The sequence below is a fragment of the Dermacentor silvarum genome, chromosome 4 (genome assembly GCF_013339745.2).
Source record: "Dermacentor silvarum isolate Dsil-2018 chromosome 4, BIME_Dsil_1.4, whole genome shotgun sequence".
In the NCBI taxonomy this organism is placed as follows: Eukaryota; Metazoa; Arthropoda; class Arachnida; order Ixodida; family Ixodidae; genus Dermacentor; species Dermacentor silvarum.
Genome location: NC_051157.2, coordinates 5,790,145 through 5,862,026, shown reverse-complemented (window position 1 = coordinate 5,862,026; position 71,882 = coordinate 5,790,145). Strand labels below are relative to the sequence as shown.

General features: G+C 49.3%; 2 protein-coding genes and 1 pseudogene across 2 annotated transcripts; all 3 read left to right on the top strand.

Annotated features, from left to right (window-relative positions):
* Positions 1-16,596: 16,596 nt before the first annotated feature.
* Positions 16,597-16,722, top strand: LOC119451174 (U2 spliceosomal RNA; annotated as a pseudogene).
* A 17,386-nt stretch (positions 16,723-34,108) lies between these two features.
* On the top strand, positions 34,109-43,690 carry LOC125939672 (cytochrome P450 2D15-like). The gene is made up of 3 exons (XM_037711549.2): positions 34,109-34,317; positions 39,772-39,893; positions 43,176-43,690. The coding sequence occupies exons 1-3, from the start codon at positions 34,109-34,111 to the stop codon at positions 43,286-43,288; spliced, it is 444 nt and encodes a 147-aa protein (XP_037567477.2). The 3' UTR covers positions 43,289-43,690.
* LOC119448055 (cytochrome P450 2C31) lies at positions 43,326-71,498 on the top strand. The gene is made up of 6 exons (XM_049665126.1): positions 43,326-43,367; positions 44,126-44,526; positions 49,055-49,170; positions 59,734-59,992; positions 66,069-66,259; positions 70,651-71,498. Exons 1-6 carry the CDS (start codon positions 43,326-43,328, stop codon positions 70,833-70,835), a joined length of 1,194 nt encoding a protein of 397 aa, XP_049521083.1. The 3' UTR covers positions 70,836-71,498.
* The last annotated feature ends 384 nt before the right edge of the window (positions 71,499-71,882 follow it).

Sequence of the window (71,882 nt, the reverse complement as noted above, 5' to 3'; positions counted from 1 at the left end):
CTTACCTACCCCCTCTGCGAGGTAGTTCTTGGCGACTCACAATCCGCAGTTCGTAGCTACGCGCGGGGGAGCATTTCCTCTGAAGCTCTTCAGATCCTAAGGAAAGCTGGCCGACAGTACTTCGATAGCAGCACGATCATGTGGTTTCCAGCGCACGTCGCCGCTCCCACCGACGAGGGCCCCCCTAACTTGAATGAGGTGGCACAGCGCTCTGCGCCAGAACTGACCCGCCGCGCAGAGTCTGAGACACCCTCTTCGAGTTCGGACCTCCTGGTGCGAAACACGCGAGAACGCTTAGTCAGATATAACGATATCACCAAGCACTACCAGTTAGGCAGGAGGATATTGGCCTCACCTCACCCCAAACTGAAACGTCGCCAGGCAGTCGTCTGGCGACAACTGCAGACACACACCTTCCACAGTCCGGTGCGATTGCGGCACATTTTCCCCGCGCAATACCCGAGTGCTCTTTGCAAGTTATGTCAGGCAACTAGAGCGACACTCTCGCACATGTTGTGGGAGTGTCCTGTTATAGCAGCGAAAATGGCAGTAGTTCCGGAGGCTCTCGCGTCGAAGTGGGCCGCCGCTCTGCGGAGCTCCAACCTCGAGACACAAGAGTGGGCAGTCCAGGGGGCCCGGGAGACGACGAGGAGGCAATGCCTCGAAATCCCCTCATGGGAGACCTGAGCGCGGGTCGTTAAACTTCGCCGGATTTTAAGAAAGTTGTTTCCATACGAAACCTTTGCATACAATATACCGCTCGACTTGAAACTACTCCAATGATACTGTTCAGCTTAGTCCACGGTCGCGAAGCCACGACGACATTGGATTCCATGCTGCCGCACGAATTTGACGACATACCTACCGACGTTGACAAATTTACTCAGCGCACCGAAGAAGCCAGACAACTTGCCCGTGTAAGTATGTATCTGCCATCAGCAAGACCAAGATGCAAAGCGGTACGATCTTCGACACAGGTCCGTTTTCTACTCTACCGGATACAAAGTATGGGTTTGGATACCCATACGCCGTCGTGGACTTTCCGAAAAACTGCTAAGACGGTACTTGGGCCGTACAGAGTTATCCGACGCCTGAGCGACGTGACCTACGAGGTCGTTCCTGACCTCGTAGCTCCAGTCGCCACAAGCACTGACCCGAAGTGGTGCATGTGTCCGGATGAAGCCGTACCTGCCGAACTAATTTTAGTTTTATTTTTCTGTTGTTCTTTTTGTTGCTTTTGTTTTGCGTGTATTACTCTGTGCCTTTGTACACGGCCCTCACACGCTTAAGTTGCGCATCGGGACGATGCTTACCTAGGAGGGACGCAAATGCCGCGCCTGTGCTCCAATGAAGAAGAGAACAATGCGAGTACGCATGAGCGTTTTATCAAGGCGCAGGGAAGAAGAAGTCGCGGTAGTGCGCTGTATTAAAAAAGTGACTTGCTGCTGTTCTTGATCAGTACTGTTCGACCTCTGTATTTAACAGCGCAGCAGTTTAAGCCGGCCATTAGTGCGTGCGACACGGACGAAAAACCTCGCCGAGCGATGATTCACTGCGTTGCCTAGCAACACCGCCTAGCAGCGGAGCGCCACCTCCTCGCCCCGCCGTTGCTGATGATGGTTTAATGGCATCCCCTTTGAAACGGGCGGTGACAAATAGTCACCTAGCCTGCGTGATTTAGTCAGGCATACTATACATGTTCTGTATCTAGCATTTTTGTATACCTCTCATTAATATTTTTCTTTTTTTTCCAACATCTACCTTTTACTGCTACCTATGATTTTAAGAGAGCAGGTTGTATCAATCCCTTCCGTGCTTTTTTCCCGCCAATGCTCTAATCGTTTCTTGCTTATCTCTACGGCTGATTGGTTGACGTTTCCTTCCACTTTAAACCCAAGCGATTCTGAAAATTGTACATTACCTACGGTTCTCACTGGGTGAATCCCTTCGCATTCCATTAGGATGAGCTGAGTGGTCTCCGGATCTTTACTGCAGCATATATGTGTACTAGATATGTGTACTGAAGCTGGAGGGAGCTAATGGGTTGTCTATGCCTGGGGCCTTAATTGCACAGGAGGTGCTCTGATTTTCTGGGGGAGGGCTTAAGTCCCGTGTTTGTAAGGAAAGCTTCCGTGGTGTCCAGCGCTTACTGTAGGTTCTGCTCCAGAGTGCCTAGCGGGCCACTCGCGGACCAAATGTTGATGTCGTCCCTCCCTGTTCACCTACACACCAAGGACGGAGGAAACTTCCCCAGGTGTAACACAATTAAGGTCCTGGGCATAGTCATTGGGGCTTACAGCAATGACAACGCGGAGGCACTAAAACGCATCACAAAGAGCACCCTCCACTTCACCAGGGTCGTATCACGGGTCACCAGCACAAGGGGCGGACTGAAAGAGGACAACATCATGGAAGCATTTCACGCCTTATCAGCCACGTAACATACGCCGCCCCGTTCCTCAACTGGAAGAAGACGGAGCTGAACAAAATCGACACACTAATCAGAACAAGATCGAAAAAGGTGCTAAGCCTCCCTAGAAACGCTAGCACGGAATGACTCCTCCAATTGGGGCTACACAACACGGCAACCGAACTCTTTGAAGCACATGAAACGCCCAAATTAGTCGACTCTCACTCGCAAGGTCATGCATCGAGATATTACTAGAAGCAGGCATACAGCCTCTCTTCATGCCACCAGAGAAGTCGCAACTATGCGAAAATGCCAAGAGGTCAATAACCATTGATCCACTCCCAAGAAACATACACCCGACCCACAACGAAGGGATGAGAAATGCGAGAGCGAAGGCAATCCTTGACAACATCAAACGTAATGAAACGCAAGTCCTCTTCGTTGACGCGGCCCGATATTGGAATCGAGGCGCCTACGCGGTCTCTATGGTGGACGCCCATGGCTCACTCGTCAATGCAGCCATGGTAGTTACCAACTTCACTCACGAAGCAGAAGAAATGGCCATCGCTGTGGCCCATCGAAGCTGCAAAGCAGCCTCCGTCAGTTGCTCGGACTCAAGAACAGCAATTAGAACCTTCTCGGCGGCCCTAATCTCTAGGAAAGCAGCTACGGTTGTCAAAAAAATCTTCAAAAAAATGGGAGGAGGCAACCTCACGTCCCCACACATCACATGGTTCCTGGCCCACATGGGCAACATTTCGGGACCTCCTGACTGTAATCCGAACGAGTGGGCACACCAACTGGCGCGAGAACTCCCATTCCGCGTCTGCTGTCCGCCCCCTCGCTTCAAGCCAGCCTGAAGGGATCTAGACAACAAAGACCCGCTCGTATATCATACCACGAAATCACTTCAAATCATAGGTTAGCACGAAGAATTTTTCCTCCTCCTCACCAAAACCTCAAAGGCCGTCACTTACAGACAGTTTCAGACTAGGACATACATCGCACCAACAACACTAAGCAGGATCAATCCTGACCTTCCTACTGAATGCCCACACTGCGACTACGAATACAACAACTTCGAACACATGCTCTGGCTGTGCCCTGCCAACGCGGGTACGGACTTTCCTGGCCAGTCCTTCTGGGCCTCAGCGTTCAGAAGCAGAGCTCATCGCTCAGCTCAAGGCTGTCCAGGGGACCCGGGCCGTCGCTGAATGACTCTGTCTACCAGCCCCGACCTGGGTGGAGCAACGGGATTGATTGGCGGGGCCTCCGGCCCCGCTTCAATTATTTCTCCTCAGGACCTAAATAAAGTTCATACTCAATCATTCACTGCTGTCAACGCACCACCACCCGAGTAACTAAGACTTCCGATGACTGAGTTTTTAAGCGAAGCTTGTATTACTTCACAAGTGTAGGCGGTGGTGGTGTGAAGCTAAAGAAACACGGCTGCTCCCAGAGTAGAGCAGGTGCAGGGGACGCTGCTCCGGCGCCGGATCACGTGACGTGCGCGACCAATCAGGGTCGTTTGGTGCGTCGCGGTGAGGGAAAGGGAAAGAAAGGGGGTGGGCGCGCGCTCCGCCGGGCTACCCTCGCCTCAGACCAGTTTCGGCGGCCGGATCGGAAGGTCGCGCGGGGTGCGTTCCGCCGAGGAGCAGGCTGCGTTTGAGGAACGGCACCGTGGACTCGCTCGGGAAAGGCGAGTTCGACGTGCCGATTTTAGCGTGAGGGCTTCCGAAGTCCAGGCGAAACGTCAGCGAAGAGCAGCCGTCCCCGAGTTTAGGACAAACGAAGCGGAATGCCTTCGACAGCATCATCTTGCCCTCCAGGAACCCAACAACGGTGGTGCACCCCTCGTAACTACGGGAAAGTAAAAAGTCAGGTACACACACGACAAGCTTCGCTTACCCCCATTTTCTTGACAGGGGAAGGGCTGGTGATCTTTTTTTTTTCTCTGGTTTTCCACCAAGGGCGATTTGAACTTCTCACAAGAACTAACGGGGCTAACTGTACTTCTGTCTCTCTGCGTGCTGTTTGGTATTCTCTTGATTTTAAAGACTTAAGCATTTCTATGGTAACCAAACGAGAAAACTGTTCGAGAGTCCGTCCTTGCTTCGCGTGAGACGATAACTTTCAAGATAGAGCCAGCAGCAATGTTTTACCACTAAAGTTGCTCACACTTTGTTTTACATTCTTTGCAAAATTATTCCTCGGAGTATTGAGAATTACAGCCCACAAACAAATGCTATGAAATAAAACACCGGTAGCGCATGCCTTTTATGTTAAATCTTCTCAAACTAAATAATAAAAGTGCAGAACAAAAAATCGACAGTCACTTTAGTATACGCCAAAGAGGGTGAAGGCGAAAACCTGCGCGCTCAAGAGACATCCAATAAAGGACTTGATGTTCTCATTCGAATGCATTGTTCTCATTACTTCTTTTAAATTCGATTCATTTCTTGGCGAACATTTGCCACTTTGAGAGTATCTATCTATCTATCTATCTATCTATCTATCTATCTAGCCGCTTACGTCTTGGTACTGTCATGGTCGTTTCATTAACTTGGTAAGTACCACAATTAGCATACTGCTGTGGAAGGGCATACGGAAAACCACAACCACCCGCGAAGCCTTCACGCAAATAGCTACATACCCTAATAAGCAGACAGATACACAGACAGACACCGGTGCAGGCCTCGACAAACCAACAAAGAGTAAAAAGACACCACCTAAAAATGTGTCGCCCCGGAGGTCTGCCCGAGCCAGGCAGGAATGACTACCACGCACTACGCATAGCACACACAACAACAAATCTCGCTCTTTCCTCCAATCACGCAAACTCGCCGCCAAACAGACAAATTACAGATTTCACCTATAAACCTAAGCTAGCTGCTTTTTAGGTTAGCTTAGGCTAACAAAGCAGTAAATGAGTACGAACCCCACAAAGATATAGCAGAGTTTTCAAGACGCTTGCGCATCAAGGAATTCTTTTTCTATAGGCCCGACGTAGGAAAATATATTTCAGAGACCTTTGAACTTTCAGAGACACGTGAACTCCCGAAGCCGAACAGTGCCCAGACCTTGACCTATACATAAAAATAATCTCACAGGAAATTCTAGAGTCAACGCGGCATTGCCGCAAGCGCAAAATTTTGTCCCCCGCTGAGCACAAAATCCTTAAAGAACTCGTGGAAAGGAAGGATATTGTAACAAAACCAGCAGCCAAAGGCGGCAGTATCGTAATCAGGCCCTTAGAAAAGTACAAAAATGAGGCCTTCAAACAACTGAGCTGCCACGCCCATTACACAAAACTCGACTCTAACCCAACTTCGGTTTACAGCATGCAACCTTGTACAACGTACAGTAGCGCAGCTGCTGTCTGAGGAACTAATCATCCAGTCTGAATCTCGCTTCATGGTGCCCAATAACAAAAGAAGCCTGCCGCTTCTACCTTCTACCTAAAATGCATAAGGTTCCCGTAGAAGAAATATTTACAGCAGAAGTCCCAGGCATGCCTATATTGTCAAATCACAACACACCTATACCGAGTCCCTATCTAAATTCTTAAATCACCATCTGTCAAACATCCCAACCACCCTACCATCTTTTGTTCAAGATACGCACCACTTCCTTCGAATTATCGACTCGATTAATGCTAAACAAAGTCTCTCCGACCGCGCTATTCTAGTAACTTTACATGAATAGATAAATACCTTTATTGAAGACCGAGAGAGGAGAGCCGGGTATTACCCCAACCCCCCTGCGGGCCGCTCCCACGTTGGGACAGGCAGGGAGATGTTTCTGCTCTTTACACTAACGTATACCCATGAATGAAGGAATTGAAGCCGTGCCAAAGTCCCTCGCAGTCAATCCTGAAGCGCACGCTCCTGAAGTTTACCTGTCACTTCTCGAGTTGATTCTCACGCTCAAATATTTCGAATTCGATTCTATTCTATACTACAAACTTTCGGCACAAGCATGGGAACACTATTCGCTCTCACGTATGTCAACATTTTCATAGGACAGCTTGAAGCAAACCTGATAAAATCATACCCTTTAAAACCCCACACCTACCTGCGTTACAGTAAAGACATATGGGAACACGGCACGAACGCGCTAACCGACCTAATTAGCCATTTCAACCGCTTTCACCCGAGTATTAAAGGGCCCCTATATCGAAATATTGAAGGTGGTTTACCTTCGATATTTTTTGAACATTTCAAGTAAACACGCGCATCGAGTTCAGAATGCCGTCACGATCAACGATGTCAAACGCTGCCGCGCTGCGCGCCGCGGGCGCGCCACAAAATCAAAAAATTTGGTTGATCCCTCTTATATAGGAATCGGTATAGAACACGAAAGTGAAACGTGTCTTCACAGAAGTAGTGTAATGTTTATTGCACATTGATATATAATGTCTATTGGTGTTTTGTGGCTAAAGCGCCCTTAGGCGTTGATGCACCCACGCTGACGCCTGGTGGCACGTCTCCTCCATCACGACTACCAACGTCGATGACCATGAGCAACCGTCGTGCATATGGAAGCTGCACTACGCTGCACACGCTAGCACAACGCGAAAGACGAAGCACGTAACTGACACACTAATACAACGCGCAAGACAAAGCACGTAACTGAATCGTCACCGAGTCAAATCAGCGCGTACAGCGCGTCGTAATTGCAGCCTCCGCGATCAACTTCAGAAACATTTTCATAGCTAATTGCGGAGGCCACGCTCCGCTGTGCTGAGTACGGTGAACGCCACCTAGGTGGCGTTGGTAGTGCTTCTTGATGCCAGCGTCCCTTCGAATGCTGGCATCGAGGCGTCGTAGTGCTGAGACCACCGAAGCGTTCACTGTCGGTGCGCGTTAGTGTCATAATGCAGTACTTCTCTTTTCTGCTCGTAGGCGGCGGCACCGCCCCGAGCAAGAGCGCGGGTACACGGAGGAGTGTTAGATATATAAGGCGCGTCTGTGTAGCTCTCTGCAAATGCGTTTGTGGCGCAATGGGTTAAACGCTCGGCGATCTATCGTCGCGGACCGAGAGGTCGTGGGTTCGATTTCCAAATTTTGCATGTTTGTGGAACTTTTTCTTCTGGTTTCTTTCTTTGTATTATTCTATGACGTATTTCCGTGACGGAAATACGTCAGTGAAGTCTTGGTGGACCCCGGCATAAAACACTTTCGTGTTAAAACACAATGCCATGCTCCTCTCCAAGCCTGTCTGGTATCCCCAGCGGTCGTCGTGATGTCACCAGGGTGCATCTGGTGATGTCAACGGGCGCGACGCTGTCGATTGGTCGAGCAAGAACCTACGACTTCCGGTTAGTCTGCAAGCAGGTACGCGCGCTCCCTGCTCTTCCTTGTCGTGTTGCTCGCTTGTGCGCACTTGCGAATCGGTAATTACAGCCCCCGACGCAAGTGCCAAATCGCTCGCGTTCCAACACAGTCGTGCTTAGCGGTCTGATTAGCGGCGCGAACAGGGTACGACAATGTTGGCCTTTCTAGACGTGCGCGCAACACAGGGTCCATAGCGGCACGCTTCCCATGAGCACGAGCCGGCATGGCAGCAACAGAGAAGCGCTGAGTCGCGGCTGCGGAGCGGTCGCGGCTAAGGCCCGTCCACGTTACCTGCACGGTAACTCGCCGCACGCCATTTGCCATTCGCGGGGCAGCTGTTCGACGGCGGTTTCTCACGAACGGCGATATCGTCGCTAGGCCTTTTCCGGTTCACTTCAAAGCTAAAGCGGACGGCGCTTCGGAATGAATTACCGAAGCTCATAAGCCGCAAAATTTTTATATCGTTGTTGTCGCTCTTCGAAACATTTGTACACAAAGAAGAAAAATATGCTGATATTAGCGGCACCGTGCGCTGCGATGCGAGCTTAGCCGAGCCGGTCGTCTCCCGTCGGTAGCCGTGCACTGCATCTGAGCTCGACAAGTATCGGGACTCTCGTTCATGTTAAACGTTTGACAGTGGATATCGTTTTTCATAAAATGTACAATTTATGCATCGCTTTATCTAGCGGAAATTATTTTGCTTAGAACAGAAGCTGCAGCCGATGTTTTCGTGCCGGTGGCGGAGGCGCGCAGCTTCGCAGTCGTCGATTGGCCCGTCGATCGTGCTTCGGGCGGTCATAGGGGCGGTGCGCCGGCCGAACTACCGTCTACTTCGGACACCTCTCGCGCGGCAGACGGTGTACGGCACTGGGGGCCGGTTCGCCGTCGGTATATTTCCGGCTAGCGTGGACGTGCCTTAACCGGAAGTGGACAGTGCTTTGAGCAGCGCGTTGGCGATAACTTATGTCGCGTGACATTTGGAGGAGCACTCGGCGAGGAGGAGAGTAGCGAAGGAAAGAGCGAAACGAGCGAGGGCCGTGTTTTTATCATCAAACTTGTGTAACTCCGCTATTACGGTAACATTGCGAAAAATTCTCGCAGCTACGCGTTCGTTGTAGACTCGTGTACAACTACAACACCACAACTAAATTTCGACCTCTGGGTGGTTTAGGGGCCCTTTAAGTTTACTGCTCACCACCCTCCTAGTCAGAACAACTTCCTCGACACGACGGTTTACATAGAAAATGGAAAACTTAGAACAACACTTTACCGGAAATCTACGGATAGCCAGCAGTATTTAGACTGCACCAGTCATCGCCCGTGGGCCGTGACACTGCAAGCGAGGAATTTTCGTAGGACAAGCGAAACGAATAAGAATCTGTAGCGAAGACAACGATAATATCCACCACCTAAATGACCTTCAAGTAACGCTAGCGGAACGAAACCATCCACATATTCCTGTCGGCCAGGCTTATGACGTCGCTTTAAGATTAGAGAGGCAGTCGGCATTAGCTCAGAAACAACCTATGCCAGAATCTGATAGACCACCAGCCTTTATAACAAAATATTCTAATGCCCTCCCAAACATAAACCACATCCTACGAAAATACCACCCAATATTATCAAGTAACGAACGTCTGAGAAAAGCGTTCCCGGATGTACCAAGGGTTACCTATCACCGCAACAGAAACTTCAAAGGCATGCAAAAGTCAGCCAACATGTTTCGAGGAGAGCACACGTCGCCTTGAAGAAGACCAGTCCACTTGTCGAAAAGTTGGCTCCTGCCTTGTTCTCTTGAATTTCCATCTCCGGCATTCTCCGTGTTTCCCCTAAAATTGGCATAGTATGACAAGAGTGTATGAAGAACATGACACGAATCTCATGACATGCGTGTCATGTAGGGTCATGAAGCAGCCGCCTACGTCTTGGTGCTCTCATGGTGGTTTCGTTAACTTGGTATGTATTAAAAATTGGCACAGTGTGACAAGAGTGCATGACAAACATAAATGACAGGTCATGACGTATTGACAGGTAACGTATTGACATAAATGACAGGTAAATGACGTGTTGGAGCTCGCATGGTCGTTAACTTGGTAGGCTCCCCTCCCCGCATACTTCTTCGTATAACATCGATTTCCACAGGGCGTGGGATCTGCCGGCTTCTTTCCAACCAAAGGTCGCGGGGTTCGAGTGCCTTAATTCACGATATAATGATTAACTGTGCCTTAATTAACTTCACCTTAATACCAAAGTTGTTGGGTTCGACTCCCGCATAAGCTCGAGGGTCCGACTCCCACCTAAGGTCATAGGCTTAATTAACGCTATCTTGTTTAACACGGTGACGGCGGTGACCCGCGCACCATCGAAATTGTTGCGCGAGCGCTGCTTGCTTACTCATCGAAGACGACCCACACGCCATAACAGTTGCATACAGGTAAGACACGATGCCGGCTCGGTGTAGTCGTCATCGTGTACGCACTTTGTATCGTCCTATTGTGCCGTCATTGTGACTCAGTGTTCGAATCTTGTGATGTTGAAATAAACTTTTTCTAAACACACAGGCAAGAAAATCCACGCATCTCCACGAAGTGAATCATGACGAGTGGGCGAAGCACTGGGGATCGTTCTTACCGTAAATCACCCGTGACATTGCCCACTCGCGCATGTAAATGAGTGACAACGCGTGTGTACAGTATATACAATGTTTTATTTGTCATAACTCGTATGTCGTGTCAAGTTCTGGATTCCGTTTTCCCTTCATTATCACTGCTTTGCGGTCCGTGAAATGTAGAGCCAATGGTTCTTCGATCGGATCTAGCCTGAAGTTGGCAACAACAAGGTCTATGCACGTTTCCCTGGTGGTTGTTGGTTGTTTCCAGTCATACGAAATGCATCGTAGAGCGTATCGAGACGTCATATACCGCACAAGCCAGTCGCTGTCCGTGATGTCTACGTTGAAGTCTCCGACAAGTACCAACGGGTTGTTCTTGTACTTTGTTTCGTATTCGCGCATGGCCTATATCGATGTACTTTTCTACGTTGCCTCGGGAGAGATTCGGGGCCAAGTACACTGTCATGACGACGGTTCCGTCGGATAGTTTTATTGCAGCGTGTTCGTCGTTGTGAGATTGGCTCGTTATTGGTAGGACGAGATCTTACTTTTGGATCTCCAAATAACCCCCCCCCCCCCCCCCCCCCGCATCCGAATAACAACGCGGACGGAAACGGGGACACAAGACGAATTTCCGAAGCGGGGACTAGCAAAAGCCAGGGGATCGCCGCCAACAACCAGGCGACGGACGGCTGGCAGTTAGTTCTATCGCGGCGACATCGAGAGGCTGTCAAGCATAACATTAACGGAGGGCCATCAGCTGGCGGCGTGAAAGGAGACGGGCAAAACAGCGAGACGGGCATCGGTCGTGGCAACATGCGCCCGGCGAGGGGGAAGCCTCTACCACCATTACCGAAGAATGACATCAAAATAATACTGAAACCCCACAAAGGACTAATGCTCAAGGAATACCTGAAGACAGAAATATCACAAGCGATTATTCGCTCTACCGGGACGATAATCCCAGGATCAAGCGGACCAAACCAACGAAAAATTACCGGAGAGGACTTCATACTGCGAATCCGAGAAGGGACGAATATCATCATCGTCTCCACACCTTCACTGGAAGTGGCGGACGTCATTCGTCGAATCACATGCATTGAGCTGCGAGGCAAACGACACCCCTTCAACGTGTACGTAGCGGATCCAGATGAGAGCTACAAAGGGGTGCTGCACGGATTCCCAGCACATACCGAATCAGCAGATCTCCAGCAACACCTGCGAGTCAGGATCCAAGGAGTGACCATCGAAAGGGCCCGAGTGCTTGGAAGTTCAAACACCGCTGTCCTCACCTTCTCTCGGGAGGCACGCGCCCCAAATGCGTGACTCAGAAGGGTTAGTTGGTACGGATGATTCATATTTAAAACAGCGCCTAAAAAACACGGACAAGAGAGAACACAGGACGAGCGCTGTCCTGTGTTCCCCTTTCCTCCTTTTTCCCTTTCTGCCCGTTGCGAATTGTATGCGCAGGCTTCAATAAAAGTGTTGTTGGCAACAGTGCTCGTCTCTTGTCCGTGTTTTTTAGGCGCTGTTTTAAATAGGAATGACCCAAATGCGTGTACTACATGGGAGTAGAAATGCGGTGTGCGGAGTACAAGCCAACAGTCCAAATGTGCCTGGAGTGCATGCAAGAGGGACACCGCTCGGACGTGTGTCCGAACCCCAAAAACATCCCCACAATGACACGAATGTGACGTGAGGTGCGCCGTGTGCAGGGCGGCGGGGCAGGAGACCCGTCGGTGCCCGAACAAACTGATTGCCGCCAAGCGCGGGAAGACGACTCGCCAGTCTCGATCGCGGGAGCGATCTTAACAGAGGACCAAAAAGGCACCGGGGCGCTGGTTCGAGTCGACGGAGAAGGAGGACTGCTATCGACGCCGATCGAGATCCAGATCGCCACAAGGAAGCACAGCGAAGACCCCCTCGAGGGACCCCTCCAGCTCCAGGGCCTCGCAGCGGTCGAATTCGCCACTGCCTAAAAAACAGCAGGTGAGCTGTGCGAGGGTTGTTTCTCCCACTGCTCCAAAACAGAACACTGGCGAAAATGATAAACGCATTCAGAAAATAGAAAAGGAAAACGCGCGACTTAGAGAACAGCTCTTGGAAGAAGAACGCAAACGAAAATCACTAGAGAAGCAAATGTCAGAGTTAGAGGCGCGACTAAATAACAAAATACAACAGCTGGAAACGCCGCGTCAGAGTAAAGAAATAGCCGAAACTAACACGGCGACAGATATAACCTCTCACTCTGCGCCGTCTCCGACAACCTCAATCTCAAATAACGCGCAGACAACAGCAGCGCAAATCCAAACAATGATAACGGAAAAGCTAAAGATATTCATGCACGAAATGATGACGTTAGTCAATAAACAACTAATGGAATTTCAGCAGCTATGCACGAACGATATTGAAGAACATAAGGTATTGGTGGCAGAACAACTTAAGGCAGTCACGAAGGCTGTTCCGACCAAAAAACGCGCACATGCGATTGGAGCGGGTTCGGCCAAAGCTAAAATAAGCCACTGCATGACAGAATCCGATGGCTCGGACACGGAAACGTCACGGGCATAAAACAAGAGTGGGCAACATGGCTAATCGCACTAAGAAACCACAACGAATAACAAATTCAGAACAATTGGAGATTTGACAATGGAACTGCCGCTCCAGATCCAGGAAAGCGGCAGCGCTCCGACAGCTTATCAAAAACTTTGAAATCGCTCCGGGCGTGATATGTCTGCAGGAGGTCGGAGCCAAGCCGACCAAAATGCAGTGATACTACAGCCTGAGCGATCCCCAAAATTCGAAGGTCGCCACGCTGGTGAGCAAGTCTATAAACGCTCAATTATTAACACTTCTGCAAATTGAGGGAGATACTCATCCCATAGTTATCAGTGTGATGCCAAAGAAACGAAGTAAGGCACACACAATAATCACAAACTTGTACAGTCCCCCCAAAAGCGAAGGGGACGATCTACCTCAAATTCTCTCGGCAACAAAAGATTTAACGGGCACCAGGGATAAGGCGGTGATAGTGGGGGACTTTAACGCACCCATCTACTATGGGGATACGCGAAAACATCGCCCAAAGGGTTCCTACTCGAGCGTACCGCCACAGCCTTGTGCTTACGGGCAATCAATCAAATTGGCAAGCCGACGCGCACGGGTAACAGCGTCAGCAGAGACACGGCGCCCGACCGTGCATATACAATTAATGTCAGAGACGTACAACGGGTTTCCCTCGACGAAAACCTGGGAAGCGATCACGACATAATCAGAATAGCGCTCTCCACACCCAACATACTGAGAACAATAGGAACCACCAAGATAACCGACTGGCCTCGTTATAGAAAACTCCAGAGGGCACTGGAGGATTCAGATACCGCCCCGACCAACATGCGGGAATGGACTAAATTCCTTCAACAAGTGCACGGGGACACCACCAAAGCCATAGAGCGCACAGCGGAGGCACCGGTAATAGACTCGCACCTAGTCAGCTTATAAGAAGTGAGGCGGAAACTCGTTAAGAGGTGGAAAAGAAAACGCCTAAACAAACACCTAAGACAACGCATCGCTCTATTGGCAGAGCAAGTCCAAGGCCACGCCAACGAGCTAGCTAAAAACGAGTAGACAACGTTCTGCGGAAACCTATCAGGGACTCTGGGAACGACCAGTACGTGGCGAATACTCCGTAGTGGGCTAGACCCAATGAGCACACGTACTGAGAATAACAAGAAGCTCCAAATTATAGCAGACAATTTCGAGGGTACAGATCAAGAACTAGTCGATGTCCATCAGAACAAATACGTATGACCCTCACCCGCGGCGGGATCGCCCTAGACGACGAGACCATACGTGGGAGAGGCCAACCCTAAATTAGACGAAGAAATAACGTACGCGGAAGTGTACGAAAACTCGGCACCGGGCCCAGACACGATCACAAATTCAATGATTCAAAACATGGATTCGGTGGATCTAGCGAAAATAACAAAGATTTTCAATTGCGAGTACTGGGCCAAGGGAGATTTGCCCCAACAATGGAAATTGGCTAAAATAATCATGATCCCCATACCAAAAAAGAATCCCTCGATCGATACACTCCGGCCGGGATCGCTCACGTCCTGCATGCCTCGGTAAGCTCTATGATAGGCTGATCCACAGCAGACTACAGCGATACCTGGAAGAGCGGAGCTGGTTCCTAGACTCCATGATAGGATTTCGCACAGGTTTATCGTGTCAAGACGCGTTCCTCCTACTTAGGGACGAAATTCTATCCAATATGCCGTACGGTGACGAGAGACTATTCCTAGCACTAGACCTCAAAGGAGCCTTCGACAATGTCTCTCACGGCGCAATACTCGAGGAACTCGAACTCTCGGGTTGTGGTGAGCGCACCTACAATTACATAAGGACGTTTCTTTCCAAACGCGAGGCCAGCATCAGTATTGGCCAAATCACATCGCAGATATTTAAAATGCCGAGCAAAGGAACCCCTCAAGGAGCGATAATATCTCCTCTGCTCTTCAACATGGCGATTTGTCGCCTCGAGCGCGATCTCGATCGGATACCAGACCTAGGTTACACGCTTTACGCAGACGATATTGCGCTGTGGGCGAGCAGAGGTTCCCTAGGGGATAAAGAATGCACGCTCCAAACCTCTGTATTAGCAGTGGAGAAATTTTCCCGAACGAACGGGCTGAAGTGCGTGCCCGAAAAATCCAAGGTCATCCGGATACACTCGAAAGGCTACAAAACCAGAGGGTCGATTAACATTTTGGTTGAGGGCCAAATGGTCTGAGAGGTACCTATGATGCGAGTCCTGGGTTTGTGGCTTCAGGGCGACGGGAGAGCACAGATGCTCAAAACACTCAAATCGGCAACCCACAACATAGCCAAAATGATACGTCGAGTAACGCATAGAAAGGCCGGAATGAGAGAAATCGATACCGTGAAGCTCGTACAGGCCTTAGTGATTAGTCGAACCACATATGGCTTGCCCTACCAAATCCTGAACAGGGAAGAGGAAAGGCAGGCCAACACGATAATTCGAACAGCTTTCAAGGCGGCTCTGGGCCTGCCTAAATGTACCTCCACGGAGCGCATGCTAGCTTTGGGACTACACAATACTTTCGACGAACTGAGGCAGGCCACTCTGATGCGACAGAGGCGGAGCGCCTCAGGTTCACAAAAATTGGTAGGGCAATATTGGCTGGACTTAATATCCCAGCATACCCGATTTATTTCACCGAACAGGCCGTACATCTCCCTCCTTCGGTGAGATCCAAAATTACAGTAGTTCCAAATCTCAAGAACATGCACCCCGAGTACAACGAGGAAAGGCGCAAAGCACGCGCACAACTTATTCAATCGATGTACTCCAATAACGGTAGGTACAATACCTACTACACGGACGCAGCTGCGTATGCAGAGGCTACCGGGCAGCGCTACCAAAGGAGGTACACCCTGGCAGTCGTGAACGCGATCAGCCAGCAGCAAATTACCGCGTCGGCCATGGCGGGCTCCCCCACCTCGACCGAAATGTTAGCAGTGGCGATCGCACTCTCTCACGCGGAGCGTTCGGAAAGGGACTCGGTCGTGGTCACTGACTCCCGGGAAACATGTTGCATGTTTCTCAAGGGGCACGTGACTGCGGCTAGCCTCGCGATAATCCCCAAATCATTCAACCACCGCCATCGCCTACTCTGGTGCCCGGGACATACGGGGGTACAGGGGAACGAACAGGCTAACGCGTTAGCTCGAGCCTCTAGTTACTAACCGAGCTATGGCGTCCTCTTCGAACCCCAACCCCTCACACTATCCCTCACACAATCCCATCAATTTAAATGTCAAAGACATCCTTGCTCATCAGCGAGGAGTCCGCAGAAAACACCCGCCGCATCACCCACAACTTAGCGGGGAAGAGGCCGCCGATTGGCGCAAAATACAGACCGGGGTATTCCCCCATCTAAAGCTGCTAAATGACATGTATCCCACTCGCTATAGGGCCACGTGCCCTTGGTGCGGTGGCATATCTACCCTAATACATTTAACCTTGGAGTGTACTAAGCACCCTCATAGGCCAACTAATAATATCACAATGGAGCAATGGAAGGCACAGCTCGCCCGTTCCGACTTGGCAGGACAAAAGTCCTTAATTAGCCAGGTCAGGCAGGCGGCAGAGGCCAGTGGGGCCCTGGACTGAGGGGCTCGGACCACCTCTCCTTAAAATATTTTCCACTGAAATATATATATATATATATATATATATATATATATATATATTAAGTTGGCGGAGTGCATGAAGCCTGCTTCACCTCCACCGCGGGTCGGCCCGGTATTGCACTATCTCCGGGATCGGCCCACGCTAGAGCACGGGTAACGTGAACGGACGGACAAGCCTCGACCCTAAGGTGATTCGCCCCTAAAACCACCGCGAATTGCGTTCCATGTTATTTTGTGGTGCATGAGAGCATTTGTTTTGTGGTGCCAACGAGGATCGGCGGCACTACAGGGGCAGCCAAATAGAGCAATGTACCCACTACTACGCCGTTTACGTAAACTCATGTACGAACAAGCGTGCGTAGACTGGATCATTCTGAACGAAGACCGGTTCCTGCGGAAATGGTCGACAATTTAAGATTCTAAAAGCGCCGTAATGGGCGCATTACTACGCAGTTGTTACCATACTAGCACATTAATGACTAGCAGGTCAGAACACCTGCCAGATACATAGGCCACCTTAGTGTGCTCCTTTATTTTATAATGTGCCCTTTTGATTGTATGTGCCATTACCGTATAGTATTTGTCTGTTTTCTCGTACATGAACCCAAGTGCACATGTATTTTCATGAATGTCTGTTAGAAATAAACTTCTCTTTATCTGTACGATTTCGCTAATACGACGCGGTTTTCGCTCAAGGACGTTGAAGGTCGACTGAACTATGAAACATATAAGGCTTTCACCTTAATAACAGAAGATCGGCCCACGCAAGAGGCCGCGTTACTACAAGAAAGCGCACCTTCGTGCATAGCGTTCACCGCCAGCGTTTCCCGGTAAACATTACGGTTACGTAAGCTGCAGTTGCCGGGAAGCGTCAGAAGCAGTCAAGGATCTTTGAATCACGTTCCACTCTTTTCGCCAGCTGTAGAAGAAGACGCCAACGAACGCGCGAGCAGTGCCACGAGCGCGAGGGGCAGTGTAGGAACGCTCGCATCATCGGAGCCCTGCAGCTGTGGAAGAAGACGACGAATGCGCGAGCGCGTCTCTGTGACGTGTGCAATCGGGTACGTACTAGGCACTAAAGGAGCAGTCGGCAGCGCACCTGGCGCCGCCACCTGCAGTAGCCTCGTCAGTTGCGCCGCCTTCCACAGCAGCTCGCGTCACCGTAGCACTGTCGCATTTACCGTAATGGCGCCAAGACGACCGCTGAGCAGTGCTAGGATTACCAGCACCACGTCGTTACTACGAAATGCTTACGCATCATTCCGATAACTCCCTCAGGGGATTCTACGTAATATTTTTTTCCTGTAATGACTGTTAATTTTTTTTTTTTTTGGGGGGGGGGGGGAGGGGGGTGGCTTTGTCCTTCCTGAATTGAGGTTCTGCCTCAGAGACATGGAACGCAAGCGACAACGGCGGACTGCTGGCGTACCGTCAGTGACGTCGTTCGCTCCGTCGCAGCCGAACATGTGTGTAACCTCATAACTGAGAAATACTTTAATGAGCCCTCGGGATTAACCGAGTGATGAACAGCGGCGCCGCACGTTTCATCTTGGCTGGTGAGCCGTGTTCACAGAGTGGCAGGGCCGACGATTTCTTTTCTTTTCTTTCTTTCTTTTTAGTAAATAGCTTTCTGTGCCTTTTTGCCCATTTTTGTAGCTGGCGGTTGGAAGCCGTTGGCCGATGGACTTGCGATAAGGCGCCGGTGCTCTTCGATACGCACGTGGTATTGCGCATTAGCTGTCTGAAGGTTTAGATGCGGTAGTGCAGCGCTCGGCAAGGAAAGCGTTCGGTCTTTTTTTTATTATTGACAATCTTTATTGATTCGCCCGATTGCCTTCCTTCTTTCTTCGATCTTTATAATTTATTCAATGCTTGTAATGAATATACGACAACTATCATTTCTTGTTGCCGACTGGACATGGCTGGATATCTTAGGCTGTCGGCTGTAAAAGTGCGATGTCATCTAGCCCACACGACGTCCCTATACAGTCTTCGTAGCATAACGTTCGCAGGCTTTCTGCAAGGTGACAAAATCCGTTCCGAGTTCCCGAGTGCTCAACAGGTGCATGGAAATCGAGTGGGTAGTGCAGCAGGCCACGACGCAGCTGTCGTGGAGTAGACATAACTCTACATAAATGTGTCAGCGCGCTATTCTAGGCTAAGGACGCGCTACGGGACAGGGAGGGTGCAGGACGTTCCTTCCGCGCGAGGCCTTCCCTTTCTCTCGCATGAGCCATTTAGGCGACAAATGTGGGCTTTTCTTTGGTACGCGTAGAAGCCTATATTTTTCGAATATGAGTTAACGAGAATCGCAGAAGCCTCGGGGTCTCCGTGCGGGGACACTCGTCACCTTTAAAGTGCAGCGGTTACAACGCAAATGCAAAATGGTGAGTTTTTTTCTCGTCGTTTGTCACTCACCTTTCGCCGCAGCTCGTTCGAGGAAGGCAACAGTAATGCCGGTAGAGGCACCCGCAGTCCCGTACAAAACGTGAAGATTTAGTTTCTCCAGGAATAATGAAAACTACCGCACATCCCGGAGTGAGTCTTGACGCACCGCACTGTTCCCCAAAACGATCGCAGCCTTGAGATTTGTCGCTCGCAATTGTTGAAGACATCGGTCAACACTCTATCACGGGTCTCCCGAACAGTAAGGCTCCGCCTTTTGCAGCATGCGTTGGCACCGGCGCGATCCGACAGCCTCGCTCTCTTTTAAGTGCCTAATCACTTCTATGCCTAACCAATGAGGAAACCCGTCCGTCCGTCCGTTTCTCGCGTAAGACATCAAGATACCTTCGTGCTGCCTCTCGCTTGAATGCCAACTAAGTGGCGAGAACACCACGCACAGGAAGCTATCAGCACTCGGCGCGCTGCGTCCCCTTCGCATATCGGTATCAAGATAGGGCGGCCGCGCCATACGTAGCCGGAGTTGATAATGCTTCGCATCGAGAGGAGGCATCGACCTCGTCTACGTACGAGGTCTACCAAACGTGACACTGTTAAATTACGTCACGCACTACAGCCCGCATCGGCCAGTGCCAAACACCAACTAGCACAAGGCCTACGCACTCCGAACATGACCTCAGGCTACCTGGCTCGACTGCCGTAGAATCTAATGAGGATGCTCCCGCGTAAGCAACAGTGATTTTGACGTCACCGCTTTCGTCACGCCAGCCTTCGCAATGGAAATTTCGGGTCAGGTAGCATGACGTCATAGATCGGAGTGCGCTATCTATAGGTGGTGTTGCCAGTGCTCGTCTTCCACGAAGCAGCGGCATCATCCATCATATAACATGAGTGAACATTGCCACTACTCGCATCTTCTTCTTCGTCTTCTTTCTGGGGTTTTACGTGCCAAAACCAGTTCTGATTATGAGGCACGCCGTGGTGGAGGGCTCCGGATTAATTTTCACCGCCTGGGGTTCTTTAACGTGCACTACAACGCAAGCACACGGGCGTTTTTGCATTTCGCCTCCATCGAAATGCGGCCGCTGGGTCCGGGATTCGATCCAGCGACCTCATGCTCAGCAGCGCAACGCCTTAGCTGACTGAGCCACCCCGGCGGGTATTCTTCGTCGTCTCATGCTGGTGTCAGTTAACATTTCGGTGTTGCAACCGCGCCTCTCCGTTTCACGATTCTTTCGCGGTGTTTCTCGCAATTATACCAAACACAGCAGCATATACGACGACGAAACTGCAGGTGATTAGTAGCAAATGCATTCGCATCGCTTACATAACTCCCACAGGAAATTCTGCGTGTAATTGTCTTTACTATTCGTTCGGTAAAATCTTGCAGCGGCAGTTAGCAGCACAAAATCTGCAGCGAACAATCTATTGTACTTGGGAATTCTTATGGGCATTTTAAGTGTTCGCTGAGCTGGCGCTCCTCCGGATGTATGCCTACTAGAACAGACGTGCAAAAGTTACTTTGTGGACGCCAGTAAAGAGTCCATGAAGGTCGCTACACGAGGTGGGTCATATCCTAAATTGTTGTAGCGCTGTCACAGCACAGAGTGCTAGTGTATTGTCACGTGTGCCTTCTATGTCCGTCTCATTGTGCCTGCGCTACGACTAATTAGGAGCTGTAGTCGCTTCTCGCGGCGCTGAAAGTTTCACTCGCAAGAACGGGCCAAAAATCTATCGTTATTCTCAGCAAAGTAATCCATTGCTCGTTCACGTTTCACAGACGTTTAACTTCGCACACAAATTTGTCATTTACTTGTCTTTTTTTTTTCAGCCATTTCACTAAGTAATCTTAGTGGCATTTGCAGGTATGTCAGGGCTGCGTGATAAATTTTACGCCACTTGTAAAAGTAAATCATATATACGCTCTAATTTAATGCACAAGCCGTAATTAATACAAACAATTTCAGCTTCGTCTACACAGAACCCATAACGTTCCCCTTATTTTCGCCAAATAGAAACTTGGCGTAATGTAGAGAGAGATATATATAGCAAAGAGAGGAAATGCAGGAAGGTAGAGTTTGACAGTGGGAAACAGCGTAAAATTGTCATACAGCGCTTTCGAGGACTTGCTAAACGAATGTTTTGCAAAATGCGTATTTGATCTATATGCACTTAACTTCACACATAAATATGACATAGCGTTTCCCCACGTTCACTAAATTTGATATCCCTGGCCCTTGTGGTTATGACAGGGCTTAACTTTTCGGCTGCTCTTAAAGCACACTCATAACGCTCGGAGTACTTGCGTGCGTAATTTATCGCAGAGGCCACACATTTCCACTGTTCTTGCACATCGCCTACGAAGCTCTCCTCATTTCCGCCGAACCTTGTTTAGTTCACCAAGGACACCTGAGACGAAAAACATCGGGAAAATGTTGGTTCAGCAATTATTTGCAACACTTCGAATTAAGCCAGAAACGTTTCGGCACAGATTGCACTTAACGTGATTGACATTTACACAAAATATAAACCTGGTGTAACGTGGAGTTATCTCGGAACATTAAGAAGCTCAGCTGACAACGGCCGCCATGATACTTTCAACACTTGCTTACAAAATTTTTACAAAAGGTGTATTTATTACACACACATTTCACTTAGTGCACAAAGTCGCCATATCTGTCTTTCCATTTTCGCTAAATGTGATTTTCGTGACATTGTAGTTATGCAAGGCAAATGGGCTAAATTCTGCGAGCTCTATCGTAAAATACTTATAACGCTCCGGAGCGCTTGCATGCGTAAGGTATTGCAAACGCCGCAATAACCCCACTTACTTTGAAGTTTGCCTACAGTTAAAACGTTGTTTCTGGCGCATTACTTTCCCCAAAAATGAACAAGGTACCGGCTTAGTTCACTCGGGACACCGGGCGAACGCATTGGAAACACCGAAAGAACGAGGGTTCAATAATTATTTGGAACACTCAATTGAATTCTGGGGACTTACGTGCCAAAACACTGATTTGTTTATGAGGCACGACGTAGTAGGGGACTCCGGATTAATTTTGACCACCGGGGGAACCTTAATATGCAGCCAATGCACGGGTCACGCACTTGGCCCCCATCGAAACACTGCGCAGCGGCCGAGATTAGCAGCGCAGAACCACAGCCGCTAAGCCACCGCGGAATGTCGTTTATCTGTAACGCTCGTAATTAAGCTAGAGACGTTAAAACTTGGCGACACATTGTACTCCTCCCTCCCTGGCCTGAAGCTTTAACGCCAAGCATAGCCTCACTAAGTGCCAAATACGCAGCTTGTTGCGAAACTGGCAATCGACACCCTCAGCTGCCGGTCAGCCAAACATTCTCGGCTCGCCCATCATCTCCACCCCCGACGCACCGTAATAAGGGCCGCACAGCACACGTCGTAATGCCGCACGGTCGAGCTCTCTCCCTCTCGCCCTTTTTCCAACAATTCGGTCCATCACGTGCCTACATTCAGGACCACGAATTTCGGACATAGCCCCCTTCAAAACTCTGCTCAACTTCACCGCTACACGCCAGCGTAACTAAATGGCCAGCACTTTTAAAAATCATTTTTCCAAAGATCAGTCTAGTTTCAACACGTTCTTGTTAGCAGCGTCGAGGAGGTACGTTCTTCTAATACCCTACGCATATGCGAGACTTAGTCGGCACTTAGTGCTGCGTTATAAGAGTCTTTCTTTCAGGACCAAAATACTGCTATAAAGCAGCACTACGTGCTAAGTACCGTAAATGCGTATGTTATTACAAGAAAGTACTCAGTCGACGTTGCTATTTGAAACTTGTTGAAACTAGACTGACCTTTTGAAATAGTATAGGTTTTTGCAACTGCTGCCCATTGAGATACGCTGGCGTGGCCTCTGATCCTCGCGAATCTTGGTTCATTTCATCGCCGGATATTTACAACAACAAAAGAAAACTATGACCTGAGCAATGGTGTGTAAATGCTCTCGAGATCATTACTTGTGGCTCAGTTGTGTGCACGTTTCATCGCTCTGCCTCTCGCTTTGTCGTTTAGGCGGTGAACGTTGTTTCGCTGCAGCAGCTCGCTTCGCTGCGTCGCGATGGTCTCGTACTTCGTCGGCAGCGGCCTCCGGCCACGCTTTGCGGCCCGGCCTGATGACGTAGATGCGAGCGATTGAACTTCGGACGATGAAGACTCCGTAGCGCCGACAGTGGCGCCATCTAGGGAATCGGCCACCAGGCAGAGATTTAAATATTGGGTTAAGTTTAGAAACGCAAGTCTGCCCGAAGATGACAGCTGCGATTGGGGGAAGTTCCCTATAACTAGATGGCGCTGTGGAAGCTGCAACCAGGGTGGTTCAGCTAGCGTGTATTCGCCTAACACGTCTTCCTTGTGGCTCCAAACGGGCCTAATGAATTTACATATGGATCCATCTCGACAAAATATTGCAATGCCACGATTATGCATGCGCGCAATCTTATGGCGTTTAGACAAACTTAGATAAATAAAGACAGGTAAAGCATAGTAAAGCATAGTAAGCACGAATAAGTAGACAAATACACGCATGTAATCGCCAACCTTCCCATGGTCGCATAAAGATCGCCGCGCCAGAGTTGCCTCTAGTGAATTTAGTTGGAAACGCTAAGTGAGACGAACACTGCTGTGGAGCATTCGTAATACTGCTACGCATGTCGTCAACATGTCATGACAAGCGCCCATGAATGTGTCAGCTGGCTTTTATACATGCAGCCCGTACACTTGTCTCAATGCAGTGGCCGCGATGACGTTGCGCTGCCCAGCGGGGGGTGCGACTTCTGGCCGCCGAATTTTGAGGGGCGCGAAATTCTGGCACGCCGCGGGTGTGTACCACGTGCTTTTTGTGCGGTACACAAGCAAAAATTTGTCTGTAGCACAGCCGCTACGGCGTGTCTCATAACTGAGTGTGCCGTTTCGGGACGTTAAGCCTTTTTCCCATTGCGCTGTTCGTTGCAACAGAAACGGATCTAATTGTTGTTGTTTTTAACAGCTAGTAGTTCACCGCCTCCTCTTTGTTCACTGTTGTTTTAACGATACAAATTGTAAGCAGGGCCACAAGAAAATATTTCGAAAAAGTAATATTTTGTGCAGCAGCCGTTATGGGGAGAATGTCACTGTGGATGTTCTCGAAATAAGAATTGAATTATGTTCTGTCGTTTAGCCGAATACGGGCAGGAAAAAATGATGTGGACAGGGCCACAGGAAAGCGACTGTCCTGTCCATGTCGTTTCTTCCCGCCCTTATTCCGCTCAACGACATGTGAACACGATGCACCAAATGGCCCAACAGTCGACGATCCAGAAGAATTGAATTGCTCACGCTTAGACACGAGGCTACAAACGTTTCGAATATGAAAGTTTTCGTTTTCTCTTCTTTTTTACAATAAGCAGGTTTCGTTAGTTCCGCGTACCGACAAATTATGTGCCAGGGTTTGCAGGAGGAAGAAGGAGCCGTCTGACGAAGGGACAGCATTTGCTTCGAATCTTTTTAAGTGCTCCACGCCCTTGGTGCTCACGTGCAACAGAGACATACACCTCGGGCGCCTTTGGCTGTACCTTTTTTTTTTTTTTTTTTTTTGGCCTGGTTCCAAAGCCTCAAGATACCTTTCTGCCATGGTTACGAGGCAGAAGCTACAGCCTCAGGTTGGGGATTTACGCATTTCTCTGTATGCCTTGACTGCAGTGGTGTACACAGCTGCAATCTGCGTCAAAAGCCCGTTAACCATTGATGTACGTTACAATTTCCTGCTCCTAATAAGAAAATTCGGTAGCATAATTTTTCTCCTCTCTCTCCCAGCGTTGATGACGAAATGACGCAACAAAGGTGTGCGTGCTTTCCAGGGCAACCTGGATTACTGACTTTTGGAACGCGCAGCTGCAGCGACGAAGGACGCAATGTTTGGCTTCGCTTTCCTTCGTCGCTTTTAGCGCACCCCGCCAACATGTCGTGTTCTCGTTATACGCATAGGCGCCAGTGTGTGCCACGGACAGCGGCACTGCGAGTTGGCGCTGGGAGAAATTCTGGCGCTCAAAACACATGTGTTGGCTCGTATATAGGCGCGCGCCCCGGAAAATAAAAGCAGGACTCTTTAACCGTTTAACATTCGATCCCGAGCTGTGCTCGTCGTAGCAGTTTATCTAAAGCTACATAATGCTAAACCCAGATGAGCGAAGCGTTTACTGTATTGGGCGTTTTGCTAAGCGCCGTTTTATCGAGGCGGCGGCGGCGGCGGCGGCGGCGGCGGCGGCGGCGGCGGCGGCTGCGGCTGCTGCTGCTGCTGCTGCTGCTGCTGCTGCTGCTGCTGCTGCTGATGATGCTGATGATGGATGATGGTGGTGTGGTGCGGTGAGCGTGATGATGCTGCTGTGCTGATGCTGTGATGAGCTGATGGTGGTGTGGTGTGGTGGTGGTGGTGGTGGTGGTGGTGGTGGTGGTGGTGGTGGTGGTGGTGTGTGTGGTGCTGCTGCTGATGATGCTGTGGTGGTGGTGGTGGTGGTGGGGTGGTGGTGGTGGTGGTGGTGGGTGTGGGGTGATGCTGATGATGATGAGGTGGATGCTGGTGGTGGGGGTGGTGGTGGTGGTGGGGTGGTGGTGGTGGTGGTGGGGTGGTGGTGGGGTGGTGGTGGTGTGCTGCTGAGCTGATGCTGATGCTGCTGCTGCTGGTGGTGGTGGTGGTGGTGGTGGTGGTGGTGGTGGTGGTGGTGGTGGTGATGCTGATGATGTGCTGCTGCTGCTGCTGATGCTGCTGCTGCGGGTGTGGTGGTTGGTGGTGGTGGTGGTGGTGGTGTGGTGGTGTGTGCTGCTGCTGTGCTGTGCTGCTGCTGGCTGCTGCGGCTGATGATCTGGTGGTGGGTGGTGGTGGGGTGGTGGTGGTGTGTGGTGGTGGTGGTGGTGGTGGTGGTGGTGGTGGTGTGATGCGCTGCTGCTGCTGCTGCTGCTGCTGGGGTGGTGGTGTGGTGGTGGTGGTGGTGGTGTGCTGCTGCTGCTGATGATGCTGATGATGGATGCTGCTGTGCTGGTGGTGGTGGTGGTGGTGGTGGGGTGGTGGTGGTGGTGGTGGTGGTGGTGTGGTGGTGGTGGTGCTGCTGATGCTGCTGCTGCTGCTGCTGCTGTGCTGCTGTGCTGCTGCTGCTGGCTGTGGTGGTGGTGGTGGTGGTGGTGGTGGGGTGGTGGTGGTGGTGGTGGTGGTGGTGCGCTGCTGCTGCTGATGCTGCTGCTGCTGCTGCTGCTGATGGTGGTGGTGGTGGTGGTGGTGGTGGTGGTGGTGGTGGTGTGTGCTGCTGCGGCTGCTGCTGCTGCTGCTGCTGCGGGGTGGTGGTGGTGGTGGTGGGGTGGTGGGTGGTGGTGGTGGTGGTGGTGGTGGTGGTGTGGGCTGCTGCTGCTGCTTGCTGCGCTGCTGCTGCTGCTGTGCTGCTGCTGCTGCTGCTGCTGCTGATGCTGCTGCTGCTGCTTCTGCTGCTGCTGCTGCGCTGCTGCTGCTTGCTGGTGGTGGTGGTGGTGGTGGTGGTGGTGGTGGTGGTGGTGTGGTGGTGGTGGTGGTGGTGGTGGTGGTGGTGCTGCTGCTGCTGCTGCTGTGCTGCTGCTGCTGCTGCTGCTGCTGCTGCTGCTGCTGCTGGTGGTGGTGGTGGTGGTGGTTGGTGGTGGTGGTGGTGGTGGTGGTGGTGGTGGTGGTGGTGATGATGATGATGATGATGATGATGATGATGATGATGATTGGCATCCCCTTTGAAACGGGGCGGCGACAAATAATCACCTAACCTACCTGATTTATTCTGGTATACTATACATGTTCTTTATCTAGCATTTTTGTATACCTCGCATTAATCTTTTTCTTTTTTTTTCCAGATATATCTTGTACCGCTACCTATTATTTTAAGATATCAGGTCGTATCCATCTTTTCCCTGTTTTTTTTTTTTTTCACCAGTACTCTAAACGTCTCTTGCTTATCTCTACGGCTGATCTGTTGATGTTTTCTTCCACTTTAAACCCAAGCGCTTCTGGGAGTTGCACGTTACCTAAGGTTCTCGCTGGGTGGACCCCGTCGCATTCCATTAGGATGTGCTGAGTGGTCTCTGGATCTTTACTGCAGCATACACGCGCCTCATCTAGTTCCGAATATTTGCTCCGGTATATTTCGGTCCTTAGGCAACCGGCTCGAGCCTCAAATAGCAAGGCACTGCCCTTTGTGTTATGGTACAAATTTTACCTTCTAATTTCTTCTTATTCTTGGTTTATTTACAGATACTGCAATCCCCAAAGGGATTTTAGCAGGGTGGAAGTACAATATATCAGCGTACACATGCAGGCAACAAAACAAAGCAATACGGAGTACATTGCCTATACAAACAACATCAGTTTGAATAAAAGTGGCAAAAAGAAATGAACGAGGTCACATATGAGCTTGTAGCCCAATCAATAGATGTTAGCAGCAAATAAAGACAACAAAGGCTGAGTAACTTCTATATTAGTCAAATTATTCCATTCAATCACAGTCCTAGGAAAAAAGGAATATTTAAAACAATTATTTTTTTTTACGCGGAATGGTGTCACTGTTACTTGATGCCTTTGTCTTGTGGCATACCCGGAAGAAAATGTAATTATATCAGAGATGTTAATGTTGTAATGTCTTTTCACAAGCTGATATAAAAATTTTCGTCGGGAAACTCGATTGCGCTCTGTTAGTGCAGGCAAGTTGGCTTGTTTTTGGAGTTCTGTTACTGAGATACGGGAGAAATTATTGCAAATGAAGCGAACTGCCTTTCTCTCCACCCGTTCGAGCTTTTTGATGTTAGTTTGCATACACGGATCCCAGATAGGAGCTGCATAATCTAGTACTGGGTGCATAATTTTTTCATACGCTAATAAGCGACAGGGACACGTGGGCAGCTTTAATGCTCTCCTAAGAAAAAACAATTTACGATAGACATTAGTGGTTACTTTATCGATGTGCCGATTCTATTTGAGGTGGTTAGTTGTCCACAGGCCAAGGTACTTGTATTCTGTTACTTCAGATAGAAAAATATTGTTAGCCCAGTAATTGAAACTAAGCTTATTCTTTTTGTCAGTAATGCACATAAAAACAGTTTTCTCAAAGTTCACTGACATCTGCCAATCTTCATACCAGGAAACTACCTTCTGAAATGCATCATTTAGTAATACTTGATCCGAGGGGTTGTCTATTACTGAATATAAAACACAGTCGTCTCCATATAATTTGATTTTAACAGGAAGATCATTTACAAGAGCGTTTATATACAACAGGAAAAGGAGCGGCCCAAGAACCGAGCCCTATGGCACGCCAGAGGCAACGGAGAGATTATTAGAGTCGTGATTCTTAAACGTAACGAATTGTTTACGTGCATTGAGGTATTCTGAAATCCAGTTAATCAGCCTATGATTCTTAAGAATTTTGTTTAATTTATAATTTTGAAGTAGTTTATGCTGAGAGACTTTATCAAAAGCTTTGGAAAAATCCATAAACATGGCGTCTGTCTGTTTAGCGTTGTTTATATTATTTGCGAAGTCATGCACTGTTTGTACCAATTGGGTTATTGTTGAAGAGCCTTCTCGGAATCCATGCTGACGGGTTGTTAGAAAGTTATGTTTCTCAAGGAATTCCGAAATGTGTTTGTGAATGATGTGTTCCAAAAGTGTGCATGCAGTTGAAGTTAATGAAATAGGGCGGTAGTTCTGAATGTGCTGCTTATTCCCGGTTTTGTGGAGTGGCTTAACTCTGGCGGTCTTCCAGTCCCTCGGCACTTCGCCTAATTGCAAGGATTTCACAAACAAAACATGTAAATATTTGGAAACCCATACCGCATAGCGTTTAAGAAACCCATTAGGAATGTCACCTGGGCCAGAAGATTTTGTCTAGATTAAGTATCATATTAAAAATGCCCTGTTCAGTTATCTTAACATCAGGTATAGGAGGCAGGACTGCGTCGTAGTACGGTAAAATGTCATTATCTCGAGTAAAAACAGATTTAAAGTGCGCATTAAATAGGTTTGCAATTTCCTTGTTATCATGAGTCAACTTGCCATTCACGTCAAACACAGCACACTCTTCTGATTTAGGACGAATGCTCCTCCAAAATTTCTCAGGAGCCGATGCGATGTAACTTGGCAATAAGTCGCCATAATAGCACTGCCTATCGCTACTGACTTGGTCCTTAAGCTTTGAAGTTAGTTCACCGACTTCGTTACCATTGCAATGCAAATTTTTCATTTTCATTGTTTTCTTTAATCGTTTTAGCCGTCTTTTCAACTGGAGCGCTTCACGAGAAATCCAGGGGTTTTTATGTTTCTTCTTTTTTGTAATTCGCGGTACGAAAGAGTTAATACAGTCATTTATAATATTTTTAAACCTGATCCAAAGCTCAGTTACATCGCATCTGCTGTTTTCAAACTCATTAAAATGAAACGCGAGATTATAAATAATTGAAACATCATCTGCCCGAGAGAAATAGGGGAAAGATAAACGTTGCAATTTTTTATCAAGTGCAGTATTGCTTAGGGTTAGTAGCACGGCTTGGTGGTCGGAAATTCCTGGAAATACCTCGCAGCTTGTTCGAGCATCAATGGATGCGCTGACAAAGCATAAGTCCAAAACAGACTTAGAAGGTCCCTGAATTCTGGTATAGTCCTGCACAACTTGAAGCAGATCATATGTAAAGCAAAAGTTTAGCATGGCTTCTCCAACAAGATCGTGTTTTGTGAGCGTGAATGTTGGCCAGTGTATGTTAGGCAGATTAAAATCCCCTGAAATGATAATTCGGTCATTAGTCTTTATATTTACTCTCAAATGTTTATCTAGCTTATAAAACATGGAAACTGGAGTGTTCGGTGGTCTGTATATAGCACCTATAATGTACCTGATGCCGTTGTAATACGCTTTAAAAAAAGATACCTTCAACATTGGGTATATTCGGCATTCGCAGGATGTTAAGTGACGACTTGAAAAGGATACTGACGCCTCCACCTCTAACGTCTCGATCTTTCCTAAACGCACTGTATCCAGATGGGACAAGCTCGTTATCATATATTGAGTCATTTAGCCAGGTCTCTGTTAGAATTGTGACGGCAGGATCATGCGAAAGGACAAGGGCCTCCAACTCCGCGACCTTGTTAATTACGCTCCTACAATTAATAGTTATTATGTTTAGAGACAGGATGTTAGGGTTCTGGTGTCAGTCAGTCTTCGCCTTGGTTATCTGAAATCGTACATTTTTTCCTTCATCCGAACCGAACAAGATATTATTGATGCTCAGCTTATCATAAACGAGTTTTACTTTCGCGCCATTTGCTTTCTCTCCTGCCGCGCTCTTCCATAACTTCTGCCTTATGTCGCGAAGCCGTTTGGAAAAGTCTTCAGATAAGGATATATGTATGCCCTTTAGTTTATGCGCCGATTTCAATATGGGCATTTTTTCACGATAGTGGAGAATTTGTGAAATAACAGGACGTGACCTGCTTGTTTCTTTTTCTTTTTTTCCTATTCTATGGCATCTTTCAATGCCAACTACCTCCCTGCCGAAATGTTTCACGAAAATGTCTTCTTGTTGTACTTTTTAACTAGTTCATTTTTAACTAGTTCATCGTTTGACTCAGTATTTTGCTCGTCAAGACCATATATAACTAAATTGTTTTTGCGACATCTGTTCTGTATGTCATTCATCTGGTCCCGAATCACCAACACCTGAGATTCAAGTTTCGTGACTATTGATTTCATATTCTGAACCTTCCTGGCTAGACCATTCAATTTTTGTAACTGCTCATCAATACCATCAATACGCTCATTTATTCCGGTAAGCTTTCTTTCTATTTCCTTCTGCGCACACTCAATGCCCTCAACAGTCGAACTGATAATTTTTTGACCTTGCAATAGATCGGATAACATTTCCAGCTCAGAAGGCCCAGGATTGGCCTCGATGTCACCACAAGATAACAGATCATTGTTGGCCGACAAAACATTATTTTAAAAATGTCGCAGTTTTGCCCGAAAGGCGAAGCATCGATTGCGATAGAAAATTAGTAGAGAGCTATTCGGAGTAGGGATAATAGTTTTATCGGCTGCATAAACTTGAGCACATTGGCTTACTAACTGAATTAACAATCGTGGTGTCAGCGCGCACAAGCAAACATGAATAGATCGCACTGAATGACCGCAGCCAACGACTGTCAAAACGCTGGCAGCAAGCGCAGGTTCGCGCGGTCTATCGCTTCAACGGAAACAGCGGCGAATGCACAGCGCATACAAAGGTCAGAGCCGTGTGGAGATAAGAGACGGTGCGGACGACCGGCATCCCCGGGCAAAGCGCAAAGAAATTGTTGGCAGAGGAGAAGCTGTCCCCCCCTCCCCCCTTCTTCAAGGGCAAAAAAGAAAGAGAGAGAAAGAAAGAAAAATAGAAAGAGAGAGTGGAAGGAAGACAGAGAAAGAGACAGAGAAAGGAGAGAGTGAAAGAAAGATAGAGAGAAAAAGAGAGAAAGAGGTAGAAAGAGAAAAAGAGAGAGGGAGAGAAAGAGAGAGAAAGATAGAAAGAGTGAGAGAAAGAAAGAAAATCACCATGAAGGTCAGATACACACACAAGCTTCGCTTACCCCCATTTTCTCGACAGGGGAAGGGCTGGTGATTTTTTGACCAAGCCCGAGCCGTGGTTCAGGGCCCCTTTAAGAGGAACCTCGGGCACGGTGTAAGATATATACTCTTTAGGTGAGGACACTCGCGAGACGCGATCGACCAGATAAAGTAGCAAAGGCGCGCGCCGATCGGCCCGGTGACGGCAGCGGATACCTATCGGCGGTACGACGCAACTTCAACACAGAAAACTTTTGATTGGTTTAATCTCCCGTTGGTATAGCAACCGGGGCTTCGCGGGAAATCCGAAATGGTTGAGTGACGCGCGGAAGATGGTCACCGGGGAGAGGGGAGAACGTGTGGGTAAAGGCATGCGCGCGTTCCTTGTCCGCACAAGCTGTCGCCTGCGTTCTAAGTTGCGTCACTCCGCCGATAGGTATCCGCTGCCGTCTTCGGCCCGATAGACGCGCGCCGTTGCTACTTTATCTGGTCGATCGCGTCTAGCAAGCAAGCCGAGAAGTGTCCCCACCTAAAGAGTATATATTTTACACCGTGGGCTCGGGCCCAACTCCGATGCCGCCTATTCAACACATGTAAAACGCAGAAATGCTTCTCTGAATAACCACTCGGCCAATTTTAATTAAATTCGTAGCATTTTAGAGAGAATATTAAGTTATAGTTACTGTTGAAAGCGAAATTTTCATTTAGGGCCTGCACATTTTCACAAGGATTTTATTGTGATAGCAATCATATGAACACTCCAAGCGCATTCCTACCGTCGCCGTGAAGTGAGGCGTGAGGTCGCCGTGCCGTCACCGAGAGCGAACGCACGGCGGAGAGCAAACACGACGTCTCCAGTCGTGCGAAAGGCCGTGGGGGGATGGGAGCGAGGAAGGGAGGGAGGGAGGGGAGGCGACGTTTAGCTGCGGCACTAAATGCGTATCTTGCGACAGGGCGCAAGGGGAACTGCCGACTCAATGTCCCACGCGAAAGGAGGAAAGCGGGAAGGTAGCGCGGGAGGGAGGGTGCGCGGCTTCTGCTCTGCCGAGAACTGCGCACTTGTACTTTGCGCGGCTGAGGGCTGTCGCGCGCACCGTACCTTGAACGCGATCTTCACACTGCTCTTACCTTTTTATGCGCTGTGCTTTCGCCGCTCAGTTTCCGTTGAAGCGATTGACCACACGAACCTTCGGTCACTGCTCCGGCCGCGTTTGCCAGCGTTTTGACAGTGCTTGTCTGCGGTCATCGAGTGTGTGATCTATCCAAGTTTGCTTGTGCGCGCTGACACTATGCTAATGTTAATTCAGTTAGTAAACAAATGTGTCCAAGTTTATGCAGCCCATAAAACTACTATCCTTACTCCGTATACTCTACTAGTAAATTTGCTATCGCAATTGATGCTTCACCTTTCGGGCGAAACTGCAACTTTTTTAAAGAAATTGTAAATTAAAAAAAATGGAAGCTCGATGCTTAGAAATTTGTCCCTCTGCATCAAAAACGGATGTTGCCATTCTGTAAACTGTATCCTTTAGAGCATCCAAAGTGGACAAATTTGATATATAAATTTACAGCTTACGTGAATTCATTACGACGTTTACAAGGCTTTTGCAAAAGTCATACTCACATCAGAACATTATACTGCGGAGCAGTGTAAAATAAATCAATCTTGCCCGCCTTAGATTTATTATTCGATAAAATTTACAGAATTGTGGTTTATTTATTTATTGCTTAGTTACAGAGTTGTGAACTTGATTGTTTCGTTTTCTGAAAACTTGCAATGTTTGACAATTTTTAATAAAAGATCGACCGCATAAATAAAATATCCGCTGCTAACGGGCGCTAGGTTCTAACGTTTTCTTTTAAATACAACAAACCTCACCAAATGTGGTGTAGTGGTCGCCGAGAAAAACGATTTCTTCTTTCCCATGTAGGTATTTAGATGGGAGCCACTGAGCTAAATTAAGCTTGCTCTGAAGTCCCAAACATGGCGAGCAATGGAATGTAAAGGGAGGGCTACATAAAGCATCCGATGGCGGTAATCTGAAGACTATAAGTCGGTTATGTTGCGATATAAATGATTGCGCGTGTTTTATTTTGAGCCTGCGCATCTGACTTTTAATGTCTGAAACCAGGTAGATTCTAACAAAAAAAGTTGGAACTGCCCAGGTGCTTGAAGTTATATTACAACGGCGACAAAATGTCAGTCCGCATAAAGAGGGGCACATATTCCTCTAGCCCGCTTTCTCCAAAGAATTTGAAGAAATCTATACATTTTTTATCGTAATACTACATTTTACTGCAGAAACGGAATAGCAAATGTCAATTTACTTTTCAAATATTGGTGTCGACGCAACTGGTGCTATAATTGTCAGTTTTCAATCAAATCGATTATGAATAACAGGAAATAATGTAAGCTGACTATGCCACCAAGTAGTAACAGCGTTTAGAGCCCAATCGCAAATGGGCTCGAGCGAACATCGAGCTCTCGCCCTCCTTCTCGTGCAGTTCTCCGGCGCCATGGCGTTGTCCTGCAGCGTCGTTGTGACCTTGGTAGCGGTGGCGCTGCTGTCGCTGGCGGTGGCGCTTGCGCAGCGGTGTGAGCGCCCGCCGACGCTGCCTGCGGGTCCCCGCGGCGTGCCCTTGCTGGGAAACCTGCTCTCGGTGGGCGCCACTTTCCACTTGGGACCATGTCCACGCTGGGCGGCACTGTACGGCAACGTCTTCATGTGAGCGCTCTTGTGTGTGCTCCGGAATATGCCAGTCACAGGGATAAGGAGGGCTGCAACCCTAAAGAGGCTTTGCCATCCCGCATAATGCCTGACTGGGTAGCGTCATGAGCCGGCGCTATTGCGAGCCTCCGAGATCGTTGCAGTCTCGGCCACAGCAGCGGTTCCACGTGGCCTTCGAGCATTGTTTTCCCGCATTATACGTCTGCCATTGTGAGGACACACGCAGCACGATTACCGACCTGAGTTCGGAACCCTCGGTCGTGCGCTGTTTACAAAGTATTTTTTCACAAAGTATTCGGTGCCCCACGATAATAGTATAGAGAGCCTTTTAAAATCAGGGATGACACTCCAAGACCAGCAAAATATTGCAAAAGAGGCACAATTTCGCTGGGCTCAAAGTGGAGCGGAGCTTTGTGTCCACAGAGCGCGACACCCCCTCAACAGCCCCTTGAAGTCGGAATAAATGTCCGAACGGGTGCACGGTAGATAATCATGTCGAAGTAACTATATCGAAATAGTTTATTGCTTCCTTGAAAAGAGCTTACTCGCAAATGTCAAATACCGCGTTTTTGACGATTAGTTCTCGAAATTGTGCATAAAGGTCTAATATTAGTCACAGTGTGACTTTCAAACACAGCGCAGTCTGAAATCGCACTGAAGAAGCAGGAAGTCCATCTGTTCGCAAGCGCAACGTTCTGCGTCTCAACGGTGGCTAGCAGCGACATTGCGCATATGTTGGCTTTCGGCGACAAGTGAAACGCAGTAAGATGGAGACTGTGGGAGGATCTTGGGTTTCTATAGTTCAAAAATACTATGGTATAACCGTGAGAAACTGAAAAGTATATGCACGGTGTTTCAGTGAACACTGTCAAAAATATTTTTACATGTTGCCTGTGGCAGATAGCACAATTTTAGTCCATCAGCTGGTCTACTCGAAGAGGCGGGAATTACTTGCACAAAAAATTGAAATGCATACTCGACTAAATAACGAAAATTCACTAATTAGGTTTTTAACTGATTACCTTATATTTTTTTTTTGAAGTTTATAAACTGCGCAAGAAAACGAAGACACAAGAAGGAAAACACACACGACACCACGAGCGCAGACTGCCAACTGTTTATTTCTGGGATAGCAAGCAGCATATATTTCACTCATGATCCTGAACACGTGCCCCCTTTGTTCAGGATCATGAGTGAAATATATGCTGCTTGCTATCCCAGAAATAAACAGTTGGCAGTCTGCGCTCGTGGTGTCGTGTGTGTTTTCCTTCTTGTGTCTTCGTTTTCTTGCGCAGTTTATAAACTTCAAAAAGCTATGAACCAACTAGCCCACCAGAACGTCCTACCTTATATTGCAATTTACAAATTCTAGCCGTGAAGTTCGCAAGGCGGATCCACTTGGAACGAATTCTCAGGATGGCACCAGTTTCGAGACATTGATTCCCGAACATTGTGGAGAAATGCATTGGCGTTCCAGTTACTTTCTTAACAAAACATCGTTTTATGCATTGAAGCACAAAAGTAACTGGAACGTGCCAATACATATATTCTAAAGGTGTTTATTTGGAAGAGCTGGGAGCAGCGCAACGTCGACGGGCAGTGTAGTCACAGCTTCCCAGCACGAGAGCCGTTGCTGAGCGAGAGCGCTCGACCCACTAGCGTTTAGAGCCAGTAGCGCTGAATCCACCAGCGTCTCTCTTCTTCGCTACAATCACTCTCGGGAGCGATCAGGGAGCCGTCCGGCAACCTAACAGCTCGTCACGATGAGCGGGTCGAAGTAACGCTTTAGACGGTCGACATGGACAATGAATGTCTCGTCCACGGCGGCGCATGTATGAAGATGGCTCAACTGGTTTTATTACGTAGTTCACAGGAGATGCGCGTTCGAGAACACGATAAGGGCCTTCATACTTCGGGACCAGTTTTGAGGAGAGGCCAGGGGCAGTGAAAGGGACTGAGAGCCACACGAGCGCTCCCGGATCGAAGGTGACCGTGGAAGTGGCGTCACCGCGAGTGCTCCTCTGGCGCTCTTGATTATCGGAAGTAAAGGCCCGTGCTAGGTCGCGGCACTCTTCTGCATGCCTGACAGTGGCAGAAATAGGCACACACTCTGGTGTACGGTAGAATGGTGTCGATGGTGTGCGAAGGGTGTCGACCATACAGTAAGAAATAGGGTGAAAATCCATCTCTTTTTTTTTTCTATCCTCACGAGGGTTTCGACGGGAATTCAGGGCGCAGGCTCCTTTCCCAAGCTCCCGTCGAGGCCACGACCACAATATATATATATTATATATATATATATATATATATATATATATATATATATATATATTCCGACTTGCGCCTATATACACAGAGAGAAGACGACGAGGCAGAGAATAGAACAGCCGGCCCAGGAACGGGTGCTGTCTCTGTGTCTCCGTTATTGCATTACAATGGCGCAGGCGACTACAACCGACCTGACTTAAGGCGTTCCGGCCTTAAGTGTTTCCTCGCACGGTTCTTCAGCGTGCCCGGTCCCTCCTGCGCAGGAACGCCGTACACGCTTCCTAAGCTATGGAGCCGGCCACCCTACCACCGTCGCAAGCACCCGCCGCACCATCCGGGGACGGCGTCCAAGCCTCCTCGTTGGCTCTTGGACAGGACTCTACCGGTGATCTCGTCCAAGCCATCGCCAAGCTGAATCACCAGCTCACGCTTTTGACGAACACCTTCGCATCCGTCAGTGGTTGCGCCGTTGCACGTAACACTGAGACAGCGCTTCGGCACCACCGTCTTGGACCTGTCCTGCCTGGGAACGCCGTACACGCTTCCCTTGGCGAGAATATCATCGTGAGCACTACTTCGACCCCTCAGCCACCCAGGTATGCCGTCCATGCTTCCTTGGTGGTAGAACCGGCTGCCGCGACTACCACAACGACCGCACTGTCCGTGGACACCGGCACTGGTTCCTCGGGCAGCTAGACAAGTAGCCTGGCTGATTTGAGCCGCTGCGACTTCCAGCAGCCGGCTTACGTAAAAATACCACCTTTTCGCGGCTTTGAAGATGACGTCACCCTTTGGGTTCACACCATCAATGCCTTGGGTGATCGGCATGCTTGGCCAGACCACAAAAGATGGCTGGTTGCAGCCAAACGACTTTTCGGTGCCGCAAAGGCATGGGACACCTACGAAGGCGTCAAGCAGCGGTCCTGGCCTGAATGGAGCGCAGCGCTGATAGCTGCTTTCGGCCCGATCCCTCATGCCTGCGGTGAGTCCGATAAGCGCAGTTCTGCGCCCGACGCTCCGGAGAGCTCCCACTTCGATCCTGCGGCAGGAGTGCGCAGCAACGCCTCGACAGGGAGGGCCGCAGGCTGCTCCGCCGTTGACGCCCGCTCACCGGGTGTCGCCGTCTGCTTCAATCCAGACGGTGGGAAGCGCATGGCAACCAGCGCTCCCGCGTTGACCCACCACCGGGCGGCTAATACTCAAGCTATCCTATCAGCTCCACCACAACCTCTGATCACGCAGCAAGTCACCGCTGATACTTTCACGCGGCAGTCTACGCCAGCGGAGGTACTGTGGCGGCAACCCAGTGAAGCTCGGGAGCTGCACCATCTCGCCGTTGCACCTTCACCCGGCATGGCTTTAGTAGACGGGCTCGTAGCCCGCTTCGTGGTAAATCATGGATGCGAGCCATTTTTTCCACCACGGGTCTCGGTCTCTGCGTCAGCGTCCGATACTTCTACACCATCACTTTTGGGGACCATGACCGCTTTCCATCCGCAGCGGTCGGTGGGACGGCTCCCGAATGCAGCGGTGCCGGAGCGCATGGAGGCGCCGGCTTTTTTAGTGCTTCAGCGGCTGGCACTCCAGGAGCCCGATGTGCCGATGGATCGCGGCGGGCAGAACCGTCCGGACCCGCCACATGCTGGAATTTCAACTGGGGTCATTGGCCGAATACGTCGCTGTTAGCCCCGCGCCGAGTGGGGCCTCGCTGGCGGAGGCCTAGGCGGGTGGCGCGCCTGAGCTCATCGTCATCGAGGACCTGCCTGCGCGCGAGGGACGCATGGGAGGCCTCGGGACGTTCAAGGGACTGTCGCGGGTTACCAGCACGAGAGACTGCAAGAGACACACAAAAGACCAGTCGCGCAATGCTCGCGGTTTTTTGTCAAGCGCGGCTGATTCGCGCGCAACAACTAGCCTCGTTCATTTTGCGGCAACGTTGCGAAGTACGCGACGACTGAGCAGACCGGCTGCTCGTTGTGCACGATCTCCAGTTCTACGTGTCCAATTGCGACGGGATATACGTCGACGAGATATGCGACCCGATCGTAACACGCAGTGCCGACCCCCAGAGACGCTGGTTGCGCACAGGACGGCTTTCCCTGGTTTCCATAATCAGCGTGTCCTCACAACCACCTGAGCTATCTGCAGCAGCGTGGCCGAGTGTAATGAAGAAAAAGACGCACCTAGGCTCGGGCGCTCGGACTGCGGGCGCGCGCACAGAGAGAAGACGACGAGGCAGAGAATAGAACAGCCGGCCCAGGAACGGGTGCTGTCTCTGTGTCTCCGTTATTGCATTACAATATATATATATATATATATATATATAGGCGCAAGTCGGAATCCGCTAGCGCAAGACCGGGGTAATTGGAGATCGCAGGGAGATGCCTTCGGCCTGCGGTGGACACAAATATAGGCTGATGACATATATATATATATATATATATATATATATATATATATATATATACATGAAGTCAGATGAGTCCTTGGATCCACTGATTTCAGGTGCTTCAGGGATAAGACGCACGAAACGACATTTTATTTTTTGCGTTCCGGCTGGGGTCCGGCTTTCATCAGAGAATTCAGGCCGGCAGAAACGTCGGACAATTAAAGCTTTTCGAAAATGTGTACACACACACGCACACACACACACACACACACACACACACACACACACACACACACACACACACACACACACATATATATATATATATATATATATATATATATATATTATATATATACAGTACACTACAGACTTACATAACTTCCGCGTGAGTGACATCTATGCACACCTCCGCCAAGACACCGTCCTCGGGCCACTGCCCGCAAACACCTAGGAAACGCATTTCCAAAACATTTCCGGCACGCAGGAGGTGTGCAGGTAGTGTACTAACATAATCGCGGGAGTACATATTTTTAAGGAGTGCACGGTTTTCAGCTCCATGATGCTCCATTAATGTACGCATTAAAGACCACACAGCATCGGCGCAACGTTGCGCAACTAGTTACAAAAGAGAAAAACTAGCTGCAAAGAAGCAGTTGCGAATATCATCGTTATAACGATGGTGTTTGCGTTTTCTTATTTACAGCTAGTTTAAAGCCTAAGTTAGGTGCCTTTCAAAGCCAAAGCTAAGTGTCTGGAAGCTAAGCGTGTGTTGTTCGTGTACTCTCAACCAGGATAAGGCTGGCCGGCATCAAAGTTGTCATTCTGAATGACTACGAAACTGTCAAGAAGTTGTTCACAAGAAAAGAGCTCCTGCATCGCTCTAAGGACTGGGCACTCACAAGCACCACAGAAGGTATGTGAGCGGACTTGTTTTGCGAAAAAAAAGGAAAACCCTGCTTGAAATATATTGAGCTATATTGTAAGCGCCCTTCAAAAGGAGAGTGCTCAACTCATTACTTTAAACGCTTACGCTGAGCACGAGGTCGCGGGATCGAATCCCGGCCACGGCGGCCGCATTTCGATGGGAGCGAAATGCGAAAACACCCGTGTACTTAAATTTAGGTGCACGTTAAAGAACCCCAGGTGGTCCAAATTTCCGGAATTCCCCACTACCGCGTGCCTCATAATCAAATCGTGGTGGTTTTAGCACGTCAAACCCCATAATTTAATTTAACTTAAACGTTTACGCCTCGAAGTCGTTTACGCCTTAACGTTATTTTTACAAAAAGAAGGTATCTGCATTGGGTCCAGGATTGCTCCTCTTCTGAGCAATATTTTTGAGGGGTAGTGCTTATTAACGAATTACACAGAACATGGATGATATGGTTATTAGAATCTTCAGGTCCGTAGACCTGTTGATAACAAATCCTAACCATTTTTCTTTTTTTTTAACCAATACCTGATGGTTTAATGCTTTCAAAGAATGTGGTAATGGCCCCAGGTTCACTTTTGAGGTTCCCCACGAGAAAAAATTGCGTTTCCTGGATTTCATGTTGTTCGTAGCACCAGATCACATTTTGTGGGGACTTCTGGCAACGCTAGGAAAAAGAAATATTAAATTACCCATCTGGGTACTCGGAGGTTGTACAATATGGTATTGCCGTTTCCTGTGCGAGTTCGGCGGTCCATAAAAGGTGTGTTTTGGTTGCATGGGTAGTCCCAGAGAAGTAGGCAGGTTAAAATGCGCGGGTTTTAGAGATTACGTCGTGACTAAAGCATTTGAAAAGGCAATTTGTGCAATTAAGTTAACAAAAAAAAAACAAGAGCAATAAACCAAGAACGTAGCAGTGGTCCCATATTTCTCAGGAACTAAATATACGGCGTAAAAGTTGTTCCTTTTTTCTGTACCCAATAAGCTTGGGGGCATTGGCGCCCGTGTAAGAGAGATAGTGAAGCCAAAAAGGGCCACATGAACTGGCAGGTAATTCGATGTGCAGTCAGGGTGGCGTTTCGTGCGGCTCTGCCTATATCGGACAGCCTCGACGCTGTGTAAATTTAGTGAGATTAATTGAGCACGAGTCGTCGACACATATGGCAGCTGACAGTCGCACATTTCCTGGCACTGCGAAAAATGCTCCTCAGGACAGCCAGGCTGCAGCATAGCCAGACAACCCTCGAGATGATAGGTCACTGCTGCAGCATCTTTATGAAACGGGCCTGCATGCTTATATGTAACTCAATTAGGACGTTATGCCGTGTGGCAACCCAAGCGAAACAAAAATTGAGGCATGGTACATATATCGCAAAATTTTATATGCATGTATCCTGCAATCGCGTTGCACGAGAAATGACTTTGTTTTTGAATGTTCTAACTTTTTCCTTTGTCTGTTGTCTTCGTGTTGTCTGTTGTCAACCACGTGTTGTTGAAAATTGTTCCGTTTGAGGCGGATAAACCTTGAGTCGAAAGTCCGCACTTGTGTTATTGTGCCGTTTCGTTTTTACAGCGAAGCTGTATATGGCTCCATGTATTTTTCGTGTCACCAATGAAAAAAAGCTGAGCCAATCCCGGAGATAGTGCAATACCGGGCCGAACCGCGGCGGAGGCGAAGCAGGCTTCAGCACTCGGCCCCTAATAATAATAATAAATTAAATGCATAAATCAATATGCATTGTTTCAATTCGATGGGTATAGTAGAATTGTTTCTGTACAGCACGTGGTCTAACGAGCAGGAGGCGTTGCCATATACGCGAAGGACAAAATGTTGGTACAACCATATAACCTTGACTCGCAAGAGGACAATGCCACTGACTGTGGGGATGTCTGTCTCGTACAAACGAAAGACGGAAGTGCGATATTCACTGGGTGTATATCTCCAGGCACACCCAAGTGTGATTATCCACAAGTTCAAGACCACACACGTTTCATGGGTTAGCCGTGATGACATTACCCCTGTGATTATCGTTGGAGACTTCAATGTGGACATTTCAAAACCAGACAAGAAATGGTTGCCTCAATTTGTGCTGGAATAGTTTGGTGGTTTCAAGTGCGACACCAATCCGAGTCACTCAAATACTCAACAACGGTCCTGTATAGATTTAACTTTGGCAAAGAATATATGTAACGGTACCAATCAGTGTATATCACAGTAATTGCAAAGCTATCGTCACTACCATTAACAAATGATGGAAATAAATGCATGTACCCTTGTTTAACTTTGTGTGATGTGCTACAGCTTCGCAGGTCATCCACCTTCACAGAGTGGAATGGCTCCTGATTTTTTTTTTTCTGTGGCGCAATTACCGAAGTACCAACTCGCACATGTTTAGCAATGGGCGCGCAGGAAGACGGCGCGCATCAGGCCACCATCCTCCTCGGCTTCCCCTCCCATGCTTTCCCTCGCGTCCACTGCATACGACGCGCGGGGCTCGATCTCACGGCTCGAGGTTTCACTAACCGAGCCCCTGGCACAACGGAGGAACCCTGGCGACCACACCCTCTAGTCTCTTATCAGGAAATTACTATGCACTATACGTTGCAACGAAGAATATTTGCGACCCCGCATAAAAAACTAACCAAAGGCAATGACAGCATTCTTAGAGCACTGCAAACCAACACCTTCCCCCACCCATCTAGAACTTCACACCCGACATGTCCTCTCCGCTTTGCCACTTTTGTGGAGCACAGGGCACCCTCTACCACATGGTGTGGGGCTGTACAGAATCACCCCTTAGAGAATCACCCAATCCATACCACACATCTGAGCTTTGGGAGAGTGCCCGAGCGGCCGAGCCAGCTCCACCCTCGCAAGCCAGCGCCAGCTGGTAGCGAGGGCCATAGACGCGGCGAAAGCCTATGGTTTCCTGGAAAGGGGAGACGACACCGAAGACAACTCTTAAAATAATCTCTCAATAAAGATGTTTATTCCCTCTCTCTCTCTTTCGATAGGTGGACTTTATGCGGAACATCACAGCGGCAGCAAAATTCGCCTTTAGTTTCCATATAAGTGCGATCTGAATAAATGCTCTTCGCTTTAAAACTGTGCAGTGTGCTGGAAGTCGTAGCATTTCCAACATGCAATGCCCTCTTGAAGCCACAGCTTTTGTGTTTCGTTGTTCCTCTAAACCAGATGCACGTTGCATAGTAGACAGCGTCTTGGTGAACCATGGCTTATAACCTTGGCTTGATCTTTTTCAGGCTTATCGGCGCTCAACGGCAAAGCTTGGAAGGAGAACCGACGGGTGTGCATGCAGGCGATGGCTGAGCTGGGTTTCGGCAAGGATGTCATGTGGATTCGAGTCCAGGCATGAAGTATTTTTTCATCAACACGCAGTGAGGCAATCACTGATGCTGCAAAGTCCAGAAACAGTAGAAGTGATTAAGCGTTCCGTAAAATCGTCGCGACCTTTACTTTCTTGTGTCGAAAATATTAAGGGGCATTTGCGTTCTCACAGAATAGTGACGAATGCATCATTCAGTTTTAATTGGGGAGATTACTGCTACTTAGAAACTATTATCAAGAAAAACATCACTGACCAATGCTTGTTACGTTTGAGAGGAGATAATGAAGACGGAGTTGATACTAAAGTTAGCACTTTCAGAGAGAAACAGAGATAAATGAGACGCGAAAGGTGGAATTAAGCTTAACCTGAAGATGAGCACCCGGTCCGCTACCCTGAACAGGGGAAGGGGTAAGCGGAGACTGAAAGACAAAGAAGAAAACCAGAGAGAGAGAGAGGGGAAGAAAAGACACACACACGCGTATACACGCACACAGATACTGATACGGTCTTCACACCAGCTAGCAGGCGACGAAGGCGCTACTGAAGTTTATTCAGTCAAGCGACCTAGCTGAACGACTCTAGCAGTTTGGATCATTATGGGCTATAGAAATCAACGTCTATCAGCGTTCCCGCCCTTTGGAGACCGCACACCTTCAAGGTAACATTCCCCATATATGTCTTGAACCTTTGAACCGGGATGCGTTCGGAATCAAAAAGACATGTCAAGTGAGAGCTAACGTACACACTCGGACAGCTGCTGTCGGGTTTCGTGCTCCACATATACAAAAAAAACTAGAAAAACTTGAGTGGTGGGCACCTGAAATAACCTAACATGCGCCTTCTACGAAGAATTTTTGGAACTAGCACAATAGGGGCCGACGCACGGAACTGTTCAGAGACAAGGCGATTCCGTTACCATGTCGCGGCAGGGTCTTAAGCGTTGCATTGGCGGCGGCGCAGGACGAGGTGCAGCACCTGGTCGAGACGCTCGCCAAGTGCGACGGGCAGCCGGTGCCCTCTCGGCTGCTGCTGGCGGCCAGCGTGTGCAATTGCGTGGCCCTGTACTTGTTCGGCCAGCGTTACGACCTGGACGACCCGCGGCGTTGCTCCATGGACCGACAGGTGGAAGCCTTCTTCCGCGCCGGGGCTTCGACGCCCGTCGAGTTCCTGCCCGTGTGGCTGAGGCGATTGGCCAGGCTGCTGCTGCCCGACTGTCGGAGCACCTTTGTGGAACGCTTCGCCCAGCAAGTCACTGAGTTTTCCAGGTGCGCACTTTCCACCATTGGTACTGCAGAGCGAACACAAGTGCATATTCTTTTAATATTCATAAAAATATACGTCGGAAAGGCCCTAACCATACAAAATCCTACGTTGAGTTTGTCCAACTTCTACTGAGCTATACTGTAAATATACAAGAAGCTGAAAAGATCGTCACTTTCTACTGAATGCAGCAATCAAAACGTCAAGCAGAGGCCGTAAGTCAGACGTCTAACCCCGGTATTCTCAAAAGATCCCCGACTCAAAGTTCTGTCCCCACTGCACCGAGTAAAAAACCTCAGCCCCTTTAGCACCAAGTTGAGGACAGTGCCGCTCCTCCATTGAACAAGACATTTCAAATGAACTGCCCAAGGATGGTGAATCGGGCGAGTTGGAACTTGGTAGCAGCGCACGAGGACACAGTCCCGTCTGTTTCTTTTCTGCGTCCTCGTTTTGCCGTGCGCTGCTACTACGCTTGTCAACAATGGCCATGGAGCGTCAATGAAGCACAGTGACCACTACTTGTGAGGGAAGGCGCTGCCATTCACTTTTTCGTGCTTGGTGGCAGAAAAGTAAGGAGGCCACAAACAACGGAGACGTAAAGTTCCCAATGATGGTTCAGAAAGTTTGATGAAGGGAGGTTTTTGTCAGTTAAACAATGACGAAGTTTCGCCCGAAAGTCGAAGCATCGATTGCGATAGCAAATTAGTAGAGAGCTATTCGGAGTAGGGATAGTGGTTTTATCGGCTGCATAAACTTGGACACATTCGCTTACTAACTGAATTAACAGTCGTGGTGTCAGCGCGCACAAACAAACACGAATAGATCACACTGAATGACCACAGACAACGACTGTCAAAACGCTGGCAGCAAGCGCAGCCGCCGCAGCGGGCGAAGGCTCGCGCGGTCTATCGCTTCAACGGAAACTGAGCGGCGAATGCACAGCGCATACAAAGGTCAGAGCCGTGTGGAGATAGACGGTGCGGGCGACCGCCAACGCCGGGCAAAGTGCATAGGAGTTGTGCAGAGGAGAAGTTGTTGGCAGAGGAGAAGCTGCCCCTCCCCCTCTCCTTCCCGCGCTGCCTTCCCGCTTTCTTGCTTTCGCGTGGGAGATTGAGTGGCAAGATAAGCCTTTGGTGCCGGAGCACAGCGCCGCCCCGCCCCGCCTCCCTCCCTCCCATACCCCCATGGCCTTTCGCGCGACAGTCGCGTTTGCTTTCCGCCGTGCATTCGCTCTCTGTGATAGCGGGCGGGGGAGTTCGCCCTCCGTGATAGCACGCGTCCCCCGCGCGCTTTCGCTCGCGCATACGGCGCGCGGCGACGATTTTATCGCCCTTGGAATCTATACGGAACCTCACGGCGACGGCGACGCCGACGGCAGAAATCCGGTTGAAGTGTCCATATATTTGCTACCGCAATAAAAAAGATAGATAAGACATTAGGCAAAATAAGAAAAGGGCTTGGTCTCACAACCCAACGCCCTGTTTCAAAGGGGACGCTCATAGCATTCATCCACCCACCCGTCCATCAAGTCGAGGTGGAGTTTTTAGTGGAGTAACATTGAAGAATACGCTGGTAAGAATGCGGAGAATTGAATTTCAGCAGTCACACACACTGCGTGGTGTGGCAGTTGAAACGTTTGTCAGCATCGCGCGTTTCTTATTGCCCCAGCGGCGTTGTGACGGCAAGTGCTCGTAGCCATCTAAAGATGGACTTTTTTTCATGTCTGTCCATAGGCTCTTGACACCACGCCTGTGTAGTTATAGTATTGAATTATGTTTGCTGCAGTTGATACTGCCCATAAGAAATAGAAGCTATTAGGTCGTGTATTAGTTGAATATTTTGTTATCGCTATCAATGATCTGCGTTTGCTACTTTTTTCTTACTGGTAATATAAGCATATGTCAGAAATGTTTTCCATGAGAGCAATGAAGTTGAAAGAACGTAGGTTTGAGCATGTTGATATTCCACTGTAGTCTTTTATACTGTTCATGTGCAGTATGTCTGCATTGTCACGATGACATTGCTGGTAATCAAACAGCGGATACTGCTCTCACAAAAGACTCACGGGTCCCTCTGAGTCTCAGTGAGTCGACTAATGAGTGAGTTCGCCGACTTATGATCACAACCATTTGAAGTCCACAGGTAATGACGCCACGGAAAACAGGGTAAATTATTTCTTGTTTTATTTGAAGTATAAAAATTTTATGTATTAGGGAAATGGGAGCGGACTGAAAAAATCAACATGCCGCGACGGGATCCGTACCCACAACCTCCGCATTACGCGTACATTGCATAAACTACCAAGTAATTCGGGGGTGGCTGTACCCACGTCTACAATCTTGTACACATATGTATCTGTACAAGATCTAAGCTTCAGAGTGTTAGCCAGCGGCACTCATGGCCCTGGCGGCGGATGTGCAACATCTTTTACAGCGTGAGCTGCTATGGGCTCATTCCAATAGCCGTTTCGGGCCGCCATAATGCCGCCGTCGGCGGATCCCGCCGCGTAACCACTATCGCAGGAAACGCGAAAAAAGTACCGGATTCCCGCCGGGATTGAGCTCGCGCCCGCTGCGTGGGAGCCGGATACTCTACCACTGAACCACGCAAGCGCTTGCTATCGGGTCGCGGAAAATAACCTTAATGCAAGCACTCAGGGGGAGACGACTCGAGCCCCGCCAGTGTGGTGGTGTCATCTAGGTAAGATGCCTGCAAACGCAGTGTCCGCAGGCGCAGACGACGATATGCGATTCAGACGAGGCACGCAATCAGTGTGCTCCCGAGCTGCCGAGCCTCCGCCGGTGTGGTGGCGCCATCTAGTTAAGGTGCCTGCAAACGCCGGGCGGACAGTTCAGATCGTTCTCGTCATAACGAGGCGAACAGACTGCCGCGAAGACCGTGTTGTGCGTGGTGCCCAAATTGGAGCTGCTCTTGCGCCGCTCCACCAGCTTACGCTGTGACTGTGCTGCGCGTGCCGCGCAGGCCTGTGACTTTTATTGCGATAGCAATTATATGGACACTTCAACCGGATTTCTGCTGTCGGCGTCGCCGTCGCCGTCGCCGTGAGGTTCCGTATAGATAAAATCTTCACCGCGCGCCGTATGCCCGAGCGGAAGCGTGCGGGGACGCGCGCTATCACGGAGAGCGAACGCACTCAATCTCCCACGCGCAAGCAACGAAGCGGGAAGCGAGCGCCGGAGGGAGCGGGGGGGGGGGGGGGGGGGGGGGCACTTCTACTGTGCCAACAACCGCGCTCGTCGCTCGACCGCACGGTCTCTTATCTCTCCCACGCGCAAGCAAGGAAGCGGGCAGCCAGCGCCGGAGGGAGCGGGGGGGGGGGGGGGGGGGGGGCGCACTTTTCCTCTGCCAGCAACCGCGCTCGTCGCTCGCCGCACCGTCTCTTATCTCCACCCGGCTCTGACCTTTATGCACGCTCAGTTTCCGTTGAAGCGATAGACCGCACGTACCTTCGCCCGCTGCTTGCTGCCAGCGTTTTGACAGTCGTTGTCTGCACTCATTCAGTGTGATCTATTCATGTTTGTGCGCGCTCACACCACGCTTGTTCATTCAGTTAGTAATAGTCGGGCCACATTTTCCAACGCACGCTACACATGTAATGCTGCCCGGATCGGCCGTGCAGCGCTACAGGTGTGTCCCTTCGCACGCGCGCTGCCCACGGGAAGCGCTTCTCATCAACACCACCGTTTCACACGCGCCTTCTCGTGGTCATCGAGTCTCTCTTCATGTCGGTCTACTTACGCCGCAGCACACCTGCTTACTTAATCAGCTCATGGTTACTACAATTCATATTGCTACCAAAGCCGCTCACCTTACATCGTATGACATTGCTGTGTTGCTATCGCATTCATTGCTTCGCCCTTAGGGCGAAACTGTGACATTTTTTTGAACATCTTTATGATAAACGTTTACGACTGCAGTGAAAATTCTTAATTGTTTTTTCTTGGTTGAGGGACGTAACTATGTCGTTAATATTACGTCCATGATAGAGAGAGCAGGTTTAACGAATTTTTGCAGTTACTGTGGTACCATGTCCCAAAGTGTACTTGCGTGTATTCTAGAAGTAGGATCTTTCTACACGCGTTTCTCTCTCTCTCTCTATTTTTTTTTTTGTAAGTGTTCCGTATCGCGACACTCGCTCTACCTCTGGCACTTCGATGTGATTTGTGTGCTGCATACAACCTGAGTGGCAAATTGTTGTAGGAGCAGAGAAGCCTTCGTCAGGTCTTACACGGTCTTTCTTCCGCTTCTCTTCTGTGTGTAAACGGGATAATGAATTCATTCACTCAAAAAGAAAGAGGTTGGCCGCAGTAGTGTTTCGCCTAAAATTTTGTGTCATCATGGGTGTAGTATGCGATTGACACCTTTAACAATGCAATTCCTTCAGGCACAATACCCTTTTCAAAGGGCGCAATTTTTAAAACAGGTAAAATTCCTTTGAGCGTGCGCGTTCATTTGCAATGACGCAAATTTCTGCATTTGCAGTGATTCGTTGTTTTCTGCAATCTATTACAGAGATCAAGTTGCCATTGCTCAGAAGACACAGAATGGCAGCCGCCATCGCTCATTCATCGACATATATCTTAGAGAAGCGCAGAAGCGAGCAGCCTGCGTGGACAATAGCCTTACAAGTAAGACACATTCGTTCAACGTTTCAAACTACTGATGAGTTGATGAATTTATGCTGCATGCTCGTTTCAATGTAAATATGATAACATTTGCAAATGCATAAAGTATAGTGCGCAAAAGAAACCCTCCAACTGATACAGCAGCTTGCACAGAGCACCATGCATTAAGTATTCTAGGGCTGATGAAACATAACGTTTCATCCACGTCGCTTCTGTCAACATTATGGAACACCAACTTACCCGCCCGTCGGCCTGACGGCGCTTCTGTGCATTTAATGCGAAGAATTATATAGGATCGAAGCAGTCAGCAAGGTCACGCAAGGTCAATTTCAATTGATCAGTTCACCTTAAAACATCAATTGTCCGGCAAAGTAATGCCAAAATCTTGAACTACACCCAATAAATTCTATATTATCGGACAATTAATGGAACTTAAAATAAAGCTCAATTTCTTAGTTTTATGAGGAGTGTGAAGTGATAAGCTATTAGGAGTTTGAAAATAGCCAATCTGTACTATCTATGTTATCACCAAACAACCAAGAGAACAGGCTGGCTTCAGGAAGGGATATTCTACAATGGATCATATCGATGTGATCAATCAGGTAATCGAGAAATCTGCGGAGTACAATCAACCTCTCTACGTGGCTTTCATAGATTATGAAAAGGCATTTGATTCAGTAGAGATACCAGCAGTCATGGAGGCATTGCGTAATCAAGAAGTACAGGAGGCATACGTGAATATCTTGGCAAATATCTACAAGGATTCCACAGTTACCTTGGTTCTCCACAAAAAAAAATTGCCAGTTACCTATCAAGAAAAGGGTAAGGCAAGGAGACACAATCTCTCCAATGCTATTCACTGCATGCTTAGAAGAAGTATTCAAGCTCTCAGACTGGGAAGGCTTAGGAGTGAGGATCAACGGCGAATATCTCAGCAACCTTCAGTTTGCAGATGGCATCGTCCTATTCAGCAACAATGGAGACGAATTACAACAAGTGATTGACGACCTTAATCGAGAAAGTGTAAGAGTGGGGTTGAAGATGAATATGCAGAAGACAAAGATAATGTTCAATAGCCTGGCAAGGGAACAAAAATTCGGGATCGCTAGTCAGCCATGAGAGTCTGTAAACAAGTATGTTTATCTAGGCAAATTACTCACAGGGGACCCTGATCAGGGGAAAGAAATTAACAGGAGAATAAAATTGGGTTGGAGTGCATACAGCAGGCACTACCAAATCCTGACTGGGAGCTTACCGCTGTTGTTGAAAAGAAAAGTGTACAATCATTGCATTCTATGGGTGCTAACATATGGGGCAGAAACTTGAAGGTTAACAAAGAAGCTCGAGAACAAATTAAGGACCGCACAAAGAGCGATGGAACGAAAAATGTTAGGCCTAGCATTAAGAGACAGGAAGAGAGCGGTGTAGATCAGAGAGCAAATGGGGATAGCCGATATTCTAGTTGACATCAAGATGAAAAAAAAAATGGCTGTGGTTTAGCTCTGGTTAAACCTAGTCGAGTAGCGATAGCTACAGACCCCCGGCTGCGCTTAGGCTTCGCTTATAATTAGACATGTTCGGTACGCTCCTCTTGGGTCTTTTGGGCACGACGTTTCTTCAAAGTTTCAGCACGTCTTGCAAGGCGGGCTGCCTTCAGTGACACAGAACTCGAGCAGCATTCATCATCAGAGGTCGGCGCTGTAGATTCATCGTTAGAGGCTAAGCGAGCCCGTCTAGCGGCATCGCTTTCACGGCGTTTGGCCAACCGTTCGGCACGCTCCTCTTGAGTCTCTTCGGTGCACTGTCTCCTCTTCTTTCTACGGCGATCCCTGGCCTCCTTCAGGCTCGCCGACTTCTCACCATCCATACTGTGGCCTCAACTATGGCGGCGGCGACGCGAGCTCTCCCCTTCTATACTTCCGGTTATCACAGCTGCGGACCGCGGGGTGTCACGTCATACAGAGGGCGCGGCGAGCGCGCCAGCTGTAAAACCCCTATATATAAAAAGTAGCGACACTCTCCTCCTCCGCCTTCCCTCCTCCTCGTTTCTCCTCTCTTTCGCGCTCCTTTTTCGACCGTTGCGCCGCCTACACCGCTTGAAACACGTGCACTTGTTTATCTTTCACCGCTGATCAGATTCGATGATCGCCGACTGTGTTCGTCGCTATCGTCGTGCTCCTCGCCAGTCGGTAGACGCTTCTCGGGCGAAAATGGCGATGGAGCGTGATCGTAAACAAACGCAGCCAGCGCCCGGGGGCTCGACGGTCCACGTGATGCCATTAGGCCAATACCGACGCGGCGTCGGCCTCGGAATGGGTGTGCGAGGAGGCGGCGGCATTCTTCAAAGCGTGACGCTACTTTTTATATATAGGGGCTTTAGCCAGCTGCGGCGGTTGCCAGGCAACGGCGGACGGGCGCCTGTAGGAGCGGTGGCCGCGCGACGACCGCGACGAGCCGAGTTGCTGGAGAATCGAAGGCCGTGGTTTGACGTCACAGTGCGGCCACGGCTCAAAGTGGCCGCACTGTGACAAAATTTTTCGCCTCTTCGCGACGGCGAAGAGGCGAAAAATTGGCGTAATGTAGCTACAAAATGAAGCTGGGCAGGCCACGTAATGCGTAGGATGGATAACCGGTGGACCATTAGAGTTGCAGAATGGATACCAAGAGAAGGGAAAAGCAGTCGAGGACGGCAGAAAACTAAGTGGGGGGATAAAGTTAGGAAATTTGCAGGCGCAATTTGGAGTCAGCTAGCACAAGACAGGGTAACTGGAGATCGCAGGGAGAGGCCTTCGTCCTGCAGTGGACATGAATATAGGCTGATGATGATGATTATTATCTATGTAGTGAAGGTTCATTTAAGGTGAGTCACGTGACCGTACAATAACTTGGGGATCCTGGCTCTGGGCAAGAAGGCCGCATCACGCGCGAAAAATTCCGAAGCTCCGCCCCCTACACGCGCTATAGGCGCAGCTACCACGCAACTGGCACGCAACTGGCGCCGAGGCGCGCGCTCATTGGTGCAATAATTGGACACCTGGGTGACGCTCTCCCCAGCTGCTCCTGCTCTAGGACTGCAAGCATGACTCGACCAAATTAGGGGAGCCTTGCTTCTACGTCATGTGCCAGTACAGCCAGGAAGGAATCTAACGGAAGAGACAAAAACGTTTAGCTCGCAAACGTGCAAATAAAAAAGGGGCCACTATAGAATGCTCCGATCCACGATAATTCCCTTTAGCTCGGGGCCTCCTATCTAAATACATGGGAAAGGAGAAATCGTGTTTCTCGCTAACCACTGCACCAAATTTGATGAGGTTTGTTGCATTTAAAAGAAAAGGTTCAATTTAGTGATTGCTGGAAGCGGATTTTTAGCAGCGAAGCTGTTTAAGCCGTAATTGTGGTTCGTGTGAGCCGTAATTTGCGGTTGGGGTCAAGAAACTATCATCATCAGCAATGAAAGGAAACAAACTTTCTTGCCGAGGCAGTATTAGAACCTGCGTACCCACGGTCCCAAGGGGAGCGTCGTAACCACTAGGCTATACAGCCTTTTTCTTTTTTTCTTTTATTTAGAGCCATGCTTGCAGAACATACATTTATGCGAGCCATATGATTGGGTTTGAGCGTCGTCTTCATCGTCCACAGCTGGAGCGCTCGCACGCGCTCGTGCCAATGCTCTGCGAGGTGAAGAAGAGGCTTTGTGCGCTATGCTCGGGAGAGAGAGAGAGAAAATGAGAGCGAGAAAGAGAGAGAGACACGCATTCACGGAGGGGTTCTGCTGGAGCGCTTCGTCGGCATTGCAACGCGGTGGAACGCAGTGTCGGAATTGGAACGCGGTGTCGGTGTTGCAAGCTGCGCTATGCAACGCGCAGTGACGGCCGTAAGTCTGAGACGCGCGAAAAGAAATTATCATCATCATGAGTAATAAGATGAAAAGTTCGTGCGCACTTCCGGAAAATGCTACGATCGCCCAGCTTCGTTGTTTCAAGCGTTGCGCGGCCGAGTGCAAGGTTAAACATCTTAAAGCGAAGCTTTGTGCCCTTACCAGCCAAGGGTTCTGTCGTGTCCGTCGTTGTAATCAAAAAACGATTCCGACGAACCGCTAACAATTGCAAGTATAGCAGTATAGCTTACTTGAATTCAGGCATTCAGCGTACAACTAAGCACTCGTTTTCGCAAGAAAAACCACAAAAACAAGCTTCAAAGTGATGAGCCAACATGATGGATGATAAGGGCTGCGGGCAAACAACGGAAACAGGCTCGGCGCGGTCCGTAAGATTAGATTGCAGCTGTTGCAAAGCTTATGCAGCTGCTTGAAAGAGGGTTGACGTCATTCGAAACCCTTCCAGCCTAGTAACTGCTTCGGTTCATTTTCTAGACTACCCCACTATGGGGTAATCTAGTAGTGTATATCACACCGATCATAAAGCAGTAGTGAACATTGTTGTTGTCAAGTAAATAATAATAAAGGCCGTGGTTAAAGTTACGTTGTAGTGTGTGAAATATCAAGTGCGCCGCAGTCACCGTGAGGGTGGCGTAAAAAGCTTCGCTTTCCAACCACCTTCACAGGGTGGATTGGCGGGCAATTTTTTTGTGAGACATTCAATTTTTGTTGACTAACACTGCGCCACGCGGACGGCCTGCGCGGTCGCAGTGGTTCGGGATGCTTTTCTCCGCCACGGATGCCGGCGCTTACGCCGAAGCCGACACCTGATTTTCTGCGACACGGGGACCTTAACGGCGTTAATATTGGCTTCACCAAGAAAGTGCCAGTACGAAAGTTGCAGATCACATTTAGGAAAGCCCGACTGAAGTGTTTGCAACTAAGTACCATTGACGGAGCTTCTTGTAATTGCCTTTAAAGAAAGCCCGCAACACTCATATAAAATAATATAAAACTACAAATTGCAATACTATGCATGGACAGAAAAGCAATATATATTTTAGAAGCTTGTTTTATGAAAAGGTAAGTAATTTTATCAAAATATTATGTCAAATTAGTTTTTTCACCGCTCTTGTTGCGCCCCCTGTTTATGAGTGTGTGGCGCATTGGCAGCGCGACCTTGCAGGCCTTGTTTCGGTTTCCGGCCACAGTGGCCAAGTGTTTCCGGCCAAGTTGCTGCCTTCTATGTGTTGCTGCCTTCTAAGTGTTGCTGCCTTTCTATGTTGCCTTCTTTGCCAGTCACTTTCATTGGGTTCACGATTGCACATAAACGCATAAACAAGACATAACTAGCAGGAACTCGAGCACCGGCTTAAGAATATCGGAATTAACGCTAACGTAGTGCACTGGATAGCCGCCTATCTCTCAAACCGCAGTCAGTATGGTAAACTAAATGACACTGAATCTGAAGAGTTAGATGTCTACTCCGGTGTTCCACAAGGGTCTGTGCTCGGTCCAATACTTTTCCTAATATTTGTTAGCGACATTCATTCTCATGTTGAACCTGATGTAACAGTAAGGCTATTTGCAGATGACTGCGTCATCTACACTACAGTACACACGGTTAACGACCAGATACGACTTAATTCTTCCTTAACAAACATTTCCAGATGGTATCAAGAATGAGGTATGGAAATTAACGTAGCAAAAACTTCATCTATGTGTATAACTCGAAAAAAAGGTACCCTTAAAATTTGCGTATCATCTAATGGGATTACATGTAACAGAAGCCGATACAGTGAAATACTTGGGTGTTACCATCACAAACACATTAAAATGGGATGTTCACATTAAAAAGACGTGCACAAAAGCATATAGACAGCTGGGATACCTTCGCAGGAAACTTGCACTGGCACCTTCCAAAGCTAGGCTAGCAAGTTATAAGGCCCTTGTAAGGCCAATCCTTGAATACGACACTATTATCTGGAATCCGCACCAAATCTACCTTCTTAATCAACTGGAGGGAATTCAAAATAAAGTTTTTCGGTTTGTGTATTCGCAGTACTCACGTGACGTCAGCATAACCGCACTACGCAACAGGGCAAACATTCAAACTTTGGCGATTCGCCGACGCGTTGCTGCTTTAAAGTTTCTTTACCTTCTTTATCATTAACATAAGCAAACACGAGTACCTAAAAACACCATACCAGCGCTCAGCCAGAACAAACCACGACAAGAGTATCAGGCCATTTATCTCCCGCTGTAATACATTCAAGTATTCCTTCTTTCCGTTAGTCATGGAATTATGGAATAAGCTGCCACGCGACATTGTGTCCTCAGAATCTATTAACCCATTTTCTGTCAAGATTGAAAAATTTCATAATCAACAAGTTGCGCCGTTGTAGAAAAAAAGAAGCGCTGCTCACGGAGTGTATGCTTTTCATGTGTATGCTGATCACTGTTCTTATTCCGAACTCAGTGTCTAATGTGTACCCTTTCCGGTTAGTCTGTACTGTTTAAGTTTTTTTTTTTTTTTTTCCTTCTTTGTGTATTCTTTGCAATCTGTACTTTTTATTTTTTGTTCCCACTCCTGTAAGAGTCTGTCAAGGCTTACAGTATTAATAAATAAATAAATAATAAATTTGACTGGCAAAGGTTCGCTCGCACTGAAATGCAGCAACCTTCAATACGGGCTCGAAAATGCGGATTCTATAAAAATATTGGTTTATAATTCGCGCCAAAGCATACGTAAGCGTGACCTTATTCACCGTCACGCATATGTAAGCATGCCCCCAGCATCCAGGGGCGCTGGGTGCATGAGCCACCATTTTTAGGACCAATGGGCCTCTATGGAGCCTTCGCTACCAGTGTACCTTGCAGGGCACGCGAGTGAGTCTCGAAAAAAGGCATGCAAACAATGTCCTTCTGGGGGCTCGACATTGGCTACTTTTAGCTGGGACACCCTGTATAAACATGCTTGTAAACAATTTCAGGCCATAAATCAATATTCCGCTTCCAAGAGTCACTAGAATTTAACTTTCTCTCTCAAATGCCACAAATTTCATTAAAATCAGGCAGGGGTTATCTCAGAAATGCATTTCTGCATTTTACATGCATTTGAATGGGCAGTGTCGGAGTTGGGGCCGAGCTTCCTTTTAAGAGAGTTTCGGCCTAGCTTTTTTTCTGAACGAACATATTTTATTGCATGATACTGCCTTCTAGCTTTCACCTTGCTACTGCCGTATTCGCTCCTCTATGTAAGTATAGCCTTTCTCGCTAATGTCTCTACGTTATTAAAAGGTGTGTTCGCTGTGTTCGCGTGTTCGTTCCATTATGCCGCCCTCATTTTATAGCAAAGCCTCGTGGTCCATGGGATTTGCAATGCGAAAGAAAACAAAAGAAAGGTCTGTCAACCAAAGTCGACGCGATAGAAGAGAAGGTCGACGTAGATGGTAAATTTATTCATATGTACTAAAATTTGGGCATTAAAGATGATGCAATGCTGCAAAACTGCATCACATTTCTGCATTATTTGCATTATTTTCTTTCTTTCATTCTCAGACATTCCATTCCTTTCCAGACCCTCCATTTCTTTTATTCATGGCGCGTTTTTAACAGCGAAGCTGTTTAAGCCAGCTGTAATGTGTGGTTCGTATCAAGAAACTGCCGCGCGCCGTAGCCATGGAAACCAGGAGGGCGGCAACACCCAGGAGGGCGGTACGGCACATGTGCACGCGGTCTCCTCCTCGCCAGCTCCCTCCCTTCCCGACCCCCGCCAATGTTCTCTCCGCGGCGCGCTGAGCCAGGAGAAAAAAAAATGTCACAGTTTCGCCCTAAGGGCGAAGCAATGAATGCGATAGCAACACAGCAATTTCATACGAAGTAAGGTGAGCGGCTTTGGTAGCAATATGAATTGTAGTAAGCATGAGCTGATTAAGTAAGCAGGTGTGCTGCGGCGTAAGTAGACCGACATGAAGAGAGACTCGATGACCACGAGAAGGCGCGTGTGAAACGGTGGTGTTGATGAGAAGCGCTGCCCGTGGGCAGCGCGTGCGAAGGGACACACCTGTAGCGCTGCACTGCCGATCCGGGCAGCATTGCATGTGTAGCGTGCGTTGGAAAATGTGGCCCGACTATTACTAACTGAATGAACAAGCGTGGTGTGAGCGCGCACAAACAAACATGAATAGATCACATTGAATGACTGGAGACAACGACTGTCAAAACGCTGGCAGCGAGCGCATACGCCGCAGCAACGGGCGAAGGTACGTGCGGTCTATCGCTTCAACGGAAACTGAGCGGCGAATGCACGGCGCATAAAGGTCAGAGCCGTGTGGAGATAAGCGACGGTGCGAGCGAGCGACGAGCGCGGTTGTTGGCAGAGTAGAAGTGCGCCCCCCCCCCTCTCCCTCCGGCGCTGGCTTCCTGCTTCCTTGCTTGCGCGTGGGAGATTGAGTGCGTTCGCTCTCCGTGATAGCGCGCGTCCCCGCACGCTTCCGCTCGGGCATACGGCGCGCGGCGAAGATTTTATCTATAGGGAACCTCACGGCGACGGCAACGGCGACGGCGACGCCGACAGCAGAAATCCGGTTGAAGTGTCCATATAATTGCTATCGCAATAAAAAGGCGAAAGCTTGCACTGGGCCGAGCCTCAAGACACAGCGAAGCTGGACGATTGATTGCGTCTCCTGGTTGTAGCTAGGTTGGACTTGGCTATAGGCGAGGTTTAAACTTGGTTGTAGCTAGGCCTATCTAGGCCTATACTCGTGTACGTCATCTGTGCTATTATTGGAAAGGCTGCGGTAGTACTGGAAAGGTGCGCGGCGGTAGCGCGACGGTGCGGGGGAGCATGGCGTCATACCAGCTGTGGCGGCGGTGATAGCGCGGCGGTGGCGTGATGGCGCGGCGCTCCTTTCCAGTGCTACCGCAGCCTTTCCAGTACTAGGACAGATGACGTACCGAGTATAGGCCTAGCTACAACCAAGTTTAAACCTCGACGGAGCCAAGTTCAACCTAGCTACAACCAAGAGACGCAATCAATCGGTCAGCTTCGCTGTTTCTTGCGCGGCCTAGTGCAAGATTTCACCTTTTTTTCATTCGTGTCCTTTTTTCTACGCGCATGTACTATCGACCAAAAAAGTTTACGGATCAAGGGATCTGACAAAAAGCTGAATATCTCCACAGCCTCAAAACGCAGCCTGGTATTCCCATTCCCAGCCTCTACTGGTACATTCGAACAACATTGTGATGTACGGTTTTACTGGCTACTTTTAAAGGTTGCTCGGACATTTAGCGTTTTATGAGATCCCATGGTCCGTAAGCTTTCTTGGTCGATAGTACATCCACCTTGTCTTCTTGCGCGCCGACTTTGGCTGACGCGTCTTTATTCTTTCTTTAACCAAGAAATCAAGTGGGCTCATCCCGGAGTCTGCGGTGAAACGTGGCCAATATTCAACTATATTGGCGCTAAATACGCCCGTACAGGTGATTTTAGCTACTCTTCGACCAAATATCGTTCCTTGTCTCATTGAAACCTACATTTTAACCCATTTTGCGATTCGCTACGGCTATCTGGAGTCGCGAAAGGGCCGTTTCTTGACCAAGAGCCAGGATGATACCCAAATCCCATGGACGCCAATCCTGCGTGAAGTGTCCAAAGAGGGCCTTGCTTTCAAAACTGTGAAAAAAGCACCGACGCTTCTTCAAAGCTATTCGCTTTATTAAATGAATGGTGCCACCGTTTGATGGTGTGTATTTGTTAGAGTGAACATATTTAGGTTGCGTTTGTTGTTCAATGCATAATTAGGGGCAGCTCATACCATTCCTGACAAAATTATTCCTCGGAATATTGTGAATGGCAGCCCACAAACAAATGTCATGAAACGAAACACTGACAGCGCATGCCTTTTATCTTAAATCTTCTCAGGCTTAAATATTAAAAGCTGCAAACAATAACAAAGCTGAAACCGGAAAATGATGTAAATTTATTGGCGCGGCTGTGCACAACCTCAGGGATCGATCAGCCCAGTAAAGAACTTTGAAACATACCCGATACGGAAAAGTGGTGGCAAAGTCGATAAGAAAGACGTTTGCTTTAATTAATAAACATAACTGAAGTTGTCCTATGGCGTATTCAAACAGAGGACCCCTAGCACAACAGCCCGCTTTTACTCAATCAGCGTACGTTTACTTCAATTCATACTACAGCTACGAGTATTACACTTCGTGTAATATTCTAACATGTTGCTATCGCAATCTGCCCGTATGGCGAAACTGTGATATCTTGCGTTCCACCCTAATCGGAACACACCCACAGCAATAGGGAATCGAACCGCTACTGACGGTACGTCAGCGGTTCTGGAGGCAAGAAATGGCTGGGCGCACAGGAGGCGCCATCTTATCTATACCGAACAAGCTAGTCGGGGTGTCACATTAACAGCTTCGTTGTAAAAGCACGGGTGCCCTGCGGCGTGGTCAAGATGCGGTGTTACTACTCGCATTAATGTGTTATCAGTGCGCGGCTATCGATGTTCCTCCGCCTGTACATCTAACGACGCGCCACAGTGCACCCACGTATAGAGCGCGCTAATTTTAGCACCGTTTAAGTGGTCGTCTGGCGCACTTTGGCGCGGCATTGAGAAATGCGGCTCCTTTTGAGACAGGGCAAACCCTTATCGACATGCGTGCAGTGACCTGCCTGGTGGGCAACGTGACTGACCTGCTGCTGGGCGGCACGGCGGCCTCCACGCTGTTCCTGCACTGGCAGCTGCTCAACGTGGCCGCGCGCGCCGACACGCTGCAGACGGCGCTGCAGCGCGAGATCGACGCCGTGGTGGGCCGCGGACGCTCGCCCGCGTGGGGCGACCGCAGGCGCATGCCGCTCGTCATGGCCTGCATTTGGGAGACGCTTCGCTGGAAGTCTGCCACGCCGCTTGGCATACCCAGGGGGTGAGTGTGCCAGCTCGTCAGTCGCGGATGAATCGGCGGAACGGATTATAAACAAGTCATGGCTTACCCCTTTCAGAATACGGTCCCTGCTTAGTTTCCCTGTGTTGCTGGTCAGAAACTTTATAACAGCTCTCCAAGAGCTTAATATTGTCACGGCAGCGTTGAACGACACGACGGTCAGCGCCATGTCGCGGAGCACAGATATATGAAACTAGCGACCGTGAGTGCATCCGCACAGAGCATACTCTTGTCCGACTATCGTGCGGTAGGCTATTCTGTTAAGCTCCGCATAGCCCATGTTTGACAAAAACAGCTCCAACTAGACGAGGACGAAGAAAAAATCGGGGTAGCTTGCATTAGTGGCGCAAGGCTAAAGACACAGCGGAGCAGATCGGTTCCTAGCTGGTCATGGCTATACGAAGTGATAAGTTATACGAAGTAATGCCAAGTGATGCTAAGTTGTACGAAGTGTAAAAGCATTTCCTCGTGGTCCGTGGCATCGCGGAACGGCTCACGAAGCACTTGCAGTCCGAGCACACGTAGGTGAAGTGGGGCGAAGGCTATGTACAGTCTATATGGGCGGCACGCAGCAGACGAAACGCCGGGATGACGTCACGGCGCATGCGCAGTAGCGCGCAGCTGGTGGGATCTCGGCGGAGCCGCCGTCGGAGGCGCCTGCTGCAGTCACGGACTCACGGACACGGCGCTAATGCGGGGAAACGGAGAAGCGCGGTTGGCGTCGGCAGCACCTCTGCGCGTTGCCTCGTTGGTACTGCTACAACTTGTTTTATTGCGATAGCAATTATATGGACACTTCAAGCGGATTTCTGCCGTCGCCGTGAAGTTCCGTATAAAGTCCAAGGGCGATATAATCGTCGCCGCGCGCCGTTTGCGCGAGTGAAAGCGCGCGGGGGACGCGCGCTATCACAGAGAGCAAACGCACGGCGGAAAGCAAACGCGACTTCCGTCGCGCGATAGGCCGTGGGGGTATGGGAGGGAGGGAGGGAGGGAGGCGGGGCGACGCTGTGCTGCGGCACCAAATGCGTATATTGCAACTGGGCGCAAGGGGAACTGGCCACTAAATCTCCCACGCGAAAGGAGGAAAGCGGGAAGGCAGCGTGGGAGGGAGGGGGGCAGCTTCTACTCTGCCAACAACTGCGCCTGTACTTTGTAAGGCTGCGACGGTCGCCCGCATCGTCTCTTAAAAGCGATCTCCACACGGCTCAGACCTTTGTATGCACTGTGCATTTGCCGCTCAGTTTCCGTTGAAGCGATATACTGCACGAACCTTCGCTCGCTGTGGCGGCTGCGCTTGCTGCCAGCGTTCTGACAGTCGTTGTATGCGGTCATTAAGTGTGATCTATTCATGTTTGCTTGTGCGTGCTCACACCACGCTTGTTGATTCAGTTAGTAAGCGAATGTGTCCAAGTTTATGCAGCCGATAAAACTAGTATCCCTTCTGCGAATAGCTGTCTACTAATTTTGCTATCGCAATTGATGCTTCGCCTTTCGGGCGAAACTGCGACATTTTCTCTCTCTCTCTCTCGCTCTCATTTTCTCTTTCTCTCTCCCGAGCATAGCACGCGACGCTCCGCGAGGTGGTTGCTAGGCAACGCAGTGGCAGGCAGCTACGGCGTCGCTGGTTGCCATGGCTACGGCGTGGCTGGTTTTTCGTGAAACGCGCACATTTTACGGCTGGCTTAAACAGCTTCGCTGTTAAATGAAAATAACACAAGCGCTTACAAACAAGCGCCAAGCTGGCTACGATAAAAGTCACAGGCCTGCGCGGCACACGCAGCACAGTCGCAGCGTAAGCTGGTGGAGCGGCTCAAGAGTAGCTCCAATTTCGGCACCACGCACACCAGGGTCTTCGCGAAAAAAGTCCCTTCGCCTTGTTTTGACGAGAACGATCTGAACCGCCAGCCCGGCGTTGACGGCGAGCTGCGGCTTGTAATGCTCTCTGCACAGCAGTCTACTGAGCCCGATGATGCCTGGCCGCGCAGGCCTGTGACGTTTGCAGGCACCTTAACTAGATGGCGCCACCATACTGGTGGAGGCTCGCATCGTCTGCGCCTGCGTTAAAAGCGCATTTTTCCGGTGCCCGATAGCAAGCGCTTGCGTGGCTCAGTGGTAGGAGTATCTGGCTCCCACGCAGCGGGCGCGCGTTCGATCCCGGCGGGAACCGGGTACTTTTTTCGCATTTCCAGCGATAGCGGTTACGATCGCCGGACGCCGTCGGCGAAGGCGGCCATGGAGGCGGTGTCGGCGGCGGACACCATCGCGACCCGAAACAGCTATTGGAATGAGCCCATAACAGCTTACGCTATAAAAGCCGATCATGCACAGCAGAGACCAGCCGCGTGCAACAAAAGTCATGTCACGTAGAATAAACACGTGTGTCAGAAATATCCGCCTCTATTTCCCCTGCTAAAATCGATGTACAGCGAAGCTGTTGCTGACGTTAGACAAGCACCACCACCACAAGCGACATATGTCACGCGCACGTGTATGGAAGTGCAGAATACACGCTCATTCCTCTACGCCCTCCGCCAAGCGCAAGTGCCTTATTGAACTAAATTAATGTTTAAAACTAAATTGCGTCAGAGAACTTGTAAAGTACGACTTGCACACAAGCTGCAGACACGATAGCGTCGAATTGTAATTCAACTATACGAGACAAAATATTTTGGTTACGCGGAAACTCGAAGACAAAGCCCTTTTCCAGTTGCCATTTGAGATATGTCTGAGAAGCCGCGGTCGCTAGAAGCTGTTTGCTTCTAGTTGGTCGGGATGATTCGGTCTGTGCTTACCCAAAAATAAACGGCAGCTCGAGAGTTTTGTGTTTGGGTTTCCGCGTAACAGAATCATGTTTGCTCGTATACTCATGTTACAATCCGAAATACAATTTGCTCAATAACGCACTTGCGCTAGGCGTGACCTGCAAGAATGGAGACGTATGCTGCACTTCCGCACACGTGCGCGCGCGCCTGACGTACGTGTGCACACGATGTATCTGCCCTGATGCATAGGCGCTCTGCCCGTTGCATCTGTCGCACAGCGTGTGCGGCGACCGATCGAAGCAAACATTAAAGCAAACACTTGATGATGATGATGATTTATTGGCATCCCCTTTAAAACGGGGTGGGGACAAAGTCACCTAGCCTGCTTGATTTAATCAGGTATACTATACATGTTCTTTATCTAGCATTTTTGTATACCTCTCATTATTATTTTTCTTTTTCAAAAATTTCACTTGTACCGCTGCCTATGATTTTAAGAGATCAGGTCGTATCCATCTTTTCCCAGGTTTTTTTTTTCACCAGTACTCTAATCGTCTCTTGCTGATCTCTACGGCTGATCTGTTTGTTTCCTTCCACTTTAAACCAAAGCGCTTCTGGGAGTTGCACGTTACGTACGGTTCTCGCTGGATGTATCCCGTCGCATTCCATCAGGATGTGCTGAGTGGTTTCTGGATCTTTACTGCAGCATACACATGTCTCATCTAGTTCCGAATATTTGTTCCGATATGTTTTCGTCCTTAGGCAACCGGCTGGAGCCTCAAATAGCAAGGCACTGCCCTTTGTGTTATCGTACAGATTTTCCGGTACCACCTCCTGGCGGCCGTAAGCTCAGACAGACCTCAAACGGCAGCTGGTAAATGGCTTTGTCTTTCAGTTTCCGCGTAACATATTTACGTTTTCTCTCATATTCGAATAGCAATTCGAAGCTATCATATCTGCAGCTTGTGTGTAAGTCGCACTTTGCGCATTTTTTGACGCAGTTTACTTTTAAACAAACTAAGACAATTGAGCTTGGCGGAGGGCCCGTAAAAATGAGGATGTATGGTGCACTTCCACACACGACATGCGCGCGTGAAATGCGTTGCTTGGGGCCGTGGAAGTGCTTGTGTAACGTCGGCAGCAGCTTCGCTGTACATACACTCTCATAGGGTGGAATGGAGGACGAATTTTTATTGTTATATGTATTATATGGACATTCCAAGCGCATTTCCGCCATCGCCGTGATGTTCCGTACAAAGTCTAAACACGATAACGTCGTCACCGCGCGCCGTACGTTGAATGTGCGAGTGAAAGCTTGTGAGGGTCAGCCGACGATCACGGCTCAATCACGCGCGCGCGAGGGAAAAAGACGGGGCCGGAAGCGTGCCGTCTTCTGTGGCGCGCGAGGCACGGGGGGAGACGAGGGAGGGGGGGGGGGGGGGGGGGAGGGCGTTCTACTTCAGCGGCGGCTGCTGCTTATGGCCGGTCGCCCAGGCGCCGTATCTTGACAGCGACCTCCGACGTGCACAAAGTGCGCGCCCACGCAGCCCCATCTTCAAAGCGATGTGCGATGTGGAAAACGTACGCCCAGTGCCGGTAACTTCCTATGCGCTGTGCCTTCGACGGTTAGTTCCGTTGAAGCGAGACAGCACGAAGGTCAATTCGCCCGCTGCTGCAGCCGCGCTTCCTGACTGCAGCGGTTTGACAGCGAGTTTCCGCGGTCATCGAGCGAGATGTGTTCATGTTTACCTGTGCGTGCGTGACACCGTGCTTGTTAATTTAGTTAGTGAATGTTTGCAAGTTTCTCCGGATGATAGAACTAATATCCTTACTTCGTGTAGCTGTCTAGTAATTTGCTATCGCAATCAGTACTTCGCCTTTCGGGCGAAACTGCGACTTTATATTGGACGGTGTGTGCCACAATGTCGATTACGGTCGCAGCACACGCGGTGCGATAGATTCACCGAGCAGAGCGCATCAAGGACAGGTACATTGTGTGCACACGTACGTCACGCGCGCACACACGTGTGCGGTAGTGCAGCATACATCCTAATTCTCCTAGACCCTCCGCCAAGCGCAAGTGCGTTACTAAGCTCATTGAATTTCTCAAACTAAATTGCGTCAGAAAATTCGTGAAGTACGACTTACACACTAGCTGCGCAGACATGATTGCTTCGGATTGTAATTCGAATATACGTGAATGACGGCATCGCCACGTGACGATATCGCCTGATGAAGTAATCTGATGGCGTCATCACGTCAAACGTGACGTCACGCTATGATGTCTTCGTCAAGTGATGATGTAACCTGATGAAGCCATGTGATGCTTCTTGGCGAAGCAGCACACTGTGCGCTTCCCCCTTCTTTGCACTGTCTCCGGGATCAACCCACAGATTTGTGAGCAAAACCCGAGCAATTAGAGGCTAACAGCTTAGCTGTAAAAACCACCATCGAACACTCGCGGATATAATTCTGGCGTTATGAAGAGCGCCAGCATGCAGCGGGGAGCGAACGACTCGTGCTGCCTCTCACATCAACGCGTCTCGAAGTGGCGAACGGCGCGGACGAAGGGCCGTTTCAAATAAACCTTCATTCATTCATTCTGAAACTTGAGATTACGCGACCTCCAACACTATAGGCACGCAGGAAGAAGGCACCCCTGAAGCCAACAGCCATTGCGGCTCGCCCCCGTCTTTGCATGCACCGCAGGTTACCTGTGAGTATACTATGCAATGGCACGCGGACGCGTATGTGCTCTGCCACACGGACAGCCATGTGCAGCCACGGCCAGGCTAGAGGACGAGGCGCACGCTTTCCTCCCCGTGCTTGATCTCGTGACCTGAGCGTGCGAGAAGACGGCGCGCGCATGTAGCCACAATGATTATCTGCTCACCCTCGCACGCTGTCTCTCTCAACTCGAGCATTTACCCCTTCGCATGAGTTTGGCCTGAAGGCGAGGTTCGTACCATGGGTAAATATGAGGAAAAAGAGCAGACCAACGTTGCGGGGACCCACTTGAGAACATCCCCGCGCAGAACCTCTTTTGTGGTTACTATTGTTATATACGGGGGGCTGTTTGCCTATGGGTGCTGCTATCAAAATGCTGCGTCTAAGCGTCATTCCGCAAGGTTTTCTAGTTAAACAGCGCGCATACGCACTTGTATATGACTAGATTGCCGCTTGCATCACAACACTAGTGACGAGCAGAGCCCATGCAGCAATCGTTCGCCCCGATTGCGGCGCTCAAAAGCCGCAAATCAGAAAGGTGTGTTACCCACACAAGTGCCCTTTAGCAGTGCTGCGGAGGACGTGGTCGTGGACGGACTTCTGATCCCCGAGGGGACCACGGTGATGCCGAACCTGTGGGCCGTGCACATGGACCCCAACGTGTGGAAGGATCCCGCCAAGTTCGACCCGACCCGATTCCTTCCGGCCGATGGATCGGCGCTCACCACGAGGCCCGAGCACGTCATTCCCTTCTCGCTCGGTGAGCGGCCTTTTATGCGCCTATCGCTGCTTCCCGGACGTATGTTCCGCAACGGCCGGGTGTGAGACGGCAAGCGTATCGAAGGTGGTCTGTCTCTTCTTTTGCGCGTAATTGACGCCGCTTGAGGCCAGAGGACTAAACATTAGTCTTTATATTATTATAAATGTTTTCATTAAGTGCATTAGAAGAGATGTGGGTGCCTTTTAGAGGGCGCCGGCTACTCCTGTTCTCTTAATTCGTAGATGAGCTACAAAAAAAAGTGTGAAACAATGAATAGAGGAAATATAGCATCAGCAGTTCTAACGCTCACATGCACAAAAAGAAACATCCATTCTTAGCAGTTAACAAACGTTCTTGTTGATGTACACTCGACGACCCTCGTTGGCGGGAAACATAGCGCGCACAAACACACTCAGAAGAGCCACAAACGATAGATAATAAGAGTCTACGGAAACAGTAGATTTCCCTTAATTCCGGCTAATTCGATCATTTGTCTAATTTGATCCCGACTAAAGGTCCCGGTTGGGGTCCGTACATTTCTAAGGGGCAGACTTCCGTTCTTTCGATCTCAAAAATATAACAATTCAAATCAGAATGGTCAGCTTCGCCGCAATACGGTAATTTTAAGCGGTGAAGCATATCAAGAATCGAAGGAGGCCGCTGTTGGGGGCAAAGTGTGCGTTTCTCCATAATGCAGACAGCAACGTAACGCTGCGGTCACACTACGAGCCCCTGAACGCCTAATACTGGCAGCCACTCAGCTGTCGATGACGTTGACGTGGCGCTTTGAGCCCTTATTTCGCCCGCCATTCATATCTGGTGTGTGAGACCGTTAACGGGGCCTTCTACGTTTTCCTTAATTATAAGCGCTCGCACGCGCCGTGCACCGAGAAGCGGAGAAAAACCATCTGCGTTTTGGTAAAGATAGCGAAAATTAAAGCGGTAACATAAAAAAACATCAGAAACTCGAGGGGTCGTTTAAAACCTCCAAAAGAGCAGGGTCTATCCAAAACTCTGAAGCACTCTGAGCACCGAGACGCCTTATTAGGCGTCTCGGTGCTCGTACTGTGACCGGAGACGGCGGGTGTGTAAATTAAGGAACACCTGCTATGTCCGTAAGTGTCTTTACAATTGCTAGTAGGTACAGCGGAGCGACTTCCGCTTAACACGTTGTCATGGCAATCGTAGAGCTCCTAGGTGCCTAGGGACATAATCGCTTAGGGACTTTTGAGGCACTGGTCTGCGCGGCGGCTGCTAGTTACTGATCGTGGCTCTCTTCGGGACCGGGCGCAGCGACCTTGCCGAGCACAGCTCCTACGTGCGTAGGGAGCGAATCGTTTAGGGCGCGTTGAATGTCTGATGGTGTCTGGCCCATGTCGGCCGTGCTTTATTATTGTAGCGTTTCTTCTAGTGGCGGAAATCGTTGCAGTAGTGGTGGTGTGGCATGATGACTTTTGACCTCTGTGAACTGTGGTGGTGTAAACAAGCGGATACTGCTCGCGTTTGAGCCCCGGTGCGGTGCCGGGCGCCGACGCGAAGTGGCGGTCGTTGGGGTGTTGCGGAGTGCAGCGTAGCAACACCCCAAATAAAAAAAGTACTGCTCCAGTCAGGTAGACTGCTCCTTCACTGATAGTGAGATTATATTTGGATCAACAAAACAGTGATGCGTTTATTTAGGAATAGCATCGTTTCTCTCTCGCAGGCGCGAGCACCCGCTTGTCCTCGCCGGCCAGTTGAAATGGTCACTTTATCATTAGTTTTCGAATATCGAGTGCTTTGAAATGTGAAGTTTAATTTAAATTTGTCGCACAGGAAATAGACATGTCATGGCGTAACAGCTACTGAAAATTAAGATACAGGGAATCCCCATTCAATACACGAAATTTTGCATTAAGAGAAACAGCAGTCTTTAGGATAGAACGCTGAATACAAGCTAACCATGGCAGTCCCACTTCAACCGTTCTGCGTAGTCATTCACTCTTGCTGTGTTCGTACGATAAACAAAGCGACACACTAGCCTTGTACAGGAAAGGCAGCTCGTGCAATATTTTGCCCAAATATACATGTGCAACTCCAGCCCTAACAATTTGCAACAAGTAAAGGCGTTGATGTAGATATAATCCGCCATGATTATATTTACACGATATAGTCCACCATGAATATATGGCGGATTATAACCCATTCTCTTAAGATCATATAGCGCGTTGTCTGTTCCTTTTAACGGAAGAATGCAGGTCACCGTGCTTGGACAGATGGCGTTGCAACTAATCTAACTGCAACCTAGCCAAATATGTTCAACAGATTTTGCATCTGCGACACGTTAATCAAAAATAAAATTCTGAAGGTACGCAAGGAGCCTACAAAGTGCCTATCAATGCTGCGTAAATATATTTGTATGATTACAGGCAAAAAGAAAAACAAATTCGTCGGCCCTTCCACTCTGTGAAGATGGTTAATCAGCAAAGCTGAAACGCCGACCGCGGTGTTAAGGTTACACCCACGTTCGGCTGCGACGGAGAGAACGACGTCACTGACGCCCGCAGTCCGCCGTTGTCGCTTGCGTTCGATGTCTCGAGTTTGCTCGGCGGCGTGGTTAGCAGCATTCGCCCGCCATTGTCGCTAGCGGTTCTTCGAAATTAAATTGCTTCAACATTAAATATGGCCGTTACGTAAGACAATGAATGGCTCATACCCCCTTAAGCAATGGCTCATACCCCCGTAAACGCTGCCTCCCTATTATGACGACAGAAGAGAAGCGAAATTCTACGCTGTAATGATGAGCGGCAACGCAGCCAGCTGTGGAAGACGACGACGACGAAAGCGGGACCAGTGGCACGAGCGCAACCCGGGGGGCGCCAACGAGCCAGCTGCGGAAGAAGACGATGACGCTCGAGCTAATGCTGATAGTTTTGTGTACACAGGCCATTTCGCCTAGCCATATACGATATCGCCTAAACATATAAAGCTTCCCTTTAAAAATGTTCGGCGCTTACACCTTGTGGAGATGGTTGACCAGCGAAGCTGAAAAGGGGTGGCCACGGTATTTATCTTAAGGTTTATCGCGTGGGTATATGAACGTGTTTCTAAACTGTTACACAGCTATGTGTCACTCTCAAGCCCCTTTATGCCGAGCAATGAAGATACGGACAGGTTTGGCGTTGGCAGCATGGCGGCGGCGGGCGGACTCCTGGCGCTGTTCACGGCACCATTCTTCGTACGCGAGCTGTTCCTTGGGAGAACACACGACACGCGGCTCTACCATTGCGATGTCGGAAAGAGAAGTAGTAGTAGTAGAGGTTCAGGGTAGGAAAAGATGCATATTTCTGCAGCCCTTATAGGGAGCACGGCTCAGCATCTGAGGGGAGGGGAACGGGGGGGGGGGGGGAGAAAGAAGGATATAGTGGGAGAAGGGGGAAGGGAGAGGCCAGTCGTCCTCGTCTCGGGCAGGGTGCCCCTACACCCGGTGAGCCAGCATAGTATCCGCAAGGTAGCCGATAACCACCTTGAATACCTGGCTGGGGTTGCGGGCTGGATGCAGCAGGTCCGTGCTGGCAGCAGAAGGTAGACCCATGCGGCGGAGTTGAGCCACCATGGTGTTGCGGTGTTGGTCGAGTGCGGGGCAGGAACATAGGAGGTGCTCCAGTGTTTCGTCTGCCCCGCACTGAGAGCAGGCTGGGGAGTCTGCTCTGCCCAGGCGGAAGCTTCGGGCGGCTGTCCAGCAGCAGCCAATCCGAAGGCGGGAAAGAGAATGACGCGCGCGCGCGCACCGCTGCGAGAGAGGAACAACGTCACCAACCTCCTCTGGCTCCCTCACACTTGGCGCGTGCGCACTCCCCGCAGGCTGCACTACATCACACCGACGCTGCGAAAGAACCAAACGTTCCCTCTCCCGTTGCCGTTGGACGTTCTGGCGGGCTAGTTGGTTCATAGCTTTCAGACGTTTATAAACTACGCGAAAAAAAAAAAACGAGGACACAAGAAAGAAAACACACACGACACCACGAGCGTGTTTTCTTTCTTGTGTCCGCGTTTATTTTTTTCCGCGCAGTTTATAAACGTCTAAAAGCTCTCCCGTTGCTCCCTCACACTTGGCGGGTGTGCATTCCACAGCGATGCTGCGAGGGTGTATGTACGTCCCCAGAACGTGTGACTCCGAGGTGAAAGACCCAGACATTCTCTCTCCTCTCGCTCCTAACTCATCCCCAACACGGTTTTTTTCTCGCGCATGCGCACTGGTTCCTGCGCAGAGCCCTCTTGTGCACGGGCGGACGTTTCGCTTAGGCATAGACAGCTTCGCTGTAAAAATTTATCGAATACCGGGAGTTGACCCAGAGCCCTCCTGACGTTCCGGCTTGCACAGGAAAACTCACTTGTAGGGCATTCTCTTGCAGGCAAGCGGAGCTGCCCGGGCGAGGCGCTGGCCATTGTGGAGATGTTCCTTTACACGACCCACCTGCTACACGCGTTCCGCATCCTTCCTGAGGAGGGGCAAGAAGGCCTGCTGGAGCGCGTAGAACACCTGGGTGCCCGATCCAACGACCTGGCCTCAGTGAGGCTCCGCTTTCTCAGGCGGTGACCGCGAAGATCAGTGACAGTGACCTCCTCTGAGACACACCAGCCGGGTGGCGACGGAGGAGAACGCTTACATGGATTGTTGTTACCGTGAAGGGTTATACCTAAAGTGCAAATTGACCGAACGGGATGCTGCAGTGCACTACTTTTAATTGTTTAAAAAGTTTTAAAATGTTTAAAGACTGTTACAGGATATGCTATCGAAATTCATTAAAACAGGGATAATTAAGCGATTTCCATTTCCTCTGGATTGCTTTTACTACATAGGCACACAATTTAAGTTAGATAAAAATAGTAATGCTAGGCAAGTATAGTTATGAAAATTAGACAAATTAAGTGGAAGAGTTAGACATCTTAAATGAAATTATTGAAGCTCGTCATCTGAGGAGTTCATAACAGGCTTGTGACATGCAATAAGCTGTTGCCGCTAATTCCTGCGGAGTAACTAATTCACGCAAAGTTCACCCCGAAAGCGGTAACAGAACTGCCGAAGACCGCAACTGTCGCGTCATGAATCACGTCCTGAGTGTCGGGACTGTTAACGCATCACCGTAGGATGAGTATGAAGCGTGCAAGATCGCGCACCTTTACAAGCACGCTTGTTTCGCCGATATATTGATGTATTAACAATCGATGCATAAACAAATATTAAAGTATATATTTTACAAGAAGCTAACAAATACGAAACTGACGCACATGTTCCCATCTTTTCGGCTTCATTTCAGCCGTGCGCGCGATGCAGTCCTTATGGCCAAATAATTATAATGACGCGTTCAGCTAAATAGTGGCGAGCATCCACACTTTTCACAATGAGCAATCCTTCATGTGTTCTTGTTACGTTGCAGTTATGTTCTCCGTCATTAAATGGGGAGCGCCCATTTCATCCTGCTCGGCACTCGAGTGGGGCACGAGGAGGCCGGACACCACGTGGTTTCTGCCACACGGCTGCGTGCACTGCCAGCCTCCCGCGAGTAGAACAAACCTCTCGTCGGTGTAGAGGTTCGAAAACATTACGGCAGAACTAATCTCAGGAAGAGTGTTGAATGTAATG

Coding starts and splice junctions, on each gene's coding strand:
- LOC125939672 (XM_037711549.2), top strand. CDS start 34,109: ATGGCGTTGTCCTGCAGCGTCGTTGTGACCTTGGTAGCGGTGGCGCTG. Junction 34,318..39,771: donor CTGTACGGCAACGTCTTCAT/GTGAGCGCTCTT, acceptor ACTCTCAACCAG/GATAAGGCTGGCCGGCATCA. Junction 39,894..43,175: donor ACTCACAAGCACCACAGAAG/GTATGTGAGCGG, acceptor GATCTTTTTCAG/GCTTATCGGCGCTCAACGGC.
- LOC119448055 (XM_049665126.1), top strand. CDS start 43,326: ATGCTGCAAAGTCCAGAAACAGTAGAAGTGATTAAGCGTTCC. Junction 43,368..44,125: donor TAGAAGTGATTAAGCGTTCC/GTAAAATCGTCG, acceptor TTTTGGAACTAG/CACAATAGGGGCCGACGCAC. Junction 66,260..70,650: donor CGTCATTCCCTTCTCGCTCG/GTGAGCGGCCTT, acceptor ATTCTCTTGCAG/GCAAGCGGAGCTGCCCGGGC.